This window comes from Melanotaenia boesemani, chromosome 2, assembly GCF_017639745.1.
Source record: "Melanotaenia boesemani isolate fMelBoe1 chromosome 2, fMelBoe1.pri, whole genome shotgun sequence".
Taxonomy (NCBI): Eukaryota; Metazoa; Chordata; class Actinopteri; order Atheriniformes; family Melanotaeniidae; genus Melanotaenia; species Melanotaenia boesemani.
In genome coordinates this window covers 595,614-662,847 of record NC_055683.1, presented here as the reverse complement: position 1 = coordinate 662,847, position 67,234 = coordinate 595,614, and the positions used below count along the sequence as shown (strand labels likewise).

The 67,234-nt window shown below is 41.9% G+C and overlaps 1 protein-coding gene and 3 long non-coding RNA genes across 5 annotated transcripts in view; 1 reads left to right on the top strand and 3 right to left on the bottom strand.

Annotated features, from left to right (window-relative positions):
- Nucleotides 1-10,394: 10,394 nt before the first annotated feature.
- Nucleotides 10,395-18,126, bottom strand: LOC121650334. 2 transcript variants are annotated; one of them, XR_006012243.1, is made up of 6 exons: nucleotides 18,010-18,126; nucleotides 17,401-17,520; nucleotides 13,474-13,589; nucleotides 11,416-11,590; nucleotides 11,141-11,258; nucleotides 10,395-10,948 (listed from the first exon to the last, which is right to left on the bottom strand). It is a non-coding gene; the product is annotated as an uncharacterized LOC121650334 (long non-coding RNA). The 2 variants fall into 2 exon arrangements; XR_006012244.1 differs by lacking the exon at nucleotides 11,141-11,258.
- A 3,142-nt stretch (nucleotides 18,127-21,268) lies between these two features.
- Nucleotides 21,269-30,312, bottom strand: LOC121650415. The gene is made up of 2 exons (XR_006012269.1): nucleotides 30,271-30,312; nucleotides 21,269-21,385 (listed from the first exon to the last, which is right to left on the bottom strand). It is a non-coding gene; the product is annotated as an uncharacterized LOC121650415 (long non-coding RNA).
- Nucleotides 30,313-59,706: 29,394 nt separating this feature from the next.
- LOC121648024 lies at nucleotides 59,707-60,783 on the top strand. The gene is made up of 4 exons (XM_041997925.1): nucleotides 59,707-59,893; nucleotides 60,036-60,140; nucleotides 60,276-60,508; nucleotides 60,592-60,783. The coding sequence occupies exons 1-4, from the start codon at nucleotides 59,809-59,811 to the stop codon at nucleotides 60,781-60,783; spliced, it is 615 nt and encodes a 204-aa protein (XP_041853859.1). The 5' UTR covers nucleotides 59,707-59,808.
- Nucleotides 60,784-65,656: 4,873 nt separating this feature from the next.
- Nucleotides 65,657-67,234, bottom strand: part of LOC121650293 — a 4,173-nt gene continuing 2,595 nt past the window's right edge. Inside the window, exons 2-4 of the long non-coding RNA XR_006012228.1 lie at nucleotides 67,050-67,117; nucleotides 66,786-66,829; nucleotides 65,657-66,068 (exon numbers count right to left, since the gene is read on the bottom strand). This is a non-coding gene — a long non-coding RNA (uncharacterized LOC121650293). The remainder of the gene's footprint in view (nucleotides 66,069-66,785; nucleotides 66,830-67,049; nucleotides 67,118-67,234) is intronic.

Genomic DNA, 67,234 nt, shown 5'->3' with positions numbered 1-67,234 from the left:
ACTAATAAGTAAGAATAGATAACCCATTTATTTGAAATGAATTGGGATCTAAATTTTATTTATTGGATATAGATTTCCTGTAAGAACAGTTATTATGCTGTGAGCCCAGTGGCGCCTCCAGAAATTTTTCATAGGGGTGGCCAGATGGGGGCCACTTAAAATCTTGGGGTGGCAAACCAAAATATAAGCAATAGTTTCAAGATTTTTATTCTTGTGATGGCTGCATCTACAGCCACACAGGAGTGGTAATCTGTAGTAGACAGTACTACACACACATTTATATATTTCATATTAGATTTAATTTATAGAGCTTTATATGGTTGGACAGTTTAATTTCATAAATGACAGCACATGTATTCTAGAACTGGTGCACATTCTGGATTGTATTGTGGTGTTACAGTTTATATTCTTTTGAGTTGTTTCAGTGGCTCCAGTCCTTTGGCATGGAAACCAGCAGGTGACCACGGGGTAGAGCCAACTAATTGGACCAGATCACACACCAGCATCAGGATGGGGGGAAATTGGATAAAAAAAACCCACTTTTTTTATACTTTAAATCTGTGCCTGATTGTCCTTCACTGCTCAGTCCATCACAATTCTTCTGTTGTAGTTAACTGGCCAGTGGAAAACTGTCAGAAAGACCTAAAGGTTGTATATGGAACGGAATAAACAAAGCCATGACTAGCATAACACGGCCGGTAGGTTGCCAGCTAGCAGCAAGTCAGCTTACCAGACCAGGAGAAAAGTAGCCATTTCTGCGTGTATTTTGATGCTATGGAAAGTTTTCATGGTGGTCCATCTAGTGTAGCTTCACCTAAATCCATTTTTGCTCTTTTCCGGTCACTCCTCTTCTGAGGCAGATGATGATATCTCCAGGGCTCTGAAGCTGCTTTACTTCACGATGCGACAACCACAACGGCTGCCTGTATTTGCTTGGATATTGCATATCCAAGCAAGCTTGGAAAAAGCTGCTGCAACAGTCACTTGTCACTTGAAAAGCACATGTCACGACACAGATTTCTCCTTTTCTTTTACAAAAGAAAAGTTGGACTTATTTACTTACCGTTGGACTTATTTACTTACCGTTGGCCTTCTTCGTCTGGGTGACGCGAGAGGCGAGGTGAGCGGGAAAGAGGGTCAGCTGTTCTGTGCGATCAAATAATCTGGCTATCCTGATGGTGTTACAATGTATATTGACCCCCTGGTGGCGCCATTGTGTGAGCCTAGATTTATTGTGTAGTCACTTGGTAAATCATTCCCCCAATCCCAAATGGAACACTTGAGCACTCCTGCACTCACGGGCGCGCTCCCGCGAGGGGCTCGAGGGTTCAGTGGTGTTCCAATTGGAATTGTGTGAGTGATCAAGGGATGATGGCGGACATTTTTGAGCCCTTTCTGCCCCCTTTCCATAAGTCAGCATCGATGCCAACTTTCGCTAAGGAATTACCCATAAATCACTGCGATGTCACGTGAAACACGGAGTTTACCGAGAGAAGCCGACGTGTGAAACATGTTCTTCAGTATTGTGGCGCTGGGTCGTTATATTTTTCGCCGTTTAATTTCCCCACGGCGGCGTTTACAGGAGCTTCCTGACCTCTACTATATATACTATATATATATATTGTGTATATATATATATATATATATATATATATATATGTGTATATATATATATATATGTGTGTATATATATATATATATGTGTGTATGGCGTCTCTCTCCTTGCAGTGCAGGTCTCAAAGTGCTGTCCCAATCCTATTTAAAGCATTTCGAGCCCTTGTGGCCTGTCACCCTCGACTCCTCACGCAGGTGATGTCATTTAGTCATCAGGGGCTCAGGGCGAGTGCTCAAGTTTTCGGTTTGGGATTGGGGGATTGTCGTGATCGGCAAGCGTTTTGAGCTTCCGGTGGCGCCACTCTCTCTCTAGAGGCACTCTAGCTACTACAAAGACCAGCCGTGACCCACAGCCCCATCCTCCAATCACAGCGGACTCTTACAGAAGCCCCGCCCACCGCCTCCAGTTCTGGTTTCCAAATAAAAGAGACTGAAAGCGTTCCGTTGATCCGGATCTGGACTGGAATCCTGTTTGATATTTTCTCCTCACCAGTTAAATCCAGTATTTTAAGACATGAAGCTACAAGGCAGATCTTTAACATGAGAAGAAAAATGAAGCTGACGTCTTTAAATAAAACAAGTTCAATTTCTCAAATAATGTTTCAAGAATTATTCAAATTTACTAGAAATTCATTAAAGTAAATGAGTTAAAAACACAAAAGGGTGAATGAAATGAAAGATTGTGTTTTCGTGGAGACGAACATTCAGTGTTTTATAAATAAAGTTGTAATATTTCAGGACTGTTTAAAGGAGGGATGTGTCAACACAGATACACCTGTGACACAATGAGGTGATGATGATGTAACTCATGTACCTCATATACTTCACTACCTGGACTAATAGTTGCTGCTACACACGTCTGTAACATGTTGCATCTGTATATTCCAGCATGTATGTAGTAAGTATGTTCTACTGCACATACCAGTCCAGTGGGGATGACGGGAAGGATGGCTCCCAAAGCCAACACATCATCCCGTTCATTCCCTCTCTCTCTTCTCCTCCAGACTTCAGTCGACCATCTTCAGCTTCTATTTTCCTTTAGTTCTAGTAGCCGACAACACCTGTTCCAGTCTGGCTGCTTCTCTGTACATGGTGTTTATTTAATAGAGACTTTTGTTGTGTTATGTTGGTTTCTTCTAGAAGCCAGTCATGTAGCAGTGTGTCGTCATCAAGCTGCTTCTTCCTTTCAGTAACTAGTAACTGTCTGGAGTAGCTTGTTGTCGTGTCTAAGCTAGCATGTTATGCTACTTCTAGATGATGTTTGGAAAGTTTGCCACACTTTGATGGTGCCAGTAAAATTCCAGCCAGGTGTAGTTTCCGGATGTATAACCCCTACTTGTACCCTCCCAGAACACGAGGAGGGAACACGGCCCCCTCCCCAACCCACCGGAGGAGGATGGTTTTATGATCCAGGTACCAGCAACGGGCAGGATTTGAACTAGACGCTGCACCACTGGCGACTTACGGTTCTCCACCAACCCCACCACGCCACCGAGGACCTTCACACTCACACTTGTTCACGTGGTGCTTTTATCTTTTCGTTTTGGCCGTTGGACGTGAAAACTGATGAGGTGAATGAAGAGGTTGGATCCCAGGTCCTCCTGCCTCCAGAGTCTTCTCCTACCAGCCTGAGCTGTTCTTCCAGATGTGTGAAGCTTCACTCTTTACTTTAGACTGAACTCTTAGAGGAGTTAAGAAGCTTTAAATTCATGGAGTTTAAACTGGAATTCATCACCTGCAAGCTGTAAGATTTGAACCTGCAGCTTGTTGAACTTCAGCCAGGTCTCCGTGCCCCTGAGCTTTCCTCTCATACAGCTGCAGCCTCTGCAGCTTTTCTAACTCCTTCATTTGGCATCCAAAGGGTTAAAAAGTCTTTCCATCAGAAGGTTTGATCACAGTTCTACTGATAATCCAGCTTCACCATCAGGGTGAGCCGTTCTCCCAGACACTCTGATAAACTTGAAGTTCTTCACTCTTTATTTTTGGCTGTTGGTCTTAAAAACCAACATCAGTGTTTCTACAACATTTAGAGGATCTGAACTGGAAGCTTCTGCTTCCAGCTGCAGCTGAACATCATCCTGAGCTGCCCAGTCACAGCTTCCTCAGGGTTTCTGAGCAGGTTCCACTCTTTAACTCAGAGCTAAGAGTTTCCTTTACATTAACATACGTGTACATTTACACGTGTGTAGTGATCCTAACCACCTGAACTGACTCACCTTATAATACGTACAGAAGTCAGATTTATTAAGTAAGAAATATATAAAAGATAAAACTAGTTCTCTCCTGCCTTGGAAATGTTTTAACTCCCCTTGAGGAGCTTTATGGATATAATGTGACAGGACAGCAGAGGTGAGGACCCAAACGCAGACTGATGAGGCAGGAGACAAACCAACGCCATCATCCAGGATTTAATATCAAGGAACAAGGAAACCGATACAGACTGAACACGAAACAACAACAATGATCTGGCACCGAGTCAGAGAAACCAAGGCGTAAATAAACAGAGGACGACTAACAGGGAACAGGTGAAGTGAGGGAGCAATCAGACCAGGTGAACTAACGAGCCGGAAACAAAACACACAACACACACGGGAACCAACAAAACTGGAAACTAAAGTAAACACGACAAAACCAAGAACATCACCTATGACCACGACATATAAGGCTCCTCTGATACTTCAGTATTATTCATTTCTTTTAGTAGTTTTTTTTTTTTATATAATTATTCTTTATTTGGTTTTTAACAATATAGAACAGGACAAGACAAACAAAACAAAAACAAATAAAAAAACAAAAAACACATGGCAGTCTGAGCTTAATAAAAAAAAAATATATATATACATATATATATGTATATATATATACATCGACAATTAAAATTAATTTTGGTTGGCCCGGTATAAATTCCCTCATACATCATTCCTATTAACACCACTGAAGTGAACTTTTACCTCTCAATATAATGTCCCTCAGATCCCCTGGCAAGTATTCCACAAGAGGGCGCCATATTTCCATAAAACTGTCCTCATTGCCTTTAAGTTTTGCACTAAGCCTTTCCAATGGTAAAATCTTGAAAATTTCTTTATACCACTGAGTTATAGTGGGAGGCTTCTCGTTAATCCAATTAAGTAGTATACATCTCCTGGCAATAAATAAAAGCTTATTTAATAATGTAGATCTCAGTTTGTCAAGAATTTTGTTCAAAGGTGGCAGCCCAAGTAGAAACTGACCTGGATCCATACAGATTTTACATTTCAATATCGAATTCACCTCTTTATTTATACAGAGCCAGAATTTAGAAATTTTTGGGCAATCCCAGAAAAGATGCATATAAGTGCCAGCTGTTGTTTTACATTTAAGGCACAAATGTGACCTGCTTGGGTCCATTTTGTTCAGGAGGTGAGGAGTTCTATGCTGCCTATGAAGAATTCTGAACTGCATTTCTTTGTGTTTATTACTGAGAAAAAGAGAATGGGTCAATCTAATGCAGTCCGTCCAAAATTGTTGATCATAGTCTCTATGGAGGTCTTCCTCCCACCGCTTGACAAGCTTATCCATGGTGTGGTCATTATACTCCTGTAATTTATTATAGCAATGACCAATAAATCCTTTCTTCAATTTAAAATCAGTCAAAAACCTTTCAAATGGACCCAGTTGGGCCACACCCCGTACCATCTTTTGACCTGTCTGAATAAAATGTCTGGCTTGTAAGTATGCATAAAAATCTTTCTGTGGGAGGTTATATTTATCCTGGGCTTCAGAGAATGACATTAACGAACCTTCAGCAAAAAGGTCTCCAATTACCCTAATACCAATTCCATACCACCTTTGAAACACTGCATTCTTAAGACCTGGGAGAAAGTCTCCATTATTCACAAGTGGTGTCAAAAGAGAAAAAGTTGGGTTTTTATCAACATATCTGGTTACATCACGCCAAACCTTGAGAGGATTCCCAATTAAGGGATTGTCGTCTAATTTAACATGTTTCTTATTAGTTACAAGTTCACCTATTAACGTATAGGGGGCACAGCCCCATGATTCAAGTGGATCATCCTTCCCCTTCAAATAACAATGAATCCATTCATACATGAGTCTACATTGAGAGGACCAGTTATAGTGCCTAATATCTGGGAGTGCAAGCCCTCCTTTATTTTTAGATAGCTTTAAGGTTTTTAAGCTTAATCTAGGCTTCTTCCCTTTCCAGATAAATTTTGATAGGCTCTGCTCAATTTCTCTTGCTAACTTTTTAGAAATATATACTGGCAACATCTGAATAGGGTAAAGAAGACGAGGTAAAATATTCATTTTGATTAGGTTTACTCGGCCCACCCAGGAGACTGGTAGATCCATCCATCTAGTAAGATCTTTTTTAATGTTTATACAAACTACATCTATATTTTTCTTCAAGATACTCTTAATATTAGGGGTGATATGTATCCCAAGGTATACGAAATCCGAGGCAGACCAGGCAAAAGGAAATCCATCAGGCACCACAGGCTTCCCACAGTCGCCTATTGGCATGGCGATAGATTTATTGAAGTTAACCTTATAGCCAGAAAGAGACCCGAAGGTCTGTATAATTGACATTATAACAGGAATAGATTTGTTAGGATTTCTAATAAAGAGCAAGACATCATCTGCGTATAAAACAATTCTATGTTCGGTAGTTCCCATTTGATATCCTGTTATACTATTATGGCTTCTAATGGCCTCTGCCAATGGCTCGATCGCTAGCGCAAATATAAGTGGAGATAAAGGATCACCTTGGCGAGTTGATCTCCCTAAGCAAAATTCTGGTGACTTAACACCATTTACAAGCACACTTGCCCTCGGTGAGCGATACAGTAATTTGGTCAAATTGATAAAACCTTCTCCAAGACTGAATTTTCGCAACACTGAGAATAAGAACGGCCACTCTACACGATCGAAGGCCTTCTCGGCGTCGAGGGAGATGATGAGGCCTTGAGTTTTGGTTAATTTAGAATGTTGAATGACGTTCAACAGCCTCCTCATGTTGGTAAAGGACAGTCTGTTCCTAATAAAACCAGTCTGATCTGGGTTAATCAAAAATGGTAGGTATTGTTCCAGTCTCTTTGATAGGATTTTGGAGAAAATCTTGCTGTCCACATTAATTAAGCTAATCGGACGATACGAGCTACAGTTGTCAGAAGGTTTATCTTTTTTGAGTATCAGGGATATGTTTGCCGAATATAGGGAACACGGGAGAGAGCCAACTTCTATGGAATACTTATACATATTTAGAAGAGGACCGGCTAAAAGATCTTGAAAGATTTTAAAAAAGTCTGGACCATAACCATCAGGTCCACTAGCTTTTCCACCCTGGAGGGTTTTAATTGCACCTATTACCTCTTCTTTAGTTATCTCATCTCCAAGAGCAGATTGATCTTCTACTGACAAAGATGGCAGGTTAAGTTTGTCAAGAAAACTATTCATAGCTTCTTGTGACGCCGAGACATCTGAGGTATAAAGTTTTTTATAATAATTAGCCATAATGTTCACGAGCTTTCTACTTTCATACTGGCTTCGACCCGCTTCGTCTTTAAGAGATGAGACAGCTTGGGACTCACGCCTACCAGCAGCTATACGAGCCAACAATCGCCCTGGTTTGTCTCCCATTTCATACAATCTATGCCTAGCATAAAACATACTGGCCTCTGCCTTTTGAGTCAACAGTTGGTTAAGGGCTGAGCGCGTAGCTTCCACTTTCTTGAGTAAAGCTGTGGTGAAATGTGTTTTCAATTGGTTGTCCAGATCTGCTAATTCTTTCTCAAGATCGAGTTGTCGTGTCAAAGACTCTCTTTTCCTAGCAGTACTATAAGAGATTATGGCTCCCCGCAAAAAAGCCTTTAGTGCCTCCCAAAGTATTGATGGATTAGTGTCACTATTATCATTAGTTAACATAAAAAAGTCAATTTGGCTTTTAATATAGGTCACAAAAGAGGGATTGTTTAATAGGGAAGGATTTAAGCGCCAATTTTTAGATATAGGTTGAATACAGGGTGGTGAGACAACCATACAAACGTCCGCATGATCTGACAGTAACCGGGTACCAATGTCACATAACTGTACTCTTTCTAAGGCACTTCTTGTGGCAAAAAAATAATCAATTCGAGAGAAACTCTGATGCGGATTTGAGTAGAACGTGTAGTCCCGTTCTCTTGGGTGTAGGGTTCTCCACACATCAAATAATTGCAAATCAGCACATAATTCTCTAGTGGCTTCTCTCATTTTAGAAGGGGCATTTTTACAGGGGGGGTTCTGGTCTGCCTCAGGATCCATAGTACAATTGAAATCACCAGCAAGAATACTAAAGGTTGTTGTGAAGGTAGAAACCTCGGCTAGGAGTTTAGAGTAAAAGTCACCTAGATAAACATTTGGAGCGTAGATACACCCAACTGAAATGCATTCTCCATATAAAAAACCTGTAATCAGGATGTATCTACCCTGCTCATCCTTAATACTCTTGATTAGGGTGAATGGTGTATTTTTATTTATTAATATTGCTACTCCCCTCTTATTAGATGAAAATGATGAGTAATAAACTTGTCCCACCCACTCTCGCTTGAGCTTCTCATGCTCCTTGTCAGTGAGGTGAGTTTCTTGCAAAAGAGCAAAGTTAACCCCCTCTTTTTTAAACCAGGATAATATTTTTTTGCGTTTAATAGCATTATTAATTCCCTTAACATTAAGGGAAACATACTTAGTTGTACTCATGATGACAAAGAACAGGTAAAAAAAATAGTTGTATTAAGTAACCATGCAAAAGTAAATTTAGTAGAGGGAAAAATAACCAATTCTATAAAGGCCAAAAAGACAATGTAGAAAAACGATATACAAAAGCGCTCAGACTTGCCTGCAAACAACACACACTTGGGTAATGAGAACTTGTACCCGGACTGTAACAATTCAAACATAAACAGAGGTAAGAACGTCCCCATCACTAAGATTTCAAAAGGCTCATTGGGACTGGGAGGAAACAAAACCTGTTGTGAGAGCACGCTAATCAAAGACCTCCGATGTTCCATAGTCAATTGAACTGCTAACCCTCACTCACTCCCGACCCGAATTTCCAAAAATAAAACCATCTTATAAATTATGATGAAATATAGTCATTCTGCGGGGTAAGTCACGAAGTATATCTAGAGCAACGTCGAGATAAGAAAAATAAAAAAAAAATCAAATTTACCTGACTAAGTAGGCTATGCTTTGGTCTAGAAGTGCGTTAACATTGCTTTACTCACATGGCACATCATCTAACGTATCAACCACGCTCGCCGCTTCTGTAGCTATGTCGAAAGAGAAGTCCTTATTGTTATGAGTGAAGCGGAGGGTCGCTGGATACTGCATCTTGAACCGGATCCCTTTGGTTATCAACTTCTGACACACCGCGTTGAACTTGCGCCTCTGCTGTAAAACACTTGGAGGAGTATCTTGTCGGATGGTAATGGTGGCTCCTTCGTAAAGCAGCTTCTGTTTCCCGCTGAGCGCCAGTATCCGCATCTTGTCCACCGAGTAGTGCAGCTTCATTATGACGGCTCGGGGCACACCTGATCTTGGTTTGCCGAGGCTCCGGTGGCAGCGATCCAGCCGGACCCTGCCCTTGTTGGTCTGCATATTTAGGAGTTTTGGGAGCCAAGTTTGAAAAAATGACAGTGCATCATTACCCTCAAGTCCCTCCTTCACTCCAAAGATCCTAATATTGTCTCTCCGGCTCCGGGATTCCTGGTCATTTACTCGGGCAACAACAGTGGCGAGTCTACTCTCCGTATCCGCCAGGCGCGTCTCCAGGTCCGCTATGACGTCCTCCGCACTGGAGATGCGGCCCTCAGCTTCATCCAGACGTTGTGAGTTATTTTCTAATTGAGTTGTAAAAGCATCCAGTTTATTTGCAAGGATAGACAGCTTCGCCTCAAATACCGCCCCAACTTTCTCCGTAAGTTGTTTCACCATCTCAGTGAAATCCATGGCAGGGACCGGATTCTCTTCGCTACTACTTTCTTCATTAGCTAGCATTAGTTCTTTAGCCGCAGGATTAGCTTCGGGTGTAGCATTCCGGCGAGTGACCCTCTGTGGCTTCTTTTCGGTGACTTCTGTGACATTTTCTTTGCCTGACATCTTCGAAAACTTTCCACAGATTCTTGTGCTTAAGGTGGTAACAGTAACTGCAATTAAAACATAAATTTAAGGAAATTCGGTCGGGAGCTCTCTAAGTTCGATCCTCTCAGTATGGCGTCATCCCGGAAGCCCCTTTTAGTAGTTTTTTGCTGAATAAAGATTTAAAAGCTGGACCTGACACAGGATATGAAAGAAAGGAGCCCTGAGAGGACTTTGTTGTAAAGAGCTGCTGTACAAATAAAGCTGGATTGAATTAAACAGAAGAGAAAAGGAGAGTAAAAAGTGGAGAGAGGACAAAGATAGAAACAACAGAAACAATAGAACAACCAGCTGCAACACCGGTAGAGAAACAGAAAACATCCTACGGCCTCTATATGAAAACACAGCAGACAATCATCAGGAGCACCTGCAGAAAGACACACTGAAAACCATGAAAACAGCAGCAGAAAGTGTGTGTGTTCTACTATTCTTACACTTATACTTCACAGTCTGGACGGGGCTCAGCTTACATGCATGTTGTACTTGTATGATGGAGCATGTTACAAAGAAACTTCTAGAAAAAACTAAACATGTTGCTTTGCGTTGCTCGTTGCTGTTACACACTGGATGATCAGACACATGTGGAACTAACAGTTCGGGTCTTTCCTACGTTTCTCAGGCCTCCATCTATTGGTGGTTTTATTGTCATTAGTTTAATTTATTTCAGCCAGTGATGAAAATAAAGAAGCTTTGTTAGGCGTCATTCACACACAAACATGCAACAGAATGAAAGATGAAATCACAACAAACATCATCATCTGTTCTACAGTTTTTCTTCCTCTAACTTTATACCATAAAACAATAATAATAAATTCTATAAAGTCCTTTGTGCTGAATTAATTTAAGGTAGATTCTCTCCTGGAGCATTAGAAGCACTGCTAGGTATGCGGCATAATGGAGTGAATAAAGAAGATTTATGGTCCTGTTAACAGTTCTTGGCAGAGGTTGGTCACCACCATGCACCTCTGGAGGAACGTCAGTGTGTCTTCAGGTGTCTCGGGTTTGCCAGCTTGAAGACAAAGTCAGTGCAGAAGGCAGAGATGATCCCTTCCTCAACATCGTCTGCTTTCACAACGTTTGGAGCTCTTTTGGTGAAGAAGGACATTTTCCAGTCTTGACCAGTCAGGAGAATAGTTGTGTGTGGAGATGGAAGGTCACGCTACAATCACACGGAACAAACACAACGAACCACATTAGAGCTCATTTTTTAATTCTTTGTAAAGTAAATAAACTATTTAGTGTGTAATCAAATGTAATTAAATAATAAAAAGTTTATGTGTCCTTTCAACTATTTCTGTTTTAATTGCATAATTTCAGTCATACAATCAATAAGAAAAGTTAACTTGCTAACTTTGTTGTGTGTGTTTGGTTCAGTTAAACACCACATGTCTGCATCAGAGTCTCCAAGAGGGATAAAAAGGTTCATGTTCTCCTTATAGACGTATGGGAGAAATATAAAGAGTCAATACCTGCAAGAGAAACAATACATTTAACATCTAAACCAGGTTTTAATGCTGGAAATTCTTGTTTCTGTATTTCAAAGGTTTCAGAAAGCTGAAGACAGCAAGAGGGTGATGTAGAGAAAATGTTGCTTCACTGGTCTGGGCGACATGGTTTAATATGCACCTGTTAACTCCTGGTAACTCTTCAACGAGAGCCTCCTCTCTGGCCTCCAGGTACAGCTGGTATGGCAGAGATTTCTCTGGATGCAGGTGAAGCACTTTTTGCAGACGCAGTCAAATCTTTGTCACTTCTTTCCCAAAGCTGGATGTTTTCGCTCCACTTCATCACAAACCTGCAGCTGAAGAAATATCAAACTGTCTTCAGTTTTACAATAATTGTAGATTTGTCCTCAACTAATCTGTGGTTCAGTACAGCCGAAGAAGGTTTGTAGAGATGGTTTCTGTAGAAATTGGCCCAGCAGCTTACTATTTAGACTAAAATCAGTTTAGAAAATATTTTCTGTAAACCTGAAACAGCTACACGTCAAAGAAAGGCCCAGAAAAATAAATAAAAATTAAATAAATGCTAAAACACTGGCTCTGTAACTGTTGAAACTTCATTTACAACGTGAAGGACTGAAAGTGAAAAAGTTTCAGCAGGAGGAGAAAGGGAAGGAGCAGAAACAGCTGAGTTCGTGTCCACATGGGGACGAGTTTAAGTGTAGCCATAAAAAATGTCCAGTGTTTGGACATTTTGTCCTCATACAAGCAGCATTTTGGAAGCTTGTTAACACTCGTTTTTGGAAGCAGGTCCCAAAGTGAATTAATGTGAAAGATACATAGTTTTGTTTCTGCGTCTGTAGGAGCCATTTTTAAGTATCTGTATATATCTTGTTTGGCCACCAGGGGGCAGCATTGTACAGTCTTTTGTCAGCGCCTATATAAGCAGGAACCTTCCTGCAGGAGACAGCAGGGCCGGAGTGGGACTCATTTAATGCCTCAGACCGGCCGCTTCAGATCACCACCTATTATTATTAAAATCATGTCATTATAACCTTACATGTTACGTCTACAAGAGCACAATGTTCTGTAAAACCTGGTAATTCAGTATCATTTTCTACAATATTTCTAATCCAGTGTAAGAAAGGGTTGCTTCACAATGTAGATTTATTTCAACATGAGTCCTCATCTCCAACATTATTCTTTACATCCTTTCAACAACATCAGAATCTAGATTCTGTTTCAATAAGTGTTCACAGATATTCAAACCTTAAAAAGAATAAATAGAATATTAAATATGAAATAAGATAAAATAAAAAGTGTTTATGAAGTTTTATTAAACATGGTTTAGAAGCTATTAGAAAATAATTTTGGTTTTCTCAAAAGAAATGATGAAATCTCCATTAAAATATGAATCAATCTGAATTAAACTACAAAGGAAGTTTATTTGTACTAAAACACATTTCACATACGAGACAATTCAAAGTGCACATAAAACATTAAAATCATTACAAATGCTGCAAGAAAGCAGAACAGACAGAAACAAACAGCAAAAATCACAATAAAATGATAAATTAAGTTAAAATGATTAAAAGCCAGATAAGTTAAAAGTTAGCTGCAGATTTCATGCATAGGTGCAGGAGAAAAGAAAAGTTTTAACCTGATTTAAAGTGTCTACGTTTGTGTAGTGATGTGATGTATAAATTTAGTGGTGCTGTCACTGTATAACGCTGGGAGGTACAGAGAAGAAGTTCTCCAGAGAAAATGTGTGTTCTGAACAGCACGTTAGCTGTACGTTGTGGAGATTCCTGTTATGGAATAAAGTGATGTAGTACTTCAAAACGTGTCAAGTTACTACAGTTTGGTGAAAGTTTAATCTCCACTGGCAGTTTGTTCCACTTGTTTGCAGCATAACAGCTAAATGCTGCTTCTCCATGTTTAGTCTGGACTCTGGTCTGGACTAGTGGACCAGAGTCTACGGATCTCAGAGCTCCGCTAGGTTTATATTCTCTGAGTTTATCCCAGATGGATTCTGGGCCTAGACTACAGCGTTCTTTGTCTTTCCAGGACGAGCTGTTAAAGACCAGCTTCAGCCAGACTGTGTGCTATATCTCTCATCAACCAGCAAGACAAGACTGTGTTGTGTTCAAGGGACAGACTGCATGTGGGACACTCTGCACAAAACATGCAAAAACACATGAACAGGAGTTAACAGGTGCATATTAAATGATATGATCCATACCAGTGACATAACCCTGCTGCTGTTTCCAGGTGTGTGAAGCTTTGAACTCCATGTGTTACACACGGGAGAAATTCAGCCATGCTCCGCTTCATGAAAGGCTTTATTCATGCTGATCCCTGGAAGGACGAGGAACAGTACAGATCAGCGGTGGATGCTGTCAGCTGTTCTGCCTGACCGGCTACTTCCTCTAAGAAATTCCAGCTCCGGACCGGTCACCCCCATTAGTAGAGCTACTGCCACCTACTGGTGGAAAGCAGCGCAGCTATCCTCTCTAAACCAGCTACAGATTAACTGGAACATAAACATATGTAGACGTCCGAGTACGGATCTCACCTGGATCCACAAGGAACAGTATAGACCTGCGTCCCAATTCAGGCTCTGAACACGTTTTAGATTTTATAACAGAAAACATTTTACATATAAGATGCAACTTAAACAGCTTCAACTGAACAAGGCCGAAGACAACAGATACAAACGTGGAGTTTTTATTTATTTTATTTTACATAGAAAAATGAAATAATGTGCAGTTTCTTCAAAATATCAAGAGTTCTTGTTGCTTTCTGGTTCTTCACATTTTCAGCTGAGCTGGTTTAAGATTTCAGATCCACAATAAAAAGATTAAAAAGGTTTAGATCCAGAACATTTACACTTGTGGACATGAAATCTGCCAAGAATGATTAATAGCTGAATAACAGAGTTTACATCACTGACAATCCTTTCAATATAAAATATAAGATGAAAACATTAATGTGGATGTTGATGTTTAACTGAGCCCAGACGAAGCTTTCCATGTCGGACCAGAACTGTTTGGTGGGAACACGTTGGAAAATATCTGGAAAATTGTCTCTTTGTTAGCTTTGCAGAACACACAGGCATCATCAATATTTATCTGGAATCTTTGAAGTGTTTCCTGAACAGGAAAAATCTGAAGTTAAACCTTAAAAGAAACTTCTTCCAGCTTGTTGTTAATCCAGTAATTATGAAGAAGTTTAGCAGCTTTTTCCCTGTAAAGCAGCCATGGTAGAGTCCCAGAAGAACTCTGCAGCAGCTGGAAGTGAACCGGACGCTTCATTCCTGATTTTTTTGTTGCTCCAACGTTTGTCTGTGAGATCAACATCAGCCATGAAAACATTGTTAAATTTCGTGTTAATCTCTGGGAATGACGTGTTCTTCAACATGTGACGAGCCTGCAGGAGCTGCATTTAAGACAACAGCCAACTCTTCAGCTGTTCCAGGTAAATGACTTTTTTAAGGAATTCTGAATGTCAGAAGTCCCGTTTTTATCCAACAACTGACCTACAAACAGAATTCCTTTTCCACACCATGTGGGATAAAACAGATTTATTCTGGTAAAGAAGTCCTTGTTGTTCCAGATATAACATCTACGGGGCTGAAGTCATGTTTAGAAACCAATAACCAGATAAAAGAGCTTGTTTGTGGAAGTCAGCCGGATTTAAAGGAATTTTACCAACAGAAAAATGACCTTTCAACAGAAAATTAAAGCCACCACGATGATTAAACAGAGAAGCTGGAAAAGCGTTCCAGATGCTGTCGGGTTCTTCAGAAATTCCAGAATCCGTTTAATTTTAAATGTGTTGTTTAGGGAGTTAAAGTCCAGAACCTCTAGACCTCCTTGTTCCCTACAACCTCTGATGAAGTCTTTCCTGAGATAACGGGCTTTTTCCTCCACATGGCATCATATAGTATTTATCCAGTTCTTTAATGATGTTTTGGGATGTGAAGCGACGATGAGACATTTATAGATCTGGATTTACCTTCTGCTTTAGAAATGAAGACTCTGCCACATAGAGAGAGATCTCTCATTAACCAAGAACTCAGTTTAGATCCTGTTTTTTCAATAATTGGATTAAAATTTAAGTTGTAACGTTCCTGTTTATCTTTACAAATTATAATTCCAAGATGTGTCACTTCCTCATTAACTGGTATTCCAGCGTAATGGGACCAGTTCCAGTTTTCCAGAGGAAACTAAACAGATGTGTCTACATCCATTTGAACCCTGATACATCACTAAATGAATTTATACAACTCACTGCGCTTACTATCTGATGATGATCCCTTAAAAAACTGCCGTATCATCAGCGAGCTGACAGGTTTTAAACTCCTTACCTACAGCAGGAATTCCCAGAAAAGGGGACGTTTTGATATGGGTGCCATTATTTGTGCTACTACCAGAGAAAGAAAAGGAGATCCAGGGCAGCCTTGTCTACGTGGAATAATGAATCTGGTTGATGAGCCAGATTTCAGTTTAACAGAACCAGAACAAACATTATATAAAGTCCCAACTGCATTATGAAAATAATTCCCACATCCAGAGAAGGAAAAGATTTTACAATAAAGTTCTGCTCCGTGGTGTGAAAGGCTTTGTAAGAAGCGATGAGCAGAATGAAGCTTCCATCAGGTAACAGGTGGTTGTAATCTATCATGTCTGATATTAAACGGATGTTGTTGCTAATGAGCCTTTTCTCCATAAAACCAGATGCTCTTCGTCTGTTTTCTGACTCCAGCCGTGTTTAAGTCTTCCAGCAACAATCAGAGCAAATAACTTTCATCATTGTTCAGTAAACTGACGGCTCTCCAGGTTTCACTCTGGAATTTATCCTTGTTTGGTTTGGGAATTAGTGGGATTATCCCTGTTTTAAGGTGGGGGGGGTCACCTTTTCCAGTGGCTTCTTGGAATCCAGCTAGTAAGAAGGAGGAAGTTTATCAGTGAATCTTTATAAAACTCCCAGTCAGGCCGTCATTCCCGGGAGCTTCATTTTCTTCCAGATGTTCCACACATTCCACACGTTCTGGTAAGGAAATCTGTCCATCACAAATATCTCTAAATTCCTCGTTTAGGTTTTAACATGAGTAGAAATGTTGTTTAAAAGTTTCTGAGTCAGAAGTTGTGGGGCTGAAGAGCAGAACTTCTGATAACAGCTGGCCACATGTTTGGAGATTACATCCTGATCACTGGGAACGTTCCCGTTTACCATCACGTTACTTACTGGAGCATATTCAGCATTCCACTTTTCTAATCCAAGAAAATATTTAGTATTTTCTCTCCCTGCTCCATCCGTCTGCGTCTGGTTGTGATGAAGGCGGCTTTGGTTTTGTCCACATACATGTTGTCTAACTGGCTTTTAATAAACTCAGATGTTCTGTCTCCTGCTCATTAAGCTTCCATTAGTTTTCTTTTCATAATTTACTTTTGCTTCAATAATGTTTGATTCATTTTCTCTTTTGTTGCCAATAATTTACCTTTTTTAATAGCCGTCATGTGAATTTCATATTTCATTCATTCCCAATAACAACCATGTTTACCAGAGTCACATGTTTGTTTCCAGAATCTACCAATGATGGCGTCAACGTCCCTTTTTACATCCAAATTATTAAGTATTGATCAATTTCCAACATCCTGAAACAATGTTCTGAGTACAACAATCATGAAGAGCAGTTCTACTGAATATTCCCTGATGAGCTGTTAAGATGGAGGCTTCTATCATCACGTCTTTGACCACATCCACAAGATGGTTGGAGATGAGCCAGAAATCTGTTGGTGATTGAAAGGAAAGGCTCCTGTTGCACCAAGTACACCTCCTCTGTTCTTCCTTCCTGTCTCACCGCAGACCCACAAGTCCCAGTCACACACATTTATTTTAAGCTTGTAGTCTGTATTTGTGGTTTTTAGAGGCCATCATCATCATCATCATCATCAGTATTGAAGTCGCCTCCACACAGAATTTTATCTTGAGAGGATTTTAAATGAAGCTGCTTCGTCTCATCTCAGCAGTTTGGAACAGAGTCTGATTTCTAACTTTATCATTGGAGCATAAATATGAAGCATTAGAAATAGTTTCTGATCTATTTCACACACTAAAATAATGATTCTTCCTGAAGCTTCTTCCTCACTCTGTAGTGTCTGACCTTTAAATGGAGCTTTTAAGATGGCTGCTCCTGCTGATCCATGACTTCCACTGGAGAACCACGTCTCACTGCTCCACTCATTTTTCCACAAAGTCTCATCTGCTGCACGTGCACGGCTTTCTGGAAGAAAATAAAAACCTGCATTTTTACTTCTGCAGAACAAAAATCCAGCTTTCCTCCGTAATAAATCTCTTCAGCCTCTGACATTAACAGAACAAGCAGAAAAAGACAGAAAGAAAACGATCTTACAATTAACTGTAAAAGCTGAAATAAAACCTTTTCTAAAGGCATCAGGAATCTGCCATAATTACACTGAATTTCTGCTATAAAACATTTATTCTCATTTTAAAATGAGGTATGAAGCGTCCCAGTGGAATAAACACTCTTAACTGATGGTCTGTGGAGGTTTTTATTCCATGTAAACATTCTTGAACCAAACCTAAACCAACGTATGAGCCAAACAAGAAATAAACACAAAAATGTGTGTTACATTTCTGCATGGCGTTACTTCTGATACCTCAGTTAGCTTACAGCATCACAATTTAGCCATGTTTACATCCATAAAAATTCAGATTTTTTTACATGACTTAATGTAGTCATCGCATTTACCTTGATGCCTGTTTCGACTGGTGCTAAGGCTGGTTCTGTGCTTTTTATTGTGTCTTATGACGCATTTTAGCTCCGTGAAATACACTTTAAACCGTTTGAGCTACAACCCTTTCAAAACAAGACATTTCCGCGTTTACAGGAAGTTCCAGAATAAAATCCATGAACGATACAACCCTCTGTGTCAGCTGACGTCACACTCGGGATAGCCGCAGTCCAGCGCCATGTTGGTTGTAGAGATGGGATTTATGGCTCTTTGAAGGGAGCCGGATCTTGAGGAGCCGTTCCTTTCAAAGAGCCATTCAAAAGACTGGCTCGTTCTCACAATATCTTACAAAATTTCACAATATATAAGAATGACAAACAATCAAAATATGTACCTATATAAAATCTACTATACAGGATTTAATAATTATAGGAAAAATATAGATAAAAAAGGATAAACCTGAGCAGTCAGTGCAAATTCTAGTAAATGTTTTTGATAGAACTCACAGTATTTGTTTCCAAACAAAACTCTCTGTCCATAGATTCTTCACATGAATGGAGCGTGTTGGACATCAGACTTCTATGTCACACATGTTATTTATTTTATTTTATTTTACTCAAACTACTACTTATTTACTCATTTATTCATTCATTCAGTCATTTTCAGCTGGGGGTTGGGGGGGATTGGGCTTGGCGTGTGTGTGTGTATGTGTGTGTGTGAATGTGTGAAAGATTTCATTGAGTGTTTTTATTCTTATGTTTATAATCATGTAAAAAACTTTGTGTTGCCTATGGCATGAAAAGCGCTTTATAAATAAAGTTTGATTTGATTTGATGAAGGCAGTGTCAAAATTTTGTATATAAAAAGAATGGCTCACAAATGAACGGCTCACAGCTGTGAATCGGTTCCCATCATTCATTTAAAAGAGTTCAAAAGAATCGATTCGTTCATGAACGTCACATCTCTAGTTGGTTGCAGCCTCCTTGTAAATGACTGTTCGTGTCTTTGCTGCGTTATAATCTTTGATAAAATGGGAGTCTCGTGTTGTGTGAAAGAATGCCAAACTAAGTCACACTACATAAAAGGTAGAAAAGTAGCCACAACGTTAGATTTGTTCGGTTTCCCACTTTTAAAGAGGCTTTGGACAGCAGGTTGAGGATGTACCTGAGGCGTTGGATGGCCCCTGTCACAGCGGTGAGGGAAGGACATCACTTTCACCACCATCTCCCTTCATGTGTGTTTGCTCTCTGCATTTTCATAAAGGAAGAAGGAGAGTTTTTGTTGTTGCTGTTGTTTTTATTGTGTAAGTAATGTTAATGAATATACTTTATTTGGCTTTTTAAACTCACTATATTCACATTGGCTTCACTTGTAAACTAGAGGCAAAGAGGGAGGAAAATAGAAATGAGTTCATCTGTTTGTGTTTGATCAGTGTTTATTTTATTTAATCATCTTATATCAAAACATCACAGAGTGAATGATTTTAGAGATGCAGGTAAATACCAAGAGTGCTCTGTGAGATCTGATGGGATGTTAACTGGTTGGATTAAGTGGTTAAAATTGTGAAATGTAATGAAGCATCCAATGTTAACTAGTTTTTAATAACACCAAACATGTGGTTGCAGGTCACCCAGCTTAAGAAATGATGGAGGTTCAGATTGTTCACCATTCCTGCTTCTAGGACACACATCAGTTACACCCACAAACGCTGCACGTCTGCAAGACGAAGAAGACGGATCAGCTGAGGAAAGAGACGCTGCAAGCAGCAGAGATGGAGTCCACCAGGATGCAGACCCTGGAGAGCTACAGACCATGAAGAGGACACCTGATGCTGGAGAGGAAAGCTTCAGCTACAGACCAGAGGACACATAAGGCTGGAGAAGATGGTGATCAGCTGATCAGAGGATGAGACACATGATGAAGATGATGTGTGTGTACAGTCAGACAGTTAGAAGTTTTTTTTATATTATTTGTGCAACAAAAATATGCAGTTTTGTTTTGTTTTACATGATTTAAACATGAATAATAAAGTGTGTCAAAGGCATTTTTGAAGTATTTTGACTTTTCGTTGCCTCTTGAACACATAAATAACACAGTAGAATAAAGAAAAGCAGAAGAAGAGGCAGCAGTGCTTTTTTTTTGTTTTTATATGTAAAAAGTATATAAACTAGATATCACAAACGTATCTTTTTTATACAAGTGCAGATTGTTCATTAAGCAGCCACACTGTTATTAAAGTTTGTTCAAGTAGGCTTATTTACACACACATTCACACACTCCTGAGTTAAACATTGAATGTTTGAGCTGTAGTCAGTAAAAGAGAAAGATTTTGTTTGGATTTTCCTTTTCAATAAATCCATTTTTGAAGCATATTATATGTTGTGGCATCTGTTTACGCTTCTTTTGTGTAATTGTTACGACTCTCCCCAGTATGTGTTACAACCACACCCGGTAGTGGGGTAGGTTGTAACAAAGGACGACCGTGTGTTTGACATTAACATGCCACGTCTGTCATATTCTAGCAGAGTTTTGAACTGGTACCTTTTTTAGTGAACAAATGTGGGTTTTTCATATAAAAGTTTGAGAACTATATTTAAAAAATTCAATGAGTTACAGGTGTTGTAACAAAAAGTGTTACAACCATCCCTGGTCTCCCCTATTTTAAACATGGAAGTTTTGTTTCACCATGAATGAACATGTTTTAGTGGTTGAGGTTCTTATTTATATCATCTCCCTTTTTCCTGAACAGTTGAGTTATTAAATCACTGCAGATCAGATCAGCCTGTCAACAGGCAGCAAACCCTGATGATGTGATTAGAAATATCGTCGCCCTGACTGGAGCCACTTTCATTCATCTCCTGTTCATTGGAAATTAGCCGCTGATGTAACTCACACAATAACATTCATCCTGAAATTATGCTGCTGGTAGTTTTATTTTCTTCTTCATGTCTCGGGGGGAAAAGTACAGAATCTCTCTCATCTACTGGTTCACTGGAGCATCATCATCATCATCATCATCATCATCATCATCATGAAGAAATAGATTCAAGAAGAGTCACAACAGAAAGAAAATTTTATTTAAGATCAACTTTTTAAAGGAAATTTATTTATTTGCCACTAAACATCTCAAACATTTACAAAGAGGAAAAACATGATAAAAACCTTAAATATGTAAATATACTAAAAACATGGTTCAACACAAACAACAAAACAAACAAAAAGCTGCAGGTTCATTAAAAAATCTGACAGCTGCAGGAACCAAAGACCTTCTGAAGCGTTCGGTAGAACATCGAGGTACAACAAGACGTTTCTTCTCATGAAAACAACCTCAGAATAAAAGTTAAATGTTTATTAAACAAAACAAAGAATTAAACATGATGGAAAACAATAAAACTTCTTTTTTTTTTTTTTTTTTTTTTTTTTTTTAACCTGTCTTGTCCAGCATTGTTGCAAACAGAATGATTGTCTGGCTGCTGTCTGGTGCTGGGCAATTTTACTCTATCAAGCAGGGATTTATACTACATGTATAAAGTCCCTCTTGATGAAAAACTTTATTAAATCAGACTCTTAATGCTGGACTCGACCGGAGGGGACAGAGAGAGAGAGAGAGAAAAGAAAGTAGAGAGAAGAGGGAGGGGAGAGAGAGGGACAGAAAGGGTGTGGGGAGTGCGGGTGGGGACTTGAAACATCAAACAGAAGACCATGTAATCCATACTACTTACAACATATATAGCTAAGATCATCCTAGCCAGTAGGTCATTACACAACTAGTTGATAATAGTAACAATAATAATAGTAAGAGTAATAATAATAATAAGAACAGAAATAATTAAAAAAAGAAACAAAATATGATAATAGATATAAGTGAAACTGCTGTATTCAAGAACACGCGCAGAGAAACCTGTGTGGATGTGTTGGAGAACTCGGCCACACGGCGACGCAAAGACTGTGTGGAGACGTTCAGGAAGGAGTGACCATGCAGAGTGATCATGCAGATGCCACCTCACTTAAACAGAGGCCAGAGTCAGGCCAGCGGTCCCGAGACCCAGGCCACCAGCCCCCCCGCAGGCAACAGATCCCGACCGGTCCACAGAGACGACCACTCGCCCGCCCAGGAAGGCAGCAGCAGGAGACCCCAGCAGGAGCCTCCCCGCGGACACAGGGCACCGGCCCCGGCAGGCCGAGGCCAGCAGTCCCCGACCCCCCCGGGCACCGGCCGCCCGGGACAGACGGGGCAGAGGGCCCGGGCCCAGGAGCGCAGGGACACCCCCCTCCCCCACAGGCCGAGGGCCAGCACGCCACCCAGGGGGGACCCGGCCCGCCCAGACGGCCACCACCAGAGGCCAGCCCCACACCCCAGCGCCCAGCCGCACACCCCGAGAACCAGTCCTGCCCCCCCCCAGACCAACACACACACACACAAACACACACACTCTCCTTCCACTCCTCCATTTATCCTCCCACGCATACACCATTCAACCCTCACATACTCTGTCCTCCCACACACACACACCATCCTTCCACCATCCATCCTTCCACACACACACCATCCTTCCTCCCACACACTCACCATCCTTCCACCATACACTCTCCCACACCTATCCCATCCTCCCACACACACATCATCCCTCCACCACTCATCCTCCCACACATACACCATCCTCCCTCTCACACACCATTCATCCACCTTCACACCTCCCATACACACACACACACCTTCCTTCCACTACCCATCCTCCCACACATACATCATTCTCCTACACCAAACATCCACCTTCACGTACCCCATCCTCCCACACACACACACCACCCCTCCATCACCCACTCTCCCAAACATACACCACTCCCCCACACACACACCATCCTCCCTCCCATACACCATCCATCCTCCCGCACACACACCATCCTTCCACCATCCATCCTCCCACACACTCCCCCATCCCTGCACCATACATTCTCCCACACATACCCCATCCTCCCACACATACATCATCCCTCCACCATTCATCCTCCCACACCCACACCACCCCCCCTCCCACACACCACGCATCCACCTCCACACACCCCACCCTCCCACACACCATCCCTCCACCACCCATCCCCCCACACCCACACCACTCTCCCACCCACACACCACCACCCCCCCCCAACACACACACACACAAACACCATCCCCCCACCACCATCCTCCCGCCACCCCACGCCACGGGGGGACAGCCCCAGCCAGGAGGCGAGGAGACACGAGCCAGGCCCCCAACCCCCCACCCCGCCCCCGCCCCCCACTCCCCACCCCCAAAACAGCACCTTCCCCCCAGGGCCAGCAGCCAAAACCCCCCGGGACAGCCCGCCTACGCCCCGGGCCAACGCGACAGGCCACCCGGCCCGCCCCGCCCCCGGGCCATCCATGGAGACAGGGGCGCTTGAAGACCCCATCCCCCCTCCCTCCCCCACTAGTGATGGAATATATTATGTGCTGTTTGCAATTAAAAAAAGAGGGTTAAAATTGGGGGGCAGTAACTGCATTGAGGAGGGGGTGGGGCCACCTGAGCAGTCCCACCCACCTGACCTCGCATGTTCCACCCCCCAAAACGTGTTTGTATGTTGCAAATGTTATTTGTGCTCAGTGACTAAGTGGAATTAAAAGCTGAGAGGCATGCTGCCGCTCGGCGAAGCAACAGGGCCACTATGATGACCCCCCTGCCCCGCCCAGCGCAACAAGCACACCTCCCACAGCCCTACCTGTGTATGTAGTGAAGAGTGGGGGAGGGGAGGGGTCAGGAGATGTAGGTCCAGAGGGGAGTAAGCCTCCCCCCTGGAAGACGACCCGCCAGTGGCTTAGGGCGCCCCCGTCCCCCGCCGGCCCCGAAGGGCGTCACAGTCCCGGAGCAGGCACCCCAACCCAGGCACGCCACGAACCCCCCCAGGGGCCAGCCACCAGCCCAAGGGGCCACTTTCCTCTTTCTGAGTGGGAGGGGGGCGAGGCAAAGGAAGGGAACCCCAGGCCCACGCCCCCAACACCCGGCCAGGGCGCCCCCCAGAGGACACGTCCTAACTCCTGCAAACGCACACACTTTTTTTTTTTTTTTTTTTTTTTTTTCCTCCCCCAGCCACTCACACACCCTCTCACACACCTCTATACACCAACACCTCAATACGTGCACATACCTCCACACACACACTTCACGCACATACCTATAAACACACACACCGGTGCCCACATACACACACACTCTCATACCCCTCCATACACATACACCACTACACACGCACTCACATACATACCTGCATATACACACAAGCACCTCCATACATACTCACGCCTCCACCCACTCCTTCACTCCTCCACACACACCTCGACCTCCACGTGCACACACTCATATATACACACCTTCACACCCACCCACACACACATCCCACATAGACCTCCACACACACACCCGCACACCACTCACACACACATACACGCACACACCTAGACCTTCATACACACCCACACACACATACAGCACACACATCCCTCTACACCCACCCACACACCCGCATACCTACAGACACACACACACACACACACACCCACCTATATACAAACACCCCCCCACCCAGGTTCCGGGGCTGCGACCAAGCACCAGGGCACGGACCAACCCCCGGCACGGCACATCCGGACGGGCCCAGCCCCCCCCAGCAGCGGCAGACCCCCCACCCCCAGGAGAGGGGGGAGACCCGACACCCCAGAGCCCGGGGCCCCCACCCGGCCCACCCTGGGCCCGACCGGCCACCCGGCCAGGGGCCGACGGACACCGACCCAGGCACCCCGGCAGCCACCCCCCACCGCCACGAGGCAGTCCCACCCCGGGGCCCACCCAATGCCGCCCGCCCAGACCGGAACCCCCAGCCGACCCAGCAGCGGAGCAGCCGAGATCCCCACCCAGGAGACAACCGGAGACCCGAAGCCACCAGGGACCCCCCACCCATATCCACCCCCATCCCAGCGAAGCCGCAATCCTCCACCTACATTAGGTGATGTAGTCAGTCACAGGGGACCAGAGGGAATGAAAGTCATCTGATTGGTTCCTGGAGGAGGCAGACATTGTCTCAATGCTGATGTGATCTAACAGGAGATTTCTAAACTGCTGGATAGACAAATTATTCTTATCTTTCCAGTTCACAAGGATAGTTTTCTTTGCGATGCATAAGACTGCGAGGACCAAGTTTATGGAGTGTATTCCTATGTTAGTGTCCCCCAGGTCGCCCAGTAGGCAAAGTGTGGGGTTTGCAGAAAAACTGGTTTTAAACCATTTTGAGAGATCTTCACACACCTTAATCCAGAACCTTTGGACAGGTGTGCAGGACCACAGCGCATGGATGTAGCTATCAGAAGTGTTCTCAGAGCAGTGTGGGCAGATATCTGATGGTGAAAGGCCCATCCTGAACATCCTGTGTCCTGTATAATGAGTTCTATGGAGAATTTTGAATTGTATTAGTTGTATATTTGAATTCTGAGTCATTTTAAACGTGTTTAAACATATTTGTGACCATCTTTTCTGATCAAAGTTATTAGATAAATCATCTTCCCATTTTGAAGTTGGGAGAGATATCCTGTCTTCTAGCTTTGCAAGTAATCTATATATTTTTGATAATAATTTTGGAGTATTAAGATTCAAGAATTCTGCTATTCTGACAGGAAGCTGCAAGTCTAACTGTACAGGGGTATACTTCTTACATATAATTGATTTTAGTTGGTGGTACTCTAAGAATTTATTGCTGTTGATTCCATACTGTGAGACAATTGTGTTGAAAGATACAAAGTTTCCATTTTCTATTATCTGTCCTAACTGTTGTATTCCTTTAGTCTTCCATTGAGTGAAGTTTATCATCTTTTTGTTCTGCAGGATGTCAGGGTTGTTCCAGATGGGTGTAAGTCTACATGGAAAGAGGGAAGATCTGGTTATCTTACAGAATTCCCACCAAGCCATTAAGGAAAAACGGATGTTAAGGCTTTTAAAGCACTTATATGGTTTAATGGTTGAGCTGATGAACGGCAGGTCAGAGATGACTAAGTCCTCACACAAAGCCTGCTCCCCATCTAGCCACGGCTCATCCAGATAACTGGGTTTGAGCCACATTGAGATGTACTGCAGCCTGTTAGCTATAAAGTAGTGATTAAAGTTTGGTAGATCCAGTCCTCCTCTATCTTTAGTCTGCTGTAAGGTTTTAAGACTGATACGTGACGGCTTGTTTTTCCAAAGAAACTTGGATATGAAAGAGTCCAGAGATTTAAACCAACTGGTGGAGGGTTTAGTGGGTATCATTGAGAATAAATAATTAACTTTAGGTAGAATCATCATCTTAATGGTGGCAACTCTCCCCATTAGTGAGATGGGTAAGCGCCTCCACCGTAAGAGATCATCTTCTATTGTTTTTAGTAGCTGAACATAGTTTAATTTTGTTAAATCTGATAATCTGGGGGAAATATTTATACCTAAATATCTAATGTTTCCTGTCTGTATTTTGATATTAGGGATGTTTTGTAGGTCACAGTTGATGGACATGGCTGTAGTCTTAGACCAGTTAATAGAATAATCAGATATTGATGAGAACTTATTAATAACTGTGATTGTCTCAGAGAGTGATGTTTGTGAGTTCTGAAGGAAAAGTAATACATCATCTGCATAAAGACTTATTTTATGTTCTATGTTTTTGCCCTGGATTCCTTTAATTTCTATATTTTGTCTAATAGCAGCTGCTAACGGCTCTATAAAAATGGCAAAAAGTGAGGGGGAGAGTGGACAGCCCTGTCTGGTGCCTCTCTGTAAGCGGAAGCTTGGAGAAGTTTGATCATTGGTTTTCACACATGCATTTGGGTTATTATATAATATTTTAATCCACTCTATGAAAGCAGGTCCAAACCCAAATTTGTCTAGTGTTGCAAATAGAAACTTCCAGTTTACCCTGTCGAAGGCTTTTTCTGCATCTAGAGAAATGATTGTGGATTCTAGATTATGTAAAGTAGAGTAATCTATGAGGTTAATTAGTCTACGCGTGTTAGTAGATGAATGTCGACCTTTTATAAAACCTGTCTGGTCCGGATGTATTATAAGAGGGGTTATTTTTTCTATCCTTCTGGCAAGAGCTTTACTAATTATTTTCAGGTCTACATTTATTAAAGATATGGGACGGTAACTGGATGGAAGTGTGGGGTCTTTGCCTGGTTTTAGCAATAGTGTTATATTAGCTAAGTTCATATTTTGCGGTGTTTTTTGTTTTTCCTGTATTTCTAACAACATATTATAAAATGTAGGAGCTAGCGTTGTCCAGAATTCCTTGTAAAATTCTGCTGAGTAACCATCTGGACCCGGGGCTTTATTGTTGGGCATATGTTGGAGAGCTTCGTGGAGTTCATCTACAGTAATAGGTGCATCTAAAGTTATTTTATTTTCATTTTTTAGTTTTGGTAGATTAATGTTGTTTAAAAATTGTTCAATATGTTCATCTGTTGGATTAATCTGTGATTCATATAATGTTTTATAGAAGCTTCTAAACGTGTCATTTATCTTGTCTGGGTCATGGCTGATGTTTCCGTCTTGATCTTTAACAGAGGAGATTGTTGTTTTCTCCTTGTTTGTTTTTAGTTGATTTGCTAAAAACTTTCCAGATTTGTTACTATGTTCAAAGTTCTCCAAGCGAAGTCTTTGCACTAAAAACTGTGTTTTTTTATCTATAATTTCTTTAAGCTGCAATTTAGTTTTCCTTATATTATTCATTGTGTGCTCTTCGGGGGAAATGCGGTAAGCCTCCTCCAATGATTTAATCCTGAGCTCTAATTCTAAAACTCTTGCTGTTTCCTTCTTCTTCTTATGTGAGGAGAAGGAAATTATTTTCCCTCGCATTACTGCTTTTCCTGCTTCCCAAAGAAGACACGCTGAAGTTTCAGGCATGTCATTTTTTTCTATATAAATTGACCATTCTTTTTTAAAATAATCAATAAACTCAGGATCTTTCAATAAAGAGGTGTTAAATCTCCAGCTTTTACCAATCGGTTTATTATTTTTGATTCTCAGACTGAATGAAACTGGTGCGTGATCGCTGATGCTGATTGGATGTATCTGAGTCTCTGAAATGTCGCCCATTAGTGAATTACTATTTAAAATATAATCTATTCTAGAGAAGGAGTGGTGAACTGAAGAGAAGGTGGTGTATTCTCTTAGTTTAGGATGGTGAGAGCGCCAAGCATCGCAAAGACCAAAATCCTTCATGTACTGTTTGATAGTTTCTGACGACTGCCAGACTCGATGACTACCTGATGTGCTGCAGCGATCTTGTTCAGTCAAGACTACATTAAAATCACCAGCTAGCACTATTCTGTTATCTGAATAATTCTGGAGTGTAGCAAACAGGGAGTGGAAAAAGGAGGGATCATCTGCATTGGGGCCGTACACATTGGTAATACATAATTTGATATTACAAATAGATAATAAAGTTATCAGAAATCTGCCTTCCGGATCCACTACTGTGCTATCTATGTCAAAATTTAGTCTCTTATTAATAAGAGTAGCTACTCCTCTCTGCCTAGAATTATAACAGGCTGAGTAAACATGAGGAAACTGAGCTATTTTAAGAAGATCTATGGTTGAGTTTGTTAAATGAGTCTCTTGTAGTAAGACAATGTCAGCCTGCAGCTCCTGTAATTTATTAAAGATCTTCAACCTCTTCTCCCTGGAACCGGCTCCATGTACATTCCAACAGACGATTTTTAACATGGTTATTGTGAACGGTTTAATGCTTCATGCGTGTTACTGACGCGTGTGTCTTTGTGCGCCCCTCTTGCGTGTTCGCGCGTGTTTGCGTGCAGCCTGACTGCGCGTGTTTATCCGTGTGTTAAATATCCGTATATGTACCTTAATGCGTGTTCTCTCATACATAAAACGCGAGTGTTTATATGTATCATGTATGGTGCGGCTGTGCGTCCTGACGGTGTTCGACCGGCTGCGTGCGCTACTGATATTACGAGCTGGATTACAATTAACAGTGAAGACGTGAAATAGAAAGATAGTGAAAAGTGAAAAGTGAGAAGAGTGGTGAAACAGAAAAAAATACATCGATCTAGGTGTAGAGGCTGTGGTGAGACGAGCAGTGTGGTCTACTGTCAGTGATCTATAATGGCGAGTTAAGAGTGATCATTTGAAGAGATTGACTTACAGCACCTGGGATCAGAAGAGCCACGGAGTGATGTCCGGGTCGCGGTACAGTTGTCCATTAATAAACAGTTTATCCACCGCGATGACAGCGCGAGCGCCATTAGCCATAGATTTCCTTCTGATGGGAAACAGGACTCTCCGTCGGTCCAGAATCTCTCTCGGATATTGGTCGTTTACTCCGAAGTTGGTCCCCTTCAGTTCGCGGCCCTGGTTCTTCACCTGCTCCTTCTGTTTGAAGCTGACGAACTTCGCTACTATGGGTCTTGGTCTGCTGGACCCGGGTTTCCTCCCGCCGAGCCGATGGACTCTGTGAAAGGAGATGTTTTTCACCGTTTCCTCCGGGAGCTTCAGGTGGGTTTTGATGAAGTTTTTCACCGTGGTCTCGGGGTCCTCCTCCGTCTGCTCTGGAATCCCTGCAAATACCAGGTTCTCTCTCATGCTCCGCGCCTGCAGATCGATCACCGTTTCCTTAATCTTCTTATTTTCATCTGAGAGACGGGTCAAGCCCTCGGTGAGGGATTTTACCGTCTCTCTGAGACCGGCATTTTCTGCAGCCAGACTTTCCACCTGCTTCTGGCTGAATTCTAATGATTCACGTAGCGCCTGGAACTCCTTGTGGAGAATTTCTACCAGACTCAAACGCGCATCAAAACTGCTGAGTTTCTTATCTATAGAGATCAGAACATCTGTTGAGTCGTTCCCCGGTGGTGAAATAGCTCCAGGTGAATCCTCATTTCGCTGTCTCTTGGACTTAGATGAGGTGGAGGGGGTTGACATGTTGTTTGGTTTCCCCATGACGATTCTGTCGTAACAACGATCTATAAAATCTGTCAGGCTGGCCAAATCCTCCCCACTGTGCTCCAGAGTGTACCTTTTAAAGACACTATAGTCCTACTTTAAAGAATATTTTGATTAAGTTGGCACAAAATACAATCGAATGAAAGTAGAAATGTTTGGGCGCGCCTAGTTTGAATCTGCCGTCTCCCCCGGAACTACGTCACCTACAGCATTAGCGTCACTTACCTGCCACCAGCGACACCTACCTGCTCTCCTCGACACCTACCTGACACCTAACAATAAAACTTCTAAAATAAAATTCCAATGAGTTACTAGAATAAAATAAAATGAAAACAAAATAAAAAAAATAAAATGAAGTTTCAGATAAAATATCAAAACCACATTAATTGAAATAAGAGAAATTACATTATATTTATTTTTCATTAAACATCAAATATTTTCACAAAAAGTCTAAAATAATCTGAATGAAAATAAACATAAAATTTATATGTGAAAGTTTGAATGAAAATTCTTTAAATTCTACATTTCAAGTAGAAAGTCAAACATTTGTGGTGAAAAATGAAGCAAAACATGAAATTTGTGATGTGAAAATGAATCTTTAATTCAACATGTGAAAATGTCAGAAAGTCCAAATAAAGACAGAATGAAGCAAACAAACTAAGAGTGAAACACTGGGAGGATTTTCATTTCCAGCATCATGAAGTGGAACTAACTGCAGCTGACATGAAGTCAACACAACATCCTGATATTCAGTGTGAAGCTTTGACTGGAAACAACATGTGGATCCTGGAAGAAGCACAGCTTCCATCTTTAAAGGACTGGAAGAGGAAGAAGTTTCCAAGGAATCATTTAGAAGAGTTTCACACACAAACTGATTGAATCCATGAATCTGAAAAGATGTTTCTGAGTGAAAGAGACAGACATGTACAGACTGAACTATCTGTTCACCAGTCAGAGTTTCTCTGCTACCATCACATTCTTTACACTCAACACAGAGACACCCAGGTACCAGACCAGGAACCAGACCTGAACCCAAATCCAGCATAGAGAGGATGAGTGAATGTGGTGATGAAGGTGTGGAGGTGGATCAGTGAGTCAGAGGAGACTCTGTAGAAGGACAGAGAGCCAGCAGGACAGTCCACATACACTGCTACTCTGTTAGAGACAGAGGAGGAGGAGGAGGAGGAGGAGGAGGAGGAGGAGGAGGAGGAGGAGATGGGTGTTTCTATGTAATTGTGCCAGACAGAGTAACCTTCATCATCAGAGCATCTCAGACTCCAGGACTGATCATTGAATCCAAACCAACAGTCTATGTTGTCTCCTCTCCTTCTGATTTCTCTGTAACTCACTGATATAAAAACGTCTCCTCTCCACTCGACCTCCCAGTAGCAGCGACCAGTCAGAACATTTTTACACAGCAGCTGAGGAGACCAGTTAAATCTGTCTGGATGATCAGGATATGACTGAAACTCCTTCACAAATGTCACCTTCCTGTTGTTGTCAGACAGTTTGATGTTTCTGCTCACTGTGTTCATGTGGATGGTGAGTGGACAGGAATCTGATGGAGAGAACAAACACAATCCAGCTGCAGTTATTGATCTATTGACACTTTGATGCTGACTGATGAATGAGTGATGGGACAGTGTGAAGATGGTTGAATGTGATGAATCCAATGAAAAACACACTTACACTTCCTCACACCTCCTGGTCTCAACCATGGTTCTCCAGCAGGCTCCACCCTGAAAGGAGGAGGGGGTCAGAGCATGCTAACATGGACATTACATGGCTCTCATACACACTTTGTTCTACACTGAGAAAGGAACAGTCCAACATCTGGACACGTCCACCTGATTGGAGCATCTCCAGACTAGAAGGAGCAGAATCAGGAAGCTGATTGGTCCACACCCACACCAAGAAAACTGCTTTGTGGAAGTCCCAGTTTCTTCTTTCAACCATCTTCTCCTTTTCATCTCTTCACAGATGAAGAACTCTGCAGAAACTCCTGATCTAACCAAGAGCTGCATCTTCTCTCTGCCCTGAAGTCTTATTGATCAGCTTCTGACAATAATCTCCTCTGCAGAGCAGATTGGCTCAGATTCTTTGTTGTGACTCAGCTGGGAAATGTTAAAGTGGTTCTTTTCCTGCACATGAAGCAAAATGACTGTCAGAGACTCTGTTTGAGGCCATGATGTGTGTGTTTGGAGCTGTGACGGCTTGTTTCCTACTGACCACTAACAGCTGCTTCATCATCACACTGAGGATTTGTTCCCTCACATTATTCCTGCAGATCCTGCTGCTGTGTGGACACAAACACATTTCTTTCTAAAGCAGGAACAAATCAGAGGGATCAGCAGCATCAACTCACCACACTTCTTCCACATCTGATCCAGTCTGCTGATTCATTTCCAGTTTGAAGTGCAGCTACATCACCAGCTTCTACTGACTCCAACATCTACACTGTTATTGAAGCTGATTGATCATCTGATGGATGATTGAATTAGTAATTACTGAATCAGCAGCATGGGATCATCAAAGCTCTAAAGTCCTGAGTGAAGAGGAGAGGTTAGACTGCCTCTGGTGGTCAGACATGGAGCTGCAGCTGCTGAAATACAGGATGTGACAGGATTCAGGAAAGTCTGTCTCATCTTTCCTCAACATCAGCTGTGAACATACTGAGTCCTTTCACGTTAACCAGGAAACCTGATGTAACATCATCATCTTCATCACAACACACACACACTGCCATCTCCATCACCTCCTCCAGCACCCGATCCAGTCGTTATCACATGACTGAAGCAGCATTATCAGTGGTTATCAGTCCATTCCTACGGGACAGTAGGGCTCTACTCCGCCTCCTAGTGGCTCCAGTAGGTCCTTATCATCTATTTACACCACTGATCAGCAGCACTGATACAGGAAGACTCCTGATCCAGTCCCACAGGAATCCAGTCCACCGGCAGGTCTGAAATCTTTAGCATGACGCTGCATTTTCTGGTAAAACAACCTACATTTAAGTCATGTGACTGCTGAGTGAATATTGAGTGTAAAGTGACAAAGTCTGGACAGAAATCCAGTGACTCTCTCAGTCATTTTCATTCATGTCCTCATTATGAGTCCAGATCATCAAACACTAAGCCAGACTTCAGGAGCATGAAGAAGTAAAGAACTTGTGTTTTCCTGTCTAACTCCTCTTTTCAGATCAGATCAGGGGGAGGGGCTCCACTGACTGTCTCCATCATTGTGATCAGCTGTGTGCAGCTAATTGAAGGAAACTGATAAAAACTGCAACGACACTCATGTGTGACGTTGCATGGAGCACCGGCACCAACAGAAGACGACACGAATGAAAGAATCTAGAGGGAACGAGTCTTCAGGGACCAGAATACTTCCTGCTCTATATGTGTCTCATCTAAATTCATGTTGTGGGTCTGTTGCTGTGATTCAGCATCAGGAGCCTCCAGTAAGTGGGAGAATCACTGAGCATCATCATTCATGGGAAGCTTTTCATCCATCATGTGTTTAAATGTATCTATACAGAGGTAGGAATACAGGTCTGATCAACACGTGCACATTTCCACATGGACCGATTTCTAAAGAGAACTTTACAAGAACATGACTGTTCACACGCTTTTATAAATATCTGTGCTAAGCTAAGCTAAGCTAACATTTCCTGGAGCATCTCTGTGTCTGATCCAGGGTCAGAGGACAGAAAAGATGTTTCTATGACAGAATGTCCCTTTAACCTGCAGAGATGTTTCCAGACTGAAGAAACTCTGAGCAACAGACAGTTATCACTGTTGTTCCTGCAGATGTTCTCCTTGGAGACTCTCCTACTCACATATCTGCTGTGAGCAAAGGAAAAAGGCTCCTACATGTGTGATGGTTCATATAACACTCATATCCAGCATGAAGCAGGACTGAGTGAAGGACAGAGAAAATGTCTGCAGATCTTCCTCCTCTATCAGACATTGTGTGGCTGCAGCAGCCTCTCCATACCTGAGTCTGTGTGGATCCTTCAGTGCAGCCATCAGCAGCTTCACTCCTGAGTCTCCTGGATGGTTGTGTCTCAGGTCCAGCTCTCTCAGATGGGAGGGGTTGGAGGTCAGAGCTGAGGCCAGAGAAGCACAGCCTTCCTCTGTGATCAGACATCCTGACAGGCTGCAGAAAGAACACGTATGACAGAAACTCTGAGAGAACTGCTGTGAAACTAAAGCTGAACGTCATCAGATGTTCAGAGAAACTGGACCTGTCTCACATTATTGGCTTTGTGTCTTCATTGTTTTTATGCTTTATTCAAACCTGACAAACAATAAACAGACAGTGAAAGTAAATCCAGTCCAGTTTGTACAAGATGCACATGAAGAAAGACACGGAATGAAGAGGAAAAATAAAGTAGAAAATAAAATAAAGTATAGAAAGTAAACAAATAGAAATAGAAATGAAAGAAAAACTGGCGTGACAGACTTCATAATATTCTATATATAATAATAGTATTTGTGACAGTATATCCATGTTATCCGTGTTCTATGTGTTAAGGCGGCTCTTGAACTCAGAGGAATAACATAAAGGAGAACAGAAAGGGGATTAAGAACAAACAGCAGGTGGGTCTCAGCCTAGTAACATGAACAAGTCCATCCAGGAAAGAAGTCTTTGGCTTCTTTTCATTTTCTACAAAGACATTCTGAGAAGATTTTCACTTCATTCTTCCAACCATTAAAGTGGGTTTAGTTCTGGCAGATTTACATCTATGAATAAAATGTTTGGCCAGCAGACCGAGTTATTCCCAAAAAATTCCAAGTTCTTCTCCTTTAATGTTCCAGCAGTGACTCAGCACATATTCAGAGGGGCGCTGGGATATTTTCTGAGTGAAGCCACTTTGAAAGACGTCCGAGATTCATACGCTTGTTTGCAGTAGAAAAATAAGTTCTGTTGTTTCCATTTCTGTCTCACAGAATCCACATGAGTTGTTCTCCAAGTTAAATTTCTCATGTAGGAAGTTGTGTGATGGGAATATTCCATTTAGGATTTTAAAGACACTTCTTTAGTTGTAGGTAGAAGTGGATGAGACAAATATCTTTTCCTTCTTTTCCTGATGTTTCTGTATCATCGTTCTTAAGAATGTCCTTTCTTTTTAAGTGGAAAGGGTAATAGTGGCTGTTAAGCCGTTTCCAATGAATCTGTTATTGAAGTCAAACTGTTCAAGTTTCGCCGCTGATCCAGAGCGGCTTCAGTTCTACTGGAATATCAGAACGCTCCCTGGTTTGTTGGATCATTCTTCTCACAGTAATGGGAACTGCTTTTAACTTTATTATACTCTTGAATTGTGCAGTGTCAGGATGAAAACCCATTTCTCTAAGTGGTTGAAAGACAGCAGGTGAATTATGTCAAGTATAACTTAAACTTCTGTGTGTGGATGCTTGTAAATATTCAGGTCGGCTTCGGGTAGCTAGTTTTTGTAAAACGACAGCGGGTTTAGTCAAAACTCTGAGTTATTTCTTTTTTTTTTATTTGTTTGCTTTTATAAATGACAGCAATGTAGATGTACATGCACATTTGACCAGCAAAGCAAACATAACCACATATAATCAGGTCACATGTAGACCCCCCGACCCACCCACCCTCACATCATTTCCAAGTATATGCATTCATAACGTCAGTATACTTTACAGTATGAAATAAAATCAACAATAATAACAAAGGAAATCAGGAAACAGACAAGGTAAAACTTAAAGGAGAGAAATAATAATAATAATAATAATAATAAATAAATAAATAAGTAAAAAAAAAAAAAAAAAATTAATCCTCCTCATCAAGAGGTATTTGTAATCCCCCAAAATAGTTCAAGAAGGTTTGAACTCAGGTTTCTGAGAACTGTTAAGTGGTTCCTTTTAGAGAATACCTTATTTTTTCCAATTTCAGGAATTACATAATGTCTCCTATCCATCTGATGAAGCTAGGTGAAGATTGTTGCTTCCATTTGAGTAAGATAACTCTCCTCGCAATAAGAGACGTAAAAGCAATAACATCTCGAGCTTTGCTCGACACAGGACAGGTGGATGGAGTAATACTAAATATAGCGCTCAAAGGATCGGGGCGAATTGTTTTCCCAAATATCTTGGTGTATGCATTAAAGATTTCTGACCAGAAAGTGGAGAGCGCAGGACAGGATCAAAACATGTGCATATGATCTGCCGGTTGGCCTGTACAGCGGGGGCAAGAGGGGTCAACGTTAGGATACATGTCTGCTAGTCTTGCATTGGTAAGGTGAGATCTTACAATTACTTTCAGCTGTATCAGACCATGACGTGCACAAATTGAGGAAGAATGTATACGTCTAAGAGAAGCCTCCCAGTTTTCCTCAGTTATTGCCTGACCTAAGTCAGTTTCCCATCGGATCTTAATTTCCGCAAGTGAGGAGGGGCTGATGTCACTAATTAAGTGCTCGAAGGTGACAATGAGAGAATGTTGTCCAGTATGTTATCATTGGGCAAATTTGGAAAGGAGGGGAAGCTTTTCTGAACAAAGTTCTTGATTTGTAGATATCTGAAAAAGTCAGACTTTGGTAATTCAAATGTTTCCCTCAATTTGGAAAATGAGACAAACTGGCTTTCAGCAAACAGATTATATATGAGTTTAATACCTTTCATGTGCCACGTTGAGAAAGTGGCATCCAAAGAGGCTGGAGGAAAGTTATGATTTCGCCAGATAGGGGCGTATACAGAGGGTGTCCTCAAATTAAAGTGTGACCTAAATTGTGCCCAGACTTTAATTGTCTGACAGACAATTGGGTTTAATGACTGTGTGGTCGATAGAACTGGGCTCGCACTTACCAATGAGCCAAGGTGTAAGTGGCTTGTAGCGTATTCAACTGACACCCACACTTCCGGATGGTTTGTGGTGTCAGAATAAACCAACTGAAGGATTTTTTGTATATTGCAGGCCCAGTAGTAATAATGGAAATTCGGAAGTGCCAGCCCAGCTCTCTTTTTGCGTCTCTGAAGAGCAGCTCTCTTGATCTTGTGTGAACCACCCTTCCAGATAAATGTGGCTAGAAGTATGTCAAGTGATTTAAAGAAAGATTTTCTTATAAAAATTGGTATGTTTTGAAAGAGATATGTAAATTTTGGCAGCACAACCATTTTAATTATATTGACCCTACCTGCAACTGATAGAGGGAGATCTTTCCATCTGTCCAAATCTTGTTTGCATTTTTCCAGTAAAACAGTAAAGTTTTTAGTAAACAGTGATGATAGAGTACGTGTAACCTCCACTCCGAGGTACTTAAATGTGGTTTTGGCCATTTTAAATGGAAACGAATAAAGAGATGGTGTAGTGTTATCTTGTCTTAGAGGAAACATCAAACTTTTATTAATGTTAACTTTATATCCCGAGAGCCTCCCAAACTGGTCCAAGCGGTCAATGATAGGAGGAATGGAGGATTGCGGATCAGACACATAAAGTAGCAGGTCGTCAGCGTACAGTGATAATTTATGATACGAACCTCCTCTTTCTATACCATGAAAACTTTTGGACTGCCTCAAGGCAATAGCTAGGGGCTCTATAGCTACAGCAAAAAGCAGCGGAGATAGGGGACAACCCTGTCGGGTCCCTCTGCCCAGAGAAAAGAATTGAGATTGCTGTACATTAGTTATGACTGATGCGACCGGGCTAGAGTAGAGTAGTCGTAACCACGAGATGAAACCATCTCCAAAGCCAAATTTCTTAAGTATAGCAAACAGAAATCCCCACTCCACCAGGTCGAAAGCTTTCTCTGTGTCCAGAGACAACACCACTTCAGTGCTGTCACTTTGAGGAGTACTATGTTAAGCAACCGTCTTACATTTGAACTGGAGTTCCTCCCTTTAATGAAGCCCGTCTGGTCCAAAGAAATTATTTGCGGCAAAATTTTCTTCAGTCTAGATGCCAAAATTTTCGCTAAAATTTTATAGTCCATATTGAGTAATGAAATCGGACGATATGAACTGCACTGGAGTGGGTCTTTGTCTTTTTCAGCAAAACAATAATTGCAGCTTGACGTAGTATTGAAGGGAGGTTGCCTAAGGACAGAGATTCATTAAAAAGCATTTGTAAAACGGAAGAGAGTTTATTTTCAAACTTTTTATAAAATTCAGCGCAAAACCCGTCAGGACCAGGTGTTTTATTTGTTCTCAGTGACTTAATGGCTTCTTTAATTTCAGATAGCGATATACCAGCATCGAGTGCAGGTTGACTTTCCAATGGGACAGTGGGAAAAACTAGTGTATCAAGAAAGGCATTTATTTGGGATAGAGCGCATTGTCCTTCAGATTCATACAATTCTGCATAAAACTGTTTAAAGATGTCGTTAATTTCTTTATGCGCTGTAATTATATTGCCTGCAAAATTCTTTATTTTAGTAATGAGACAAGAGGCTGTGTTCTGTCTAATTTGATGAGCCAGCAGTTTGCTAGCTTTATCTCCATGTTCATAAATATTATAGCGAGCTTTCAGAATTAGCTGCATGGCCCTGTCTGTGCAGAGCAGATCATATTCAGTCTGTAGCTGCAGTTTTTCTTTATAAAGAGAAGGTGATGTGGAAGCGGAGTATCGCTGATCCACATCTGCGATCAAATGTGACAGATCAGTTAATTTAGAATTTCTAATTCTATTTGAACAAGAGGAATGGGCGATTATCTGCCCCCGCATATAGACTTTAAGGGTTTCCCATAGAATCGAGTTACTGATTTCTGGGGATCTATTGATATTCAGAAAAAAGTCTATTTCAGAAGCTAAAAGTTTTGTGAAGTCCTCGTCCGCTAAGAGGTGCGTGTTAAACCTCCAATTGTGGTTAGGTCTAGGGCAATCCGGTAGCTCTAAAGCAAAAGAGACAGCGGCATGGTCCGATACACTTATACCATGGTAAGTACAGGAGTGGACATTTTCCAGTAGTTTATTATCCATTAGAAAGTAATCGATGCGAGAGTAAGTGTGATGAACATTGGAGAAAAAGGAAAACACTCTCTTTGTGGGATTTTTAAATCTCCAAATATCCGATAGACCAGATCCATTCATAAAATTATTTACAACCCTAGCAGTCTTAAAGAGGGGCTGTGGTTTATTGGAGGATCTATCCAGATTAGGATTAAGAACGCAGTTAAAGTCACCCCCTATTATAATATTATAATTATTGTGACTGGGCAAAACAGAGAAAAGTGTGGTAAAGAAATCACCGTCATCCCAGTTTGGGGCATACACTGATAGCATAATGACTGGCGTATAGAAAATGTGACCATGGACTATGACATATCGCCCCGCCGAATCGGAAATCACCTCCTCTGACTGAAAAGGAGTATCTTCATAACTCTGAGTTATTTCACGCAGAAAGTTAAAGATTATATATATATATATATATATATATAAATAAATAAATAGGGGATGGGCATTCAATTAAATTGTCTTAATTGATCATCGTGAGAATTAACGATCGATTAATGATTAATCATTAAAATTTAGATTAAAATTCAGTATTTATGGGGTACATTAAAATGCAGTGAAAGTTGAAAAAAACAGTACGTTTCCTCATTGAGATCTTTATTACAAGATGAACAACTCTTGTGGCAGTTAAACGGGATTCATTTAATAGTTACACTTGAAAATATGCGCTCTTAAGCAGCAGAGCCCACAGCTAGTAGCCGGTTCTCATAAACCCAAATGACCCTCTTTTTAGCCAAAATAATTGTTGAGAGAGTTAAGAAAGAGGGTGAGAGAGAGCTCAGCGTACCAAACAATGTAATAGGCTCATCAACAAAGTTTAATAGAAAATAACCAATAACGCACATATAACTTCAGCATCAGTCTACTGATTTTTGTTGAGAAAGATGTTAACATGCTCTGGGGTCAGACGCGAACGCAGCCTGGTGACCGTCAGTCCAGGCGGAGGAAGAGACAGAGGAGCAGATGGAGGAGCAGTGCGACTAAACAGCTTAGCACCGTCTGTCGGTTTAGACTACTTTACCAACACGACATAGATATGAACGCCATTATGATAGGTGGAATACACGGAAAGAACACAGTTTACAAAGAGGTTTGCTGTTCTGATGGACAGGTTACAATGATACTTGATGTTTAATTTAGCTAAAGTCATTTCCAAGTTTAACATTACACGTTCAATCTCACGGTATTTTGGGAGAAGGTGCTGGATGCTAATAAGTCCATGCTACAACACGGGTTTAAACCATATTACAACTTCACTTAGATTAGCAGGAAAAAAATGCATTGTAAGTACAGTTTCATACACTTTACCTTGGTTTTAAAGTTAATTTTCCCTCTAGATTTAATCATACAAGAGTTGCATTTGAGCAGTGTGAAATTAATATGAAATGTAAAACATAAACTAACTGCTAGTGGCTTCACAGTCGACTATATGTCGAGTCGCCGACGTGATCTCTGCTCAGTCAGTGGAGCTGAACTGATGGGTCATTTGCGGTTTTATGCCAAACTGTCAGAAAACCTGCCTTCATGTTTTCATGTCTTTCCAGGATGGTTTTCAAACAGCTGAGAGTGATGTTAACAGAAGTTAGCATCGTCTGTAAGCAGCATTAGTCAGTGTGAAAGCTGACTGCTGTCAGTGGAGTGTGCTTCCAAGTCAATTTGCAGACAATGAAGAGAAAGTCTGCCGTACCACACATTTCATCATATTTTCTAAGAAAGTAAGCTCAGAACAGAGTCAGTGGACAGCAGAGGGACTGCAGTTACAGCTTCCCTACAGCAGTGAGGAGGACGACGACCATGCAGCTGAGGGAGGGGCAGCAAGACAGCATGACCGAGACTCAGACTCAGAACATGGCCACATCTCTACAAGGACCAAACATGAACAGGAAACAGATTATTTGCATTGCAGTAAGCTTCAGGGAGCAAGATCAGCCACAGAGAGCACTGAGCTAGAGCTAGGCCAGCCACTCCACCTGCACCTGGACCAACAGGTGAATTTATCTGTCCACAATATGAGGAATGGATGGCTACAGGTTAAATCATCTTAATAAATCTGTGGTTAAAACATGTTTAGAGTGAGTGAAGACATTTCATGTTATTATATAAAACCTTTATGATGCACCTTGATCAGTAGCTAAAGAAAATTTGAAAGGTCTTTATTACAATGTAATTACAAGGAAGGACATTTAGTTTGTCACTATTTCTATTAATATTGTTGTTCTTTTTATTATTTTAAAATCCATTTCAATTATTTTTATTGTATTCTAGATCTATCTCAGTCATGCTCAGAGGGACCAAAACAGCCACAACTTGTCATGGGGTGGTTGGTTGGACTGGTAATTGTTTTGGGACAGAGTCTATTCAGATTAATTACTTTCAGCTGCAGGAGGTGTAGGGGCCTGTTTGGATCCTCTCTCTACCACACCTGTCTTTTATCTGCTAATCAAGAGGCTGGGCATATCAAACTGCAGCAGTTCATTGTCAGATCGTCTGCTCTACTCAGCCTGAGACTGCTCCAGGAAAGCTTCTGCCTGCCATTTGTCTACCTTCCCTGCCTGATCTTCAGCAGTATCCCCCAGATTCCACCTGCCTTTCTGCTGCCCTTCCTACCACCATACTAAGTACAGAGACTATTGGATTTTTACCTGCCAGTGCTCCTGAGCCCTGGATCCTGCAACAACTAAGTAGGATTGGTTTGTTATTTCCAGATTCCAACTCTAGTGACTTGTGCTCTACTTTCATAAATTCTGACTCTCCTTCCAGGCAGAATTTACCGCGCAGTGAAGACCTCCACTCTTTTGTTCCACCGTACCTGCCAGCAGGGTTAAAATACACTTTATTTTTTGTTGCATTTAGGTACTTCTTTGTCTGCTCCTTGGGTCCATCATCTGTCCTGCATTATGACACAACTGAAGGTTTTCCCCAGGACTCTTCAGGAAGACAGAAGACAGAGTTTTAATAAACAGTGGTATTCTTACACAACTGGCTGAATGTTCTCAGGCCAAAGACTCTGCCTACTGCTATGTTGTCAGCATTTCAGTCGTTCTTCTTACAGCAACACTAAATGATGCACAGCAAGGCCACAATCAAACAGAAGGTGAGAACAAAGGTAATTTCCTGTCCATTAGGGAACTTTCAGCCAAACACGATGGAAAATGACAGGCCCACACAATGCAACCTACCTTGGTCATGGAATTCAGAATGAAATAATCGACTGCTTGGCAGAAATGATCTGCATCTCAATAAGAAGTGAGGTTTCCCAAACTGATGCTTTCAGTATTTTAGTTGATGAAACTAAAGACATAAGCAAGAAGGAACAGATGTCCTCTGTAATTACGTAATATTACAAAGGAAAGGTATGTGAACGTTTCCTAACATTTGAAGGAGCTGAGCGTCTTGATGCAGCAGCACTTGCACAAAAAAATAAAACAAGTACTGCAAAAGTTTGGCCTGGATTACAAAAACCACCTGGTAGGGCAAGCTTAAAATTTCTTTCAGATGTTCTACAATCTCCTCAACTGAATCTGGACACAGCTGTTACTCTTGTTGAGTCGCTTGTTGACACATTGAGCAGTGTTAGAGAGGAACCTCCCTTTGAAGAGATTTGGGAGAAAACAGTGACCCTTGCAGAGCAATGAAACATACGTGCTGCACCTCAAGGCTGCCAGATCACACCAGCTCTAGTCTTAAAGGCTTTTACATTTCTACTCCAACTGTACAAAAACAGGGCAACACATAAAGAGTCATTTCATAAAGGTTCATTCATTCATTCCAGTCATTGATGTGCTTCTCTCTGAGATAGAGATTTTTTCATGAAAACTGTTATAATGGAAGGCAAACAAGCCTTGAATCCATGCAGTCCCACATTTTGTGAGAAAAATACAGTCTCTGTGTTTGCCTCAATATAAAACTGCCACTCTGAGGATCTAGAACATGAGTTACCTCAGCTTAAAACCAATTTTGGAGAGGAAGAAAAGCAGTGGCTTGGAAATACCAAAGTGTTTGATGGAGCTGACAGTTTTCCTTGAGCCATATAATGAGGTGTTTGCATCACCTGTCAGCCCTGCATTGTGTGAGCACAGTTTTCTGTGCTGAAATTAATCAAAACTCACTTAACACCATGAACAATGAGCGCCTCAGCAGCTTGGGAGTCTTGAGTATTGAATCAAAAAGGGCAAAAAGAGTCAATCTTAACAGTTTTGTAGACATTTTTGCTAGAAAACATGGCAACAGGCGAATTAAACTGTTAAAAAATGCAGAAATAATAAATAATGAAAAAATAATTGAAAAACTGTTTGAAATGTCTTTTTTTCTGAAATGTTTGTGTTTCTTAAATTTGAGGTGAATGTGTTGGTGCATAATGTCTTTTAATGAAAAACTGTAGGAGCATGCAGTGCTCAGCTACAGGCTGAATTCTAACTAACATTTAACATGAGGAGGACCGATTTAGTGTTTCAGCCTAAGCACATGACAATTTAACTGTCATGTGCACTGTTGCATGTCTACTAGTTTAGCAGCAACCTGTGCACACATGGACTATGAAGAAAAAAGTTGTGGTGTAAGAGACCTAAATCAGAGACACACAAACATCTGATATTCATACAAACAGCTTCCACAAGTTTGTTACTCATGAATAAAAACTCTTTTAAACTTTTAGTTTGATGAATCCTGACCTGAGAGTTTCCAGTTTGCAGTCTGGACTCTTCAGTCCATCACACAGCTTCTTCAGTCCTGAGTCCTGCAGGTCGTTGTTACTCAGGTCCAGTTCTGTCAGACTGGAGGACTGGGAGCTGAGGACTGAGGACAGAGGTCCACAGCTTGTCTCTGAGAGACCACACGCACTCAGCCTGGAGAGAAAATGACAGAAAAACACAAATAATATATGTGACAAAATAATCAGCCCTCATGGTGGATGCAGACTGAAGGACCACCTGTAGAGAAAATCAGGTTTCTGACCTTGTTATCGTGTCCATGTGGTGTATTTTAATGCTCAAAGACATCATGAGTGAACAAGGATTCAATATGGTGGCTGAAAATGTCCAGAGAATCAGTGACTATCTGAACATTTGATTCATACAACAAAGTACATCATGTACCTCAAGAACTAATCTATCAGGGTGATGGTGGGGCTGACTTCAGATCCAATCAGTGAGGAATAGAATTTAGCATTTATCAGCACATCATGAGCTTTGTGATGAAGGAACTATGTCACACCATCAATGGGCCTGTTTACATGCACACCAACAATCTGATCATGATCTGATTCCATGTAGACAGCATAATCTGATATCCTTTATCAGATTATCTGGTTATAAGAAATCACATTAACACACCTCCATTCATCCCTAATACTCTGATATCTTAGTGCATGTAGAAACAAAGTAAAGCATTTACAGGTAGTTTGTTTTGCAGGATTATTAGCTTTTACATTAGCACAGCTAATGCTAAGACTGTAGGTGCTGCCATGTTCAACAAACACCAGATTTTCTAAAAATATCTGGAAGTTGAGTATTACATCATCAAGTAGGTATGTAATCTGCTAGAAATAAATTCATGGATGGAAAATGTTGAACAGGGTTTTTCATAATATCACATATCAGAAGTGCATATATATGTGTGAAATCTGATTATTACAATAGTCTGATTTCTCCCAGTAACTGAATTTTGATGGTCATGTATCTTTAAGTTGTTCTTGTCCATTGAAACACTGAAAACCACAAACTGCCATCAGTTGAATGTCCAGATTCTCAGATGTAAATTCAAGAGATCTTGGAAGATCTAATTCAGAAGTCCTGCAGCTTTTCACACGAATCTTTGCCCATAAAACTGTTTATTAAATAATTAAATAGAGATTTAATTATTTAATAAAGGAACTAAATTCTGTAGAACCCAATCAGATCTCACACTACATAAAAACAAATAACACCAGTTCCAAATGTTTAAATGTCTGCAGGAACAAACTTTAGAGCAATCAGTCTTCTTTTTAAGCTCCATCAGCATTTCCTTCTGATGACACATCTCTCAGGAAGATGAAGATCAGTGAAAATGAAACAACACAGTCTCCTTTAAGAATATCTCAATGTCTACACCCATTTCTTTATGATGTCTTCATATTTCTACCAGACTGAGCTTTCACCTGTATTTATCACTGATCTCAGAACCAAACCTGCTCTGCAGTAAACTGGAGCGGCAAAAGTAAGACAAGTATTTCTCTGTTACATTCTGTCCTATAAAACAGCAGCAGTATATTTCTCCACATCCTGCTATATATGTACTTACAGAGCTTTGCTGGAGGCTTTGACCACTGGCAGCAGCCTCAGAAGAACCTCCTCTGAAGGAGAGTATTTCTGCAGGTCAAACACCTCCAGATCTTCTTCTGATGACAGTAAGATGAAGGCCAGAGCTGACCACTGAGCAGGAGACAGTTTATCTGTGGAGAGACATCCTGATCTCAGGAACTGATGGATCTCCTCCTCTAGAGAACGATCATTCAGTTCATTCAGACAGTGGAACAGATTGATGCTTCTCTCTGCAGACACTTTCTCACTGATCTTCTCCTTGATGTACTGGACTGTTTCCTGATTGGTCTGTGAGCTACTTCCTGTCTGTGTCATCAGGCCTCGTAGGAGACTCTGGTCTGCAGTGAAAGACCCAGGAGGAAGCGGAGGAACAAGTCCAGGTGTCCATTTGCACTCTGTAAGGCCTCGTCCACAGCTCTCTGACGGAGACGTATTGAATCTGGTTTCTTAAAAATTGTGGACAACCTGAAGTGTGTTTGTTGTTCTTCCATCAGGTTGATTCCAGACTTGATGAAGGTCAGACGGACATGAAGAGCAGCCAGAAACTCCTGAACACTCAGATGGACGAAGCTGAACACCGTCTCCTGGTACAGTCCTCTCTCCTCTTTAAAGATCTGTGTGAACACTCCTGAGTAAACTGAGGCTGCTGTGATATCGATGCCACACTCTGTCAGGTCTGATTCATAGAAGATCAGGTTTCCTTTCTGCAGCTGATCAAAAGCCAGTTTTCCCAGAGACTCAATCATCTTCCTGCTCTCTGGACTCCAGTGTGGATCTGTCTCAGCTCCTCCATCATACTTGACCTTCTTGACTTTGGTCTGGACCACCAGGAAGTGGATGTACATCTCAGTCAGGGTCTTGGGCAGCTCTCCTCCCTCTCTGGTTTCCAGCACATCCTCCAGAACTGTAGCAGTGATCCAGCAGAAGACTGGGATGTGGCACATGATGTGGAGGCTTCGTGATGTCTTCATGTGGGAGATGATCCTGCTGGCCTGCTCCTCGTCTCTGAACCTCTTCCTGAAGTACTCCTCTTTCTGTGGGTCAGTGAACCCTCTGACCTCTGTCACCATGCCAACACAGTCAGGAGGGATCTGATTGGCTGCTGCAGGTCGTGTGGTTATCCAGAGGCGAGCAGAGGGAAGCAGTTTCCCCCTGATGAGGTTAGTCAGCAGCACATCCACTGAGGTGGACTCTGTAACATCAGTCAGGGTCTCATTGTTGTGGAAGTCCAGAGGAAGTCGACTCTCATCCAGACCGTCCAAGATGAAGACAACCTGGAACTCTTCAAAGCTGCAGATTCCTGCTTCTTTGGTTTCAGTAAAGAAGTGATGAACAAGTTCCACCAAGCTGAACTTTTTCTCTTTCAGCACATTCAGCTCTCTGAAAGTCAGTGGAAATGTCAACTGGATGTCCTGGTGGGCTTTGTCTTCAGCCCAGTCCAGAGTGAACTTCTGTGTTAAGACAGTTTTCCCAATGCCAGCCACTCCCTTTGTCATCACTGTTCTGATTGGTTCATCTCTTCCAGGTGGGAGTTTAAAGATGTCTTCTTGTCTGATGGTTGTTTCTGGTCTGTCTGGTTTCCTGGATGCTGTTTCAATCTGTCTGACCTCATGTTCATCATTGACCTCTGCAGTCCCTCCCTCTGTGATGTAGAGCTCTGTGTAGATCTGGTTCAGAAGGGTTGGGTTTCCTGCTTTAGCAATCCCCTCAAACACACACTGGAACTTCTTCTTCAGACCACATTTTAGTTTACGTTGACAAGCTGCAGCCAGAAGTTCTGAAAGAAAAGAAGAAATAAGAAGAGTCAGTAAAGATTTGAAGCCTCTGAGGAATGAGGATGTGAATATGTGATGTTCATGTGTTGAGACATCAGTAAACGTGTCATTTATCCAGCAGCTTCAATCTTTAGAGAAATCCTCTTACTGCTCTGCAGACGCTCAGCCAGCTCCTCCTGCTTCATCCTCCTCAGGAAGTCCACTGTGATCTTCACTAACGCCTCTCTGCTGCTCTTCCTCTGCTCCTCATCCTCACCCTCCAACACTGAGCATTCTGGGTAATCTGGACTCAGAAGCTTCTGGATCTTCTTCAGCTCCTTCTTCATGAAAGTGATCATGTTGTCCTCCAGCAGCTGGAAGAGAAACGATATGAAGGACACAATCAGACTGAAATCATGGAGCCAAACATCAGATCCATGTTGGACACACTGACAATCCACTGGTCTACAAAGGTCAGCATGGAGATGATGTGGACAGAAGAGATGGAAAAGTAGTTGTTGTACATGTACAGACCATAAATATGGAGTCCAGCTGTGTTTGATGCTGCTGGGCAGACTGACCACTGGGAAGCTCTGAGCTCTGCTGGTCCACTCTGTGGAGGAATCAGGAAGAATCACATCACATTCTGTCACATGGAGAAGCTGCTTTCAGCTTTTAGGAAGCTCTCACCAACACCTTCATGAAGCTCTGTGCTGAGGTGCCCTGGAGCAAGGCAGCCACAGCCAGTGTGTGCTTGGATGAGACTGACTGATGTCAGATGGAGAACCATGAGAGGAACTGTTAGAGTTTAAAACCAGAAATAGTTTTGGTTTGTTTGTGAGTCAAAGGGAGTTTTATGGAATATTCTTTCCATGTGGAACGTGCAGGAATTCTGTTTCCTGGAAGGTTTGGAAGTTTTCTAAAATAAAAACTTAAATCTGCCTCTGAATGTTCAAGTAAACCAACTCAACATCAAGTTTAAACTATTATTTTCTCCATGTTCACAGAGCAGCTTTTCTGTGTTTAGGAAATGGAAACAAAGGTTTTATTGGAAGCAGCAACACGTTCAGCTAAAGTTGTTAAAGAGACAAAGTCAGCCAGAAAAAGAAGCTCTACATGGAGCAGCATGTTATTTCCTAACAGAGTCAGGACTGGATATCATATGTAACACACAGCATGAACAGTAAGGAGGAGCTCGTTCACACTGGAAACATGAAGCTGAGTTCTTAGAGAAATCCAGCTGTCTGAGTTTGGAAAGAACTGGATCAGACTGGTCTGACTGGGTTTAGGATCAAACTGCAGCTGTTTGCTGGTTGAACCATCTGATCCAACTCGTCTTAACATCTGAGCCCATCTGAATGTCCTGATTCTCAGAAACTGTAGAAGCAAAAAGATTCACAACACAAATAAAACCTGATTCTGAGAGTTCAGCTTCGACTTTTACATTTTAATACTGACAAATACTTACTGTCTGTTAGATCCACGACTTTGATGGAAATGAACTAAACCTTCTATCGACTGGTTGCTCTTCATGGAGACACAGCTGGGTTCAGGTCCAGATGTAAGTCTACGTCGTTTAGGTCTGGGCCCAGGTCCAGGTTCATGTCCAGGTCCAGGCTGGTTCCTGTGAATCCAGATGTTTGGTGATGTGAGTTGTGATCTCTGACATGGAGAAGAGTCATGGACAGTTAGAGATGGACATCTCACCTCTGAGTGGTTTTAGAGGGAGGGACTCCCTCCTTTCTGTCCTGATCCACGATGCTGGATTCACATCAGCTCACACACACTTTCTACCTTCACCTGCAGAGGAAACACACATCATTCATCTGAACATCAACTGAAATCCTCCTTTCCATCATCTGCTGCTCCTCCTCTGATTGGCTCTGAGTTTCTGCTCTTTTCATTTCTGACCAACATGTTGATCATTTTTCAGAAAACTGACGGTTTTGTTTATAAAACGTTTGGAATAAATTCCAGAGATGAAGCTGATGTTTTGTGATGAACAGCATTTAGTTAAAAACCCTTTCAGATATTTAGTTTACCCACATGTGTGAGCAGTCAGTAGATCTTCTGCTGATCAGCAGATAAATGGACCGATTCTGGGAGCTCTAAATGAGTTGCAGAGTAAAGTTAATGTAAAACATGATGGAGGTCAAGACCTTGTTGTTGGTAAGACTGACTTTTATGTACTAAACTAAAACCTGGAGGACAGTAGCCCTCAACCAAAACAAGACAGGCCCCTCAACAAAGTTCAGGGGGGGGCCACCTGGAGGCTGAACAGATGGCAGGATCAGGTCAGGAGGCCGGCCGGACCGGGGAAGAACCTCCGGCGGACGGCCCGGAGGCTGAGCAGACAGCAGGATCCGTTCAGGAGGCCGGCCGGGGGGCCGGACGGATGGACCAGAGGCTGAGCAGACAGCAGGTGTTCAGGCGGACAGGCAGACTGGATCACTGGAGGCTGAGCAGGCTTGGACCGGCGCTCTGGAGGACGGGTAGACTGGTTCTGTGGCGACGGACAGGCAGACTGGTTCTCTGGGTCGGGTACCAGTAGCAGGTAAGGAGCGTCTCGACCCGAGACCCCCTTGGGAACAGGAACTCGAGCAGGGTGAGGAGCATCTCGACCTGAGACCCCCTCGGGAACAGGAACTCGAGCTGTGGACAACCATGGTACCGACACAGGGGAAGAAGACCTGGACACCGTCGTGGGACGCTGCAGCGCAGGGCAGGACCTCGGAGCAGACGTGGGGTGCTTAGGCACTGGAGCTGGAGGCGAAACTGGAGGCGTGGGACTGGGAGCCCGTGACGACACCCGTGACCACGGAGCTGATGGCATCACTCGAGACGTGGACCGAGGAGCTGGTGTCGACCTCCGAGACGTGGCCTGCCCCAGTGGTTTTGGGCTAATCGCCAATCTGGTTCCCCAGAATGGCGACCACTCTGGATATTCCAGCGGCTCAGGCTCCGTGTCCAGTGCAAGGAGCATTCCCACCAGCTCACTTGAAGTCATGATCTCGAGGGGCCGCCGCCCCTGGTGCCTTGATGTCCTCCTCCTCCCCGACCTTGTGGGAGGAGGATCAGGAAACCACAGGTCTGGCTCCTCCACCATAGGGAACCAGTCAGCAACCTCAAAACCGTAATACTGATACCAAGCCATCAAACCTGCTGGGTCTGGTTGTGGTCAGATCCTTCTGTCACGTGCAGCGGGCGGAGGTGAGGACCCAAAAGCAGGCAGTCAAGGCAGGAGGCAGAATTGGTGCAGGTGACAAGGTTTATTCCCAAAACAAAGACAGGGAACCACACACGACAGGGATAAATCCAGTGAACAAAAAACCACACATGATCTGACAAAGAGTGACTGAAAACCAGGAGTACTTATACAGAGGGAGTAACAAGACACAGGTGAAGTGGATGACTAATCAGACCAGATGAACTAACGAGGCAGGAACAGAAAACCACAGGACACAAGGGAAAACTAACTAAACATGACCGAAAACCAAGAACATGAACATAACACACACCAACACCCAGAAACCATGACATCTGGACCAAAGCACATTTAAAATGGTCTGAGGCAAAGTGGAAATCTGGATGAATATGTGAACTAGTTTGAGGAAAGCATGGACGGCGTGTCCTGCAGACTAAAGAGGAGAGGGAGCATCCAGCTTGTCATCAGTGGACAGGTGAAAAGCTGCATCTCTGATGGGATGGGGCTGCATTAGTGCCTATGGCGTGAGCAGCTTTCACATCTGTGAAGCTCCATCAATGCTGAAAAGTACATGGAGGTTTTAGAGCAACATCTGCTCCCATCCAGACAACGTCTCTTTCAGGGAAGACCTTGCAGATTTCAGCAAGACGATGCTGAACCACATCCTCTATCCATCACAGCAGCATGGCTTCACAGGAGAAGAGTCCGGCTGCTGAACTGGCCTGCCTGCAGTCCAGACCTTTCACCAGTACACAACATCTGGAGCATCATGGAAGCAGAAATCCTACAACCAAGGTCCAGGACTGTAGAGCAGCTAGAATCCTGCATCAGACCAGAATGGGACAACATTCCTCTCCTAAAACTCCAGCAACTGGTCTCCTCACTTCCCAGACGTTTCCAGACATGTTAGAAGAAGAGATGCTACACCATGCTGAACACCACCCTGGAACTACTTTTTATACCATGCTGAACACCACCCTGGAACTACTTTTTACACCGTGCCGAACATCACCCTGGAACTACTTTTTACACCATGCTGAACACCACCCTGGAACTACTTTTTACACCATGCTGAACATCACCCTGGAACTACTTTTTACACCGTGCTGAACATCACCCTGGAACTACTTTTTACACCACACTGAACATCACCCTGGAACTACTTTTTACACCGTGCTGAACATCACCCTAGAACTACTTTTTACACCATGCTGAACATCACCCTGGAACTACTTTTTACACCGTGCTGAACATCACCCTAGAACTACTTTTTACACCATGCTGAACATCACCCTGGAACTACTTTTTACACCACACTGAACATCACCCTGGAACTACTTTTTACACCATGCCGAACATCACCCTGGAACTACTTCTTCCAGACGTGTTGCTGCATCAGATTCGCTATCAGCTCATATTTTCCATCACATGGTAAAATGTTTCAGTTTCATCATCTGACATGTTGTTTATCTTCTACTGGGAATAAAATATGACCTGATGAGTGACTGTTTTTACTGTGAACACGAAGAGAAAGTCAGAGTTCAAGTTGTTCTGTAGAGCCACATTCCCGCCTCATTACACATCAACAAAACCACAGTTTGATCCTCAGAGAAATAACGATCTGATCATCATGTAGATTTGTCTTCAAACAGCAGAGATCAAAGTTGGAGCTGAAATCAGAAGTGAACACGTTCTCCAAACATTCCAGAAACAAAGAGGAAAGTTCACACTTACAGTTTTTTTAGAGAAGAAGAAGAAGAATCTCCACTGATACACAGGTGAGCTGCTTCCTGGAATGAGTCACATTTCTACCTGTGATGGAGGGAGGACAGGTAGGAGGAGGACAGGTAGGAGGAGGACGGGTAGGAGGAGGACAGGTAGGAGGAGGACAGGTAGGAGGAGTTACAGGTAGGAGGAGGACAGATAGGAGGAGGACAGGTGGGAGGAGGACAGGTGGAAGGGAGGGCAGGTAGGAGGAGCAACATCAGATCTTCCTCCTCCTCTTTACATGGCTCATATGTTTTAGTCAGTTTAATCCTAAAGTTTCAGATTTTTCTCCTCAGTCTTGTTTTCATCTGGAAATCCACACATCACCTGTCTAGTTCTTCCTCCTGTCAGTCCCAGTCTTTTTATTTCCATCATCATTTAACTCGTCTCATATGAAAGTAGAATGTGATCAGCTTAGTAATTGATCTTTGGGGGGTGTGGGGAGGAGGGATCACAGCTTGATCCAGACACCTGTACAGCCACATTGGCTTTACTCCACCACTTCTTCCTTCTGGATCAGTTCCAGCAGGAAGTGATGTAATCAGCAGATTGGGGCCACATCTGGTGGATGGTCGAATCCCAAATGGAACACTTGAGCACTCCTGCACTCACGGGCGCGCTCCCGCGAGGGGCTCGAGGGTTCAGTGGTATTCCAATTGGAATTGTGTGAGTGATCAAGGGATGATGGCGGACATTTTTGAGCCCTTTCTGCCCCCTTTCCATAAGTCAGCATCGATGCCAACTTTCGCTAAGGAATTACCCATAAATCACTGCGATGTCACGTGAAACACGGAGTTTACCGAGAGAAGCCGACGTGTGAAACATGTTCTTCAGTATTGTGGCGCTGGGTCGTTATATTTTTCGCTGTTTAATTTCCCCACGGCGGCGTTTACAGGAGCTTCCTGACCTCTACTATATATACTATATATATATTGTGTGTATATATATATATATATATATATATATATATATGTGTATATATATATATATATATATATATATATATATATATATATATATATATATATGTGTATATATATATATATATATATATATATATATATATATATATATATATATATATATATATATATATACAGTATATATATATATATGTGTGTATATATATATGTGTGTGTATGGCGTCTCTCTCCTTGCAGTGCAGGTCTCAAAGTGCTGTCCCAATCCTATTTAAAGCATTTCGAGCCCTTGTGGCTTGTCACCCTCGACTCCTCACGCAGGTGATGTCATTTAGTCATCAGGGGCTCAGGGCGAGTGCTCAAGTTTTCTGTTTGGGATTGGGGGCATGTGTGGTTTGGTTCAGGCAGCCATGTTCTCCTGCCTCTTCTTCTGGATGATGGATCAGCTGACTGGGAAATGTGGAAAATATCCTTCTATGTGAGTGTGTTCAGAGGATGAAGAGGGAAACGGAGTTACAGTTTTTACCAACATTCCCTGAAACCTCCACCATTTTCTCACAAACACAAACCCAATAAATTCAAACTACGTTCACAAAAACCCAACTTTACCAAGAAAACCACACAATCACCTGGAAACCAGTTCAGAGCCAAACAATGATGGTGGAGATGTTCCACCTGTACGCTCTGAACCAACAGGTGGTCTGATCACATCATGACATACGTGTGTGTTCAGGTGGGAGTTGTTGTGTGTAGAAAAAAATAATACAATTTTATTTATAAAACACTTTTCATGCATCAAGTAACACAAAGTATTTCCACAACAAAACACAAACATTACACCCTCAAGTTAGAACTATTTAGTTAACACACACACATACACACTCATATTCTAGAATGCGCCGCTAGGTGGCAGCAGCAATTGTAGTAGCTCTGTTTTTAACTTGTGATTTTGCAATATAGCAGTCTTTTTTAAGACATCAGCTGTCAATCTGTGTCTGTTCGGGTGGATTTTTCGCGCTGGTCAGAGGCTGTGCTATACGAGAGATTTTTCTGAATATTTTTTTCTTTTTTGCAAGACTTGTTATTGTGAGTCTCCATGGCAACGAGACTTGTTTACCATCGGGATCAACTGATAAAACTCTCCAAACTCAAGATTATCAGTGAAACAACACTTCAAATCCCAACGGAGTTGAAAAGAAAGAGAAGAGGATGCAGGGCAGGAGCGAGGCAGAGAGAAAAACGGTGGCGATTCAAACCGTTTCTTCCAACGATTGTTATGGGAAACGTGAGATCGCTAGTTAACAAAATTGATGAACTTCAGGTGCTAACCAGGTCTCTTAAAGAATACAGAGAGTGCAGTATTATGTGCTTCACCGAGACATGGCTGCATGAACACATCCCAGACTGTAATGCGTCTGTACACGGCTTCAGGACGGTCCGTGCAGACCGCAATAAACAACTCAGCGGGAAGCTGAAGGGAGGTGGAATTGCGGTGCTGGTAAACCAGCGCTGGTGTCATCCTGAACATGTCACTGTTAAAGAGAAGATCTGCAAAAGAGACATTGAACTGCTAGCTGTGAGTCTCCGCCCGTATTATTTACCCAGAGAGTTCACATGCGTTATTCTGGTAGCGGTATATATATTACCTGGTACCGCTCCAGACGCAGCCTGTGATGTCATTAACTCTGTAGTGGCCAGGCTTCAAACACAACATCCAAACGCATTTGTGGCGATCTCTGGAGATTTTAACAACATCTCCCTCTCTGCAACTCTACCAACTTTCCAACAGTTTGTCAGCTGCTCCACCAGAGAAAACAAAACGTTGGACTTATTTTATGCAAATATTAAAAATGCATACAGCTCCTTTGCCCTGCCACCTTTAGGAAGATCAGACCATAACCTAGTTCTTCTCTCCTCCTCCTACAAGCCCATCGTTCAGCAACAACCAGTCATTAGAAAGGCTATTAGAACCTGGTCTAATGAAGCTGAAGATGCTCTGAGAGGATGCTTCGAGGCTACAGACTGGAACGTCCTATGTGAACCTCATGGAGATGACATCAATGCCTTGACTGAGTGTGTGACAGATTATATTAACTTCTGTGTGGACAGCACCGTTCCAACAAGAACAGTGAGGTGCTTCCCCAATAACAAACCCTGGATCACCAGTGACCTGAAAAAGCTGCTGAACATCAAAAAGAAAGCTTTTAGGGATGGAGACAGGGAGTTATTGAAGTCCACACAAAAACAACTTAAAACACAAATGAAGAAGTGCAAGGAGGACTACAGGAAGAAGTTGGAAAGTAAGCTTCAGAAAAACAATGTGAGGGATGTGTGGTCTGGAATGAAGAAGATCACTGGCTTCGGGATAAAGGAGGATCAGACTGATGGAGGTCTGGACAGAGCGAATGAACATGTTCTTCAATAGGTTTAGCTCACCTCCTGCTTCAACCCCAACTAGCCACACACCCTCCATGAGCCCACAGCTTTCCTGTCACACCTCCACTCTGTCACCCTGCAGCTCAGTCAAGGACCTGGACACAACCTCATCTCCCTCCACATCAGGACTTCCTGAAACCTCCTCTGCCTCCACCTCCACTCTGTCTGTCTCCTGTAACCAAGTCATGCAACAACTGGTGAAACTGAACCAGAACAAGGCTGCAGGTCCAGATGGTGTCAGTCCCAGAGTTCTCAAGACCTGCTCAAAACAGCTATGTCCAATTCTCCAGCACCTGTTCAACACCAGCCTGAGTCAGAGAAGAATCCCGGTGCTGTGGAAAACATCCTGCCTTGTTCCAGTGCCTAAAAAACCACAACCAGCTGAACCAAAAGACTACAGACCAGTCGCCCTGACATCTCACGTCATGAAAGTCCTGGAGAGACTCTTACTGGCTCACCTCAGCAAGCAGGTGGACACCTTTCAGGACCCATTACAGTTTGCATACCGTAATGGGCTTGGGGTTGAAGATGCCATCATATACCTGCTTCAGAGAGCCCACTCTCATCTGGACCAGTCAGGCAGCACTTTGAGGGTCATGTTCTTTGATTTCTCAAGTGCTTTTAATACGATTCAGCCTGCTCTGCTGTGTGAGAAGCTGCAGAAATTCCAGGTGGATCCCTCCACAACCACCTGGATTTACGACTACCTCACAAACAGACCACAGTTTGTGAGACTGAAAGGTTGTGTGTCTGAAATGGTGGTCAGCTGCACTGGAACACCACAAGGGACTGTACTTTCACCATTTCTATTCAAGCTGTACACCTCAGACTTCCAGTACAACTCTGAGTTCTGTCATCTGCAGAAATACTCTGATGACTCAGCAGTTGTTGGGTGTATCAGTGATGGACAAGAAGCAGAGTACAGAGAACTGGTCGGTCAGTTTGTGAAATGGTGCGGTGACAATCATCTCATCTTGAATACCAAGAAAACAAAGGAGATGATTGTTGACTTCAGGAGGAACAAGAACACACATAGAAGTGTTTCCATCATGGGAGAGGAGGTGGAGGTGGTGGAGGAATACAAGTACCTTGGAGTTCAGCTGGACAACAGACTTGAGTGGAAAAGCAACACTGAGTACATTTACAAGAAAGGTCAGAGCAGACTCTACTTCTTAAGGAAGCTGAGATCTTTTAACGTCTGCACCAAAATGTTGCAAATGTTCTACAGGTCTGTTGTTGAAAGTGCAATCAGCTTTGCAGCAATCTGCTGGGGCAGCGGCATCAGAACCAGAGACTTGAAAAGAATTAACAAACTGATCAAGAAAGCTGGTTCTGTGCTTGGAGTAACTCTGGAGCCGCTGGAGTTGATCATCAAAAAAAGAATTCTGTACAAGCTGACGAAGATAATGGAAGATCCTTCACACCCTCTACACAACGCCGTGACGAAACAACAGAGTGTGTTCAGTGGGAGGCTTGTTCAAGTCCGATGCAAGACAGAGAGATACAGAAGATCCTTCCTTCCAGCAGCTATCAGGCTGAAGAACAAAGCCCTTAATTAATTAATGTGATTGTTTAAAAAAAAAAAAAAAAAAATTACTACTACTACAATATTGAATTTCCCTTTGGGATTAATAAAGTATTTTTCATTTCATTCATTCATTTCATTTCATTTCATTTCATACACACACACACTCAAAAAAAAGCACACACACGCACACACACACACACACACACAGTCACATACACACAATCATACTTTCTCTTTCTCACACACACTAAGCACATAGTGTTATAGTGCTGAATACTCATCCAGTACCTCCGCTGTATGGTTTTAATGTTTTGTGTAAAGCACTTTGAATTGTGTTGTACATGAAATGTGCTGCACAAACAAACTTTCCTAAATGGAGGAATTGCAGAGGTCGTCTCAAACTCAACAGATGATTTGGCTCCACAAGTACCTTCAAACTAGACTTGATGAGGCTGATGTTCTAACTTGCTCTTTAAATGCAGTCAGACATAACGTGAATAGAAATTGTGGACAGTGACATATGTGGGGACCCACAGGCATGTTGGGCATAGTGAGATGAGGGGTGGACTGTGAACATTTAGCGTTCACTTCTCCCTCTTGGTTCTAAAAATGTGTTTTTGTTAAATTGTTCATCTTCTGGGTATGTTAAATTTGATTATATTTATTTAGATCTAGTAGACAATATGTACACTCAAAGTAATAGCTGCAGTTTTCTGGTAGGTACATTAAAAGAGTGAGTAAATTCACACAGGCACCTTGGGCAGCTTGGGCTGAAAAATGGGGGAGTGTCATTCAGTAAGCCCCAGAAGTCTGCAGTGTGCAGCCACATGTTCATGTGCTTGTGTTTCTGTGTTGAAGGTAAGCTAAAGTGATGGTAAAACGTGAAAAAGGCAGCATTACAGGTGTTTAATAGGTTTGCTAAAGTATCAGACTTAAAAAATACACATTTATGATGTTATGTGAAAGTTTGCAAGTTAAAGTGCCGAATGTTGAACTTGACAGTGCTTCACCTAGCTAGTAGCTCGCCAGAAAATCTTGGTTTTAATCACCATGGCCTGCCAGAATACTTTAGTTGTGTGAGTGTATATAATATAGTTGTGTGACTGTGATGATTAGGTTAAAATGGGGATGTGTTGTTCAGTAAGCCACATGTTCATGTGCTTGTGTTGCAGAAATAAAAGAGTAAGAATGTTTTTCACACCCACGCACGCTTGGTAGAAACTTTTTTTGTCCAAGTCCAATCTGGCCGAGTTCACCTTCATATCCTCTATTTACAAATGTTCAGTTCAACATTCAAAGAGAAATGAATGTGTTCATTTGAGCTGGTTCATGCACAACTCTGTACTTCAGCAGGATGAAAATCTGAACAAACACGTCCTTGTTGTTTTGGGACTTTTTGAAAGCTCCACCTGAGGAACAGCTTCCTGGAATTTTACTGTAACACCTGTCAGATGATCAGATTCCTGTCTCACTCTACACTCACCAAGAATGACAAACACACCTCTGCAACATGTCGCCAGTCCTGAAACATTCCTGTCCCTCTCACCACCCCATAAATATGTTTCTAGCTCCGCCCCTGCTGCACAGTAAAAGGATCCAGGAACAGTTCCTGTCTCATGCTCTATGTCATATAACTCAGATGGGCCCCCACTAAAGTTCTCATATCCCCAACCATGAGTGTGAAGCCCTGAGTCAGACCTTCCAGTTATTCTAAGCCAGGGACCTGCACCGTGTCTAAGAGGGGGAAGTTTGTCTGCATCAGTTGTAAATCTGTAAATTTCCAGGGTTTATATATATCCGGTGGTTTTCTGAGGTCAGTGCTGGCTTGGATGAGGGGAGCCTCATAACGTGGGGTGTTTGTCATCATTGATCTGGTGGTCATTATGTGGGAGGATGGAGGGATTTTCTCTGTGTATCGTCACCCAGAGGTCTGCCTGTTATCATTGTACCTGTTATAACTACATCCCTTTCCTCACCTTCAGACTCTGTCTGCTCTATTGGTTTTACGTTCCTCTGACCTTCTCTTGTTTAAAGCTGAGAACTTATGGAGAGACTCCTGATGTTCTCTGTGTTGCTCCTGCAGGATCTGTAGCATATTATGGAAAGTTGTTCTGTCTGCAGAGCTGTCTGTTCTAATGCAGCAATGCGCCATTTCCTGAACTCTCTGTTTTAACCGTTCCTCTGTAATTCTTCAGGTTCTACGTCTTCTATTTCTACCAGCCCGACAGTTGAACCACTCGGGCCTGCACTGACATGGGTGGAGCAGTAGGACTACTGGAACTATATGATGGGGTCATAAACTGGGATATAATTTTGTGGATCCTGGAACTTGTGGGGTGTCTTTGGGAGGATCCTGTTTGTCTCCATTATTAGTCCTAATGATTGTTCCTCAAGAGGTCACAAATCTTGGTATGCATATTGAATTCTGTCAGCTCAAATAGAGTCAAACTTAATCTTCTAGTTTGGAAAACATTAAGTACTTATAGGCATCTGAATATTGTATGTACTGTAGCAGCCATGTATATAATGCAATAGCTGTGAAAAAGCGATATAGATTTTTTTTGTTTTATTAAAAAATATTCTTATGGCTGTCCTTTTTACATTTTTTTTATACTCTATCAATTTAGATAACCATCTTCAAACACTGAGAGACCTGCTGAGTTCGGTCACTGTCCCTGCATCAGCAGAAGTTGAGGAGACAACCAGCATGTCTGTGTGGACCAAGAGGCAGCTGACCACAGAGAGAAAATTCAAGGCTGCAGTGCCAGAGCTCCTGAGTTGTATGCTGGCCGCAGAAAGAGTTCCCCAGCATTGCTGTCAAAAGTGCAAAACAATCAAGGCTGTGGTCAGGTGCTTGGACTGTGTTCCCTCAGGAGTTCAGTTTCTCTGCGCAGGATGTGACTCAATTGTCCACAAAAAAAATGTATTTCATGACAGAGAAGTCATGATTGACCATTTTTATAAACACATTCCTCCCACATCCTTAGTGAAGATGGATGAAAGCGGTCATTGTGAACTGGTTGAACAAGGTGTGTTTAAAAAAATGTATTAGTCCATAAAATCTACTGCATATACAGTGGTATAATATGACCCATGTCTGAAGTTTTCTGTAACTGTTAAAATTTTTTATTTGAATACTGGTATTTTTTTCTGACATTTTCTTAACTATAGTATGTATGCTGCCGATTCTTCCACCAACACAAATCTGCTCCTGTGGCCCAGACCAAGAGTATACCATCTCTCCAGGAAAGCAGACTGTCTTGGTGACTATCAATGGTATGTTGACACTTCCCTCTACTCTCTGGATACCATCACAGTCCGATGATGGCTTACTATTATCACTTTGTCCTGTTTTGTAAGGATACTTTTGAAACGGTATATGTTGTTTTGTTTTTTGTTTTTTTTTTCCAGGTCCATACAATCTTTGTCTGCCTGCTGTGTATTGCCCACATTGCTCCTGCAAGTGGACCCCAGGGATCAGTGACCTGATTAGTAGCCGATACTGGCCAGCAACAGCAAGCTGCCAAATGCTGTTCAAATTTGATGTCTTTGCATCATTTGAACAGATGAAGTTGGCCAGCCCAGCTACGTCCCAAAAAGCATTTATAAGAATGCTTGAACATCGGGCACATTGCACAGGACGGGTAAGAACTCTTGTAATTCGAAAATTTGAATTCCAAACTGCAAAGTTTTTAATTAACCAAAATAATACCATCCTCGTTTTCAGAATGGCAGTATATGCGGTGATACATTCCACAGGGTGTATCGTGAATTTGCCTTCTGCAACTGGAAGAAAGAGCATCTGTGTCAGGTTGAGCCCTTCAAGTGCCCTGCCTGCACACCAGACATGCTTGCCATAGCTGCAGATGGTAACAGAAAGCAGTACTGCTTCAAGAAATCCAAAGGGTTAGCAGACTAATCTTTGTAATTGATATATTAACTATAATGAACCTCATTGCTAAGAAAAATATATTTCAATGTACATACAATTCATATTCCATCATTCATGGCATCTAAAATTATTATTCTAATTTGAAAATCTTTCTGGACAGTCAGAAAACAATGTTTATAACCACATAATTGCAATATTGTAATTCATGATTATAATCCTAAAATATAACACATTCAAAGTAACTATGTAGAAAAGCCTTGAATGTTCAGCATTACTCTTTAGTTGATACTTTCAGGCCACATTTGATGTAGTAAATGGATATAGATATAGAGGAGGTGGAGCAAGTGAACAGCTTTCTCTCAAGGGCAGCTCTGACCACAAAATACATGACCAAGTCAGGTTGGTTTAAAAAAAATAAAAATTAAAAAAAGGCATGCTTTGACACTGCTTGAATTGACATATTCTCCATTTTACAGGGAGAGCCGATATGATAACAATGCTTGCCATGGGATGGAACAACAGGAAGGTGGAGAGTCTACACAAGACACTGGCGAAACGATTTGTTAAAGTAAGACGTCTACACTGTATTTTGGTATTTTAACATTTACATTTGTCATTTCAAGCATTTACATAGCAAAACTTTGTAGTGTTTTTAACCAACCTAAAAGTTTTACAAGGCTAATCAACATTCACCTCATTCACACATTCATACACAGGTGGCTGAGGCTACTGTACAATGTGCCACCTGCTCATCAGATTATCATTCACACACACAGCAATATGGGGTTCAATATCTTTTCCAAGAATACTTTGACATGTAGACTGAAAAGTATTGAGCCTTTTTCAACAGCAGATAGACAATTGAATAAAAATTATTCTTGCATTGTATTTTTTCTTCTGAAAACATAAATAGATTACACAGAGAGCAGAAAAGGAAGCAGCAAATCTTCAGCATCTGCAGCATGACCTCAACATCACTTTGGAGGACACAGAACAGTGGATTGAGGATGTGAAGCAGTGGGCAGCCACTGGTATGTAACACGGTTGCCGGTGTGTCAGATTGGTACTGTCATTCATTTGGCTACGTCTGGTTTTCCATCTCTGCTTATTTGTGTTTTTCAAGGGAAACATGGTGCTCATAGTAGCCAGGAAGAGCTCCAGAGAGAGATTGATGAGATCATCTATTCCCTCAGAAGGAAGAAGCATGATCTCTACCGACAAAATGGTATTTAGTTTTGCATCACTTAACAACTAATGCTTGTTTGTTGTTCTTACTAATACTTTTTTAATATAACAGACAGCAATCAAATGAGGCAACGGAAACGGAGGAGACTGGGTGAGCTCAAAAAGAAACTCAGAGAGAAGATCGTCCAATACAACACAGTTGCTGCCGATAAAGACAAAATTGACTCAGAAGCAGCATGCAGTCTTTTTCCCTTGGGAGGCACAAGGAGATGGTAAGCAAAGTGGTACCATTTGTGTGCTTGTTGGTGACCATTAATCTAAGTAGTAGGTATAAGTGTGTTCATGTTAATATTAAGCTGTGGATATTGGTAAAAGACGACCAATGGGCTCTATGCACAACTCCACTATTTCAAGAACTTAAGGCAGCTCCTTTGTTTCCTGTCTTTCAGTACTGGATGAACTGATTAATCCAGGTGTGTCTGGCCATTTAATAAGGGCAGACCTGGATTAATCAGTCTGTCTAATAATGAAAGACAGGAAACAAAGGAGCTCCCTTAAGTTCAGGAAGTAGTGGAGTTGTGCATAGAGCCCATTAAAAATTAGTGGGCCACATAATGATCAATACTGAAAATTCTGGTAGAACATGTTGAAAAGTTTTGATTGATTCCCATCTGTTCTTTTTTTTTTTTCAAAATAGTGGTGAGTCTCCGTTTGAAGAGGCGACTTTTTGACCAGGTCATGCTGGTCAGGCGCATGGAAGAGGAGAAACCAATCCTTGTGAAGGAGATGACTCAACATTATCAGTACCTGAGAAAGGCATTGGACAAACTGGACATCCTCCTCCATCACACTGAAGAGAACATCAAGAACCATAGTATGTTCTACAAATATTCTATTCTAAAAGGACCATGGCATTACCTGTTTCCAACTTTATCTGCCTATTTTTAAATTTCATTCTTCAATTTTCACTCAAGCTACTCCTACAGATATGACAGAGGCTGGATACAGGGGACTGCACTGCTGTCTTCTACAGAAGAAAGACATTCTTCAGAAGAAACTGAGTGCTGTCACCAGCACCTATGCCCGTGTAGACACAGACCCCGGTGTTTTTAACGTGTTGGAAGAAGATCTGGAGGACTTTGAAGAGGATTACAGCAGTTCAGAACTTTCAGATGAAGAAATGTAGTACGTCACGTAGAGCAGGTTGTGCATCAGCTGCCACAGATGACTGAACGTATGAGCAATTTCTCTGAAACTTTTGTTTTTTTTTTCTCTCTCTCTGGCTGTGTCGGACCACTTGGAAAACTCCTGGTATTCCCAATGGCCAGTCCGCCCCTGGCATCAATACATTTGGACATGTGTGGGTCATGCAGTTATTACATGCTGAATATGTCTGGAGGAGAAGTTATTGTTGTTTTATTTTCTATGAAATGTGTACATGTAAACAGTTACATCTGGAATAAATACATGCCAGTTTACTCCACATCTACTGTGTCTTGTTTTAAATCCATCTGTTAAATTTAAAAACATCTCAAGTTTGAGTTCATTTGCACAATAAAAAAAAGGAAAATTAAGCATAGTCTACATGTTGTACAGGCGAATTGGCGACGACATCGATACAAACTACACAAGGAAGAATGGGGACAGAGACGCTATATTTCTGGTGTGTCTTTGCACCCTTGTAGCATGTTCACAAGCGGCAACGTTAAGCTAACACGTTTATTATTAAGCGATCTGATTGATTAACTTGTATGGAGCACCCTCTCGGTAGGAAGCCACATTATATTTAAACAAACTTTAAACCACTTTTTTACTCAACAACAAAAATAGATCCAAGTTACAGGCCCCGAAGTTCTGTTTTGAAACGTTGCTGAATCCGTTCTGCCATTGAACATACCCTCTGTAAACTGCGAAACAGAGCGACTGGAATAAGTGCTAAAATAGCATTATTTAATGTTTATGTAAATGTTTTCATGTCAGCAAATTAATCAAAATACAAAAATATACGATGTAGTTTGAGTTTTTATGTTGAAAAATGAGTACATAGATAATTTCGAAACCCTAATGTGACAACCCTAAACCTAACCCGGAAGAATACTTAAGGAACTACAATTTGTACAGAGTTGCAATATGGAGAAGCGTGGTGCGCCACATGTTTTGTAGTTCTGAACTGTTTTCTCTATTATGTGGTAAGATTACAAGGAAGATTGTAGGTTCTCCGTGGGTTTTTGAGGGTGGAAAACATGTATTTGTAATTAAATTTGAGATTTCTTGTTGTTTAGAGGGTTAAATTATGTTTTTTATGGGTTTTAACTCAACACAGTGGCGCCCCCTGTTGGATTACCTTCGGTTATGATAGTGGAGGTCAAGACCTTTCCAAAACAGTTGACCCCATATCTGTAACCTTTTTTGTTCCTGTTCTGTAAGCCTTCAAAAATGTCACATTTTCAAGGTTCAAAGGTCACTCCTGAGGAGAAGGAACCTTGCACAGTTTTCATACTGATATATGTTACTATCTAGGTCAGGCATGTCAAACTGGTCCAGCAAAGGGCCGTGTGGCTGCAGGTTTTTGTTCCAACCAAGCAGCAGCACACCAGATTTGACTGATTCAATCAACTGATCTCAGTCTTCAGACAGCTGATTGGTCAAACTGTGTGCTCTTGGCTGGCTGGAACAAAAACCTGCAGCCACACGGCCCTTTGCTGGACCAGTTTGACATGCCTGATCTAGGTTGAGACCTTTCCAGTGATGTCTTCATTGTTATCCTACGACAAAGTAAATTTTTCATCTTTGCTCCAAGCCAGCCCCTTCCAGGTATAGTTTCTTGCACCCTTTTCAAGGCCAACGTGGATAAAATCAGAAAAAGACATTTTCACAGATATTTGCCAACCAGATGTGTTTAACATATTGATGACTGACCTATGCACCATCATACTTCTAATTTTTGACCAGTTTACATCAATTATTTCCCCATTATCACCATAATGCTAACCATTCTATGTAAATAGTTAAGGTTCAAAGGTCAATATTTCAAGCAGGAGCCATTTAGAATCTTCATGCTGACGTTTGTTGCTCCACAGGTCAAGACCTTTCCATTTATGTATTTCAATTAGTCCTATGACAAAGGTTTGATTTTAATACTTCATGGTCATAGCCTTGCCCAGATTAAGATTTCTAGAGCCATTTAGAGGCTCAGTGGGCTCTATGCACAGCTCCACTACTTCCTGAACTTAAGGCAGCTCCTTTGATTCCTGTCTTTCATTACTGGATGAACTGATTAATCCGGGTGTGCTCAACCTCAGCCATCACAACAGCAATGGCTAGACACACCTGAATTAATCAGTTCACCCAGTAATGAAAGAGTGGAAACATGGAGCTCCCTTATGTTCCCTAACTGTGCATAAAGCACATTGTTTGAATTCTGAAATCAAGGTTCCAAGGTCAATATTTCATTATATTTAATGATTTATGTATCAGAAAGAACACAGCCAGCAGCACGTATGTTATTTTAAAATATTTTATCACACATTTAGCCAGATATGAATATTGAAGTGCTGCTCTTCATATGATAACTTCCTTCTTTCCTTGACTTCTCTTTCTCTCCGCCATCATGGGTTTCTCTCGTTGCCCTGACCTGGGGGAGCTGCTAGTGGGAGGGAGGTAGAGAGAGAGAGAGAAAAAGAGAGAGTGGCAGAGAGAGTGGTGGAGAGAGACTGGCAGGTAGTTAGAGACAGTGGCAGAGAGAGAGAGGCAGAGAGATGAAAGATGTGCGCTGTTTGCAGACAGATTTAAGAGAGAAGCTATGTTCATTTGCATGAACTGGAGTGTTTTAAAGACAAGACTGCACCAAAAGTATCTCATCACGCTTGTGTTGTTCAGGTACCAATATTCATCAGCCCTCGAGCTGATGCTTCTCAGAATTACATGAAATGCATCCAACAATAATATAACACAATGACAAAGTGTTTGAAAGTAAAACAATATGTTTATTACCTTCCCAACAACAGAAAACAAACAACTTACCAAAACAAATTTGTGTCACATAACACAACAAACACAATTTTAACAATTTTTTTTAAGGAAGAACGTTGTCTTTGGGCTCCCAGGAGTTTTTCCACTTTGCTCCACTGTAAGACAGACAGAGAGACCGTAAAAAGTATCACTTTCACATTCTAACATTTGAAATATGTACCATGCTGATACTGAACTACTTTTAATGAGGCATGGAGTCTTCAGTTATATATTAATTCTTTCTTGTTGTTATTCTTATTATCATCAAAATACCCAAGCATACTACCAATGATCTTGCAACCTCGTCCATTTTTCAGAAGTCTCACAATCTGGTCTCTTATGTTCAGGCAATTCCTTAAAATGTGGAGCGATGTTTCATTAAACACAACCCTCACCAAAGCTCTTTTCAAGTCTTGATGACTATGCAATGTGTTTTGCAAAGCAAGTGACTATTCGCCCCATTCACACAGCCTGAGGCTACCATCTACCAGAATATCCATCCACCCACAGTCACACACTGGGGGCTACGCCATCAGAACCAACTGGATTTGGAATTGGGCAACTGGTTCAGTATGTTGCCCAAATTAACTTCAACATGTAGACTGGTCACAGGTGAACATGATTCTGTCAGTTCAACCAAACAATTAAATTTTCATTTTGTATTTTAATTTAAATACAATACACTACACTGCCCAAACAGTATTTGACCTCTCTGTGGAATGCTTGATGAGAAGACTTTGCAGTTGCTTATAATTGAAGATTAAGTTGATAAAAATATTTGTTTCCCTAACCCAATCACCATCACTACAATAAACTTCAGATAACATACACACCATCCAGAGCAAGGTTGCCACTCCACCAACACCTCGACACAACCCTTAACAAGACACAAAGTAAAATTAGTGACAAAAATGAAAAATGGACAGCAAATACAACCTGAAGCACAAGTAATGTCAAATTAAAAAGTGTAATATGACTAAAGATTGCCACCCTCTTTTAAACAAAGCACCTTGACGTATTTCTGTGCAGACAATTACAGGGTATGGTTCCAAAGAGTTATTTTCATCATCAGTAATTTCTTATGTCTTGGAACAAACCTCTCTGAGTCTTTGCCTCAGAATCCTTTTGTAGGGGAAAACGCTTAGACCTTGATGAATGGGGCATTCTGAAATGAATGAAAAGATGGTAATAATTCTTAACAGACATCTTATTCTCTGTTCACATCTTGATATTGCCATGAGGAAAAAGTTCTAAATAATGCTAACACTTCTAATAACAAAAA

What these genes read in the sequence shown, in the direction of transcription:
- LOC121648024 (XM_041997925.1), top strand. Translation starts at nt 59,809, where the DNA reads ATGATTGACCATTTTTATAAACACATTCCTCCCACATCCTTAGTGAAG. An exon ending in TTGTGAACTGGTTGAACAAG is followed by an intron (nt 59,894 to 60,035) that starts GTGTGTTTAAAA and finishes TCTTAACTATAG; the next exon opens with TATGTATGCTGCCGATTCTT. An exon ending in GGGCACATTGCACAGGACGG is followed by an intron (nt 60,509 to 60,591) that starts GTAAGAACTCTT and finishes CCTCGTTTTCAG; the next exon opens with AATGGCAGTATATGCGGTGA.